Source organism: Myripristis murdjan, chromosome 14 (assembly GCF_902150065.1).
Source record: "Myripristis murdjan chromosome 14, fMyrMur1.1, whole genome shotgun sequence".
NCBI lineage: Eukaryota > Metazoa > Chordata > Actinopteri > Holocentriformes > Holocentridae > Myripristis > Myripristis murdjan.
In genome coordinates, this window is record NC_043993.1 from 26001562 (window position 1) to 26065055 (window position 63494).

At 39.8% G+C, this 63494-nt stretch overlaps 3 protein-coding genes across 5 annotated transcripts; 1 reads left to right on the top strand and 2 right to left on the bottom strand.

Annotated features, from left to right (window-relative positions):
- Nucleotides 1-10552: 10552 nt before the first annotated feature.
- rps6ka4 (ribosomal protein S6 kinase, polypeptide 4) lies at nt 10553-25714 on the bottom strand. The gene is given in 20 exon segments (XM_030069114.1): nt 10553-13316; nt 13416-13579; nt 15361-15520; nt 15610-15801; nt 15943-16113; nt 16810-16903; nt 17090-17223; nt 17763-17888; nt 18305-18351; nt 18354-18468; nt 18626-18776; nt 19062-19086; nt 19089-19155; nt 20544-20624; nt 20793-20900; nt 21844-21959; nt 22128-22278; nt 23074-23141; nt 24008-24079; nt 24724-25714. Coding segments are annotated over 20 exon segments (2343 nt in total). The 5' UTR covers nt 24812-25714; the 3' UTR covers nt 10553-13103.
- Nucleotides 25715-26824: 1110 nt separating this feature from the next.
- On the bottom strand, nt 26825-42987 carry stip1 (stress-induced phosphoprotein 1). The gene is made up of 14 exons (XM_030069113.1): nt 42979-42987; nt 40188-40397; nt 39958-40099; nt 39407-39548; nt 38776-38941; nt 37435-37561; nt 36133-36235; nt 32360-32480; nt 31655-31751; nt 29941-30065; nt 29784-29820; nt 29590-29693; nt 29326-29498; nt 26825-29196 (listed from the first exon to the last, which is right to left on the bottom strand). The coding sequence occupies exons 1-14, from the start codon at nt 42985-42987 to the stop codon at nt 29124-29126; spliced, it is 1629 nt and encodes a 542-aa protein (XP_029924973.1). The 3' UTR covers nt 26825-29123.
- A 2782-nt stretch (nt 42988-45769) lies between these two features.
- kat5b (K(lysine) acetyltransferase 5b) lies at nt 45770-54955 on the top strand. Of its 3 annotated transcripts, XM_030069109.1 has the most exons (15): nt 45774-46064; nt 46145-46211; nt 49251-49319; nt 49454-49590; nt 50573-50641; nt 51008-51184; nt 51283-51357; nt 52354-52416; nt 52653-52901; nt 53018-53107; nt 53249-53389; nt 53537-53630; nt 53763-53922; nt 54028-54109; nt 54620-54955. In XM_030069109.1, exons 1-15 carry the CDS (start codon nt 46035-46037, stop codon nt 54752-54754), a joined length of 1638 nt encoding a protein of 545 aa, XP_029924969.1. In that variant the 5' UTR covers nt 45774-46034; the 3' UTR covers nt 54755-54955. The 3 variants fall into 3 exon arrangements, with proteins under 3 accessions (XP_029924971.1, XP_029924969.1, XP_029924970.1); XM_030069111.1 differs by lacking the exon at nt 50573-50641 and having other exon boundaries at nt 45770-46064; XM_030069110.1 differs by lacking the exon at nt 52354-52416 and having other exon boundaries at nt 45775-46064.
- Nucleotides 54956-63494: the final 8539 nt, after the last annotated feature.

Below are 63494 nucleotides of genomic sequence, written 5' to 3' on the forward strand. Positions count from 1 at the left end.
TTCTGTCAGACCTTTCTCATCTCTTGGTATCCGGCCGAGTGTGGTGTCTGCCTGCACCCTCACAAATTTACCGGTGACAAAAAAAAAAAAAAAAGTTTTAGTGTCAGCTACTCCTCTCTGAATTGTTTCTGTTCGACTTCTTGTTGAACCTGAACTCTTTTAGCTCGCTCCTTGGACATACTTTGCTGAATTTCAGCCACACGCTAGTTTCATAAACTTGGTTTAAGGCCGATCTGAGGCTCAGTAATTCTATTTATTTATTTATTTATTTTATTTATTTATATAGCCCAGAATCATATCTCTCATTAGACTGCTGAAGACTTTAAAAAACAAGAATGACTTATCAAAAATCAAAAGTTAGCCACACTTCCCATACAGTTGAACAGCGTTTTTAAAATAAATATATTTTTTTCAATGAAGAACAAGCTTTTTATAGTACTTTAAATCTTAAAGTGTTCTCCGCTGGATTTTTAACTTTGTATAGTAAGCTACTGTAGCTGCCGAACACACTGAATATTAAAATATATTGTCGTCCAGGCGCATGTATGTGTTCACATAATCTATCACACAGAGATGCAAGCAAGCCTTGGATCGATACATGAAAATAATTGTGAGGCACGGCATGAGGAGGACCTAAATAAATAATGAAACTACTGCACCACACGCACTTCTCCCTTGAACATGCATAATCTCCTACCTCCAAACCCCCACACACCCACCCATGTCACAAAAACAAACACACACACACACACACACACACAGAAACACACCCAGACCACGTCACACCAACTCCTCCTGCATCACAACCAGTGTATGAAGCATCCCAATGGTAATTATTATGCTTCGCCGTTCGTACACAAGGGCATGAATGCGTTCGATATATCCTTCAGCTGTTTGTGCTCATTTCAGCACATATGTGGCCCCTGAAAGCATCATCGCTGTGAGGTCTGAGTGATAGCTGCAGGCGCTCTGATAGTAATTGTATGCACAGACCTCAGCAGAGAGGAATATGGAGGCCGTCAATAAGAGCAGCACATACTCCACAATAGACGTGATTGTGTTGCCTTTGAAATGGTGGTCCTGGGTGTGCATGTCGGTCTTGCGTGTGCCTGTAAATGTGCTCATGCATTAGAGGGGCTTGACCTAGATCGCAGATAGATGTAACAATGCATGACAGGTTGTCCTTTTGAATGCCCTGTGTCCTCAAAGGCAGGCTGACCATTTCACAGCCCCGATGTCTGATACCCCGACGACAACAGTTTCTACTTGAAAAGTGAAACCGAGTGCACTGAGTGCTTATATGTGCAAATTATTACCCGCTATCATCACATGTGCAAGAGTGCTGTTTTTGGAGTCGGCCCACATAAAGATTACATCCACAAAAAGCCCAGCTAAGAACTTACTCCAGCTATAAGAAGGCCTAAAAAGACTCTGGGGATGTGCTCACGCGCTGTAAACCAGGATGTCTACTCAAGCACAGTTTCCATGGTATCTATGGGCTTACTCAGAAGATTATATTTATTTATTATACATGGGCATAATATGAAAGATGCATATGAACAGCTTATCCTGGAGACTTTAAAGGCATTCTTCATCGAGCAGTTGTTTTGTTCTTGACCAGTTAATGAGTTTAAGTTTGTCCTCTCAGTGGTGTCATATGGAGGACACTTACTGTATGCCATGTATATTTACAATTTTTTTAATGATTGCACTTCTTTTTGAAGCTTATAAAAATGTCCAATAAAATGTTAATCGCAGTTGAACATCTACATTTTAGTTAATTAAAAAAAACACATGATCATGATCATTAAATGATCAAAAAATTGGCTGCTTTAAGGATCCGCTTGTTGTCATTTTGAAGAAAACAACAACATAAAAAAATACCTGTACAACATTTGCAGACAAAAACAAATCAGATGATATTCAGTAATATTTCTCTCTGTATCCTGGATCTAACTTCTCGAGAAGTAATTTTGGCTGTTTGCAATTATTAATATTGAGAGAGGGGAGGAAGAATGCTGGCAGTAATAGCAGGTCCGCGGGGCAGATAATATTGGAGGCTGGACTGCTCAATTTCTATGGCGGTATGCATGCTGAAAAAGCTGAAAAATGTCCAGGAGTCAAAATCCCTCAACGAGATAATGAAAATGAAAAATTACTGTGGCGATAATGTAAGTTTCACAGGGGAGTTTTGTCGGGATTATATAGTTCTCAACTAAGGCAAGGTAAGGTTAGATAAGATAAGATAAGATAAGATAAGATAAGATAAACTTTATTGAGGAAATTCACTTGTTATAGCAGCTCAAAAGTACAAATGCAAATATAACCAAGAAATGGTAACACACACATGGTGTACGGCAACTAAAAATACTGCACTGTAAAATTGAATAATTACGGAAATTAGGCATAATGACGCAGGATAATTGCACAGAGAAGGGGAAAAAATGACACTGAGTCTTTTTGCAAGATGATGAAACATAAAAACAGATGATAAATACATGAGACAGTGGTAAATGAATAAATGAGCTGCATACATTTTTATATTTACTTGCAATGTCCTATTCGCTATACAATATCTATCAAACACCCTGAAGCCAAGGCCAAGATGGAGCCAATATGTATGAAGGCTCTCTCTTTCAGGTGGATATCACTTTATATTCGAAATAGTTTGATCATATGAACCTACTCGTTGAATCTGTCCATGATGGCTGATGCTGATACTATGGCAGATGAATTTTACATCTTGGCTAGTATTAATTTCTTCGCCTAGTCTGGCTTATTAACGTTTCCCCCTATCCCTTCTAGTGTTTAACCTTGTCCAAGATGGGCTGGGGATCCATTAAGGTTTCCAGAAAGGGGCCGGGCATTATGGGCTCATTTAGGACGACTTCCATTTTTAATAAACTGCTCAGAGCCCTGCAGATCAAATAGTGAGGAGGTGCACTTAACAATGCCAGCGAGACAGATACGACTCATCATTTATACAACACAAAAGGTTAAGAAATCATGCCAATGCACCCTTGACGAGTCTTCGTCGCTCATTTTGCTCTGTTGTTTCCTCTTCTTCACGAATTCACCTTGTGCTCTCTATTTTACACCGCTGGACATGTGTAAAAGCTTTCTTTTTTGTCATATTCCCAATTCCTCCCTGAAGCGCAAGTCTTTCTTTGTATACGGTGTAAAAAAAAAATGTATTTATCTTTATTGTCCAGAGTGGGATTACTTGCTTGTGCACTGCACCACAGAACAGGCTTGTTAAGGTGGATTTGTTGGCAGAGAAATTGCCCTGTGGATATCAACGTTGGTGCATTTATTTTCACAATACACTCACATTACAACAATATTAGTGTCTGTATAATCCTACAGGGGCACCCAGAGGTGGACGTGTGAGGAAAGCTAATGATAATTGGCGTTGAGGCTGTGCGGGTGTAGGTTAGCGTCGCAGTGGGACAGAGGGAGCAGTGAGGACAAAGGTTGAACCTCTCTCTCTCTCTCTCAAGTGAACCAGAAATGAAGGGATGAGAAAAAAAAGAGGATGGGGTTAAAAGGAAGTGAGATGGGTGATGCGGATCGAGCCAGAGGGGAGGGTGAGGTTAATGGAATTGGTGGAGTAAAGAGTGGGGAAGGGGGCTTAAATGGTATGTGAATTGAAAATGCCTTTTTAGCTGCTGAATCAATAAGCTGTTTCTCTGTTCTCAAAGCCTGTCAGTTGAGATGGGAGTTAGCGAAGGGCTTTGTAGTGCTGAGGTGAAGCGGTGTGGGCAGAGGAAAAACACTGGCTAAAGACCTTTCTATCTACTTTATGTGGATTATATAGACATTTTGTGCACATCTGTGGTCAGTGTTATTGTCGCACCTTTGTGATTGTGCTGATAAGACAAGTAGGTCCTTGGTGTGCTGCAAAGTCTGAGGCTGTCAGTCATTTGTGCGGACATATTCATGAGATTCGCTCTCTGGAGTTCACTCGCTTTTCTGCTAAAATCAAAAAGCTGTCAACTCCATAGCAATCATCCCATTCAGTTTAGCAAAGAAATACGCTGCTGGAGGAATATATGTCTTTATCCACCCAGTACCCCCCGAGCAGGCCCGCATAATTAGGTGAAAGCAGTTTGTCTAACTGTGTGTGTGTGTGTGTGTAGCTCTGCGCCCACCATATGAGTCAGATCTATTCACAGATGTTGACTGTTGCAAAATTAAAATAGCTTGTGCAAATGTCAATGAGTGAGATGAGGACAGAGGTAAAAGGGAAAAGGGGACATGCACAAAGGATCACTCCTACTACATCTCCTCCTCCTCCATAAGGCAGCTGGCTAATACAGTATTCAGCAAGCCATGGAGCAATCTCATAAAGCATAAGGATGCTGACACTGTTACCCACCAACTTGCCACACACACACACACACACACACACACAGGCAGAGAGTCACACAGAACCACTGGGAGAGAGAGGGACTGAATTTCTTGACAGTTCACTCGCTAGAGGAAAAAATACACTTGCATGTGACCAGTAAATACAGCATGTTTTGTGCAGAGTTCAGTAGATTTTCTCGCTTAATTTCTTGCTCAAAAAACAGGAAAGAACCTTAATTTCACCTGCTGAATCAGCACGACCTCAGAAAATAATCTTGATAAGACGACAGGCTTTGCTTTGGGGCAGCCTATTGGACTCGGTGTCCAAGTTGTGTGAAGCTTATTTTGCATTTTACTTCTCTAATCTGACAAAACTGTACAGTAGGCTCTTAGTGGAGCTTGTTAACAAAATGGCCTCCTGTCCCTGGCTTGATCACAGTGTTCATATTTGCCATGAAATAAGCAGGAACATGTTCTTCTTCTTCTTCTTCTTCTTCTTCTTCTTCTTCTTCTTCTTTTTCTTTATTCAATGGCTATGGTTAGTTTTGCCAATTTTTCAATACAAAGCAAACAATATAATGCCAATAACATAACGCAAAAGGAGCAGTCATGAAAACTAGCCTTTTGGATAACTTGGATACTAAGTATCCAAGTTAGCCTTTTGGCTAACTTGATTATAGATGAAACCATCTATAAACATTATTTTGATGGCTATTATAAAGCTGAAGCTTCTGCTAATAATAATAAATGAATGTAGCCACAAGCAGCGATTCCAGGGTTCAAGCCAACACGGACTGTTAGAAGTTGAAAGCTTCAGCAAATTAATTTATTAAATTAATTTATGAACCATTTACCAAGTATTAACATCAGTTACAACTTCCAAATATTCTTTAAAGATGCACCATACTGTATTTAATAACTATTTACCAAGTATTATTAACATCATTTGCACATTTATAATAGCTATACAAATAATGTTTATAGATGGTTTATAAACCAGTTATTACCATTAAAAAAATCTTGTCCATCTATCTTTGTAATATTTGTAGTTGTTTTACAACCAGTTCTTAAAGGTTTACAAATAATTTGGGGTTCATACTCAAATATTTAATCTTGTATATAAAATGTTATAATAATGAACGGATAATTAGTAATTTACTATGTAATAAGTAAACATTATTAATTCTAATTTCATAATGTATTAATCGTAAAACAACCATTAACTAAAGGTTAATTAACTATAAATTTACCAGCTATTAAGAATGGTGATTATAAAGTGTTACCCAAAACTTTAACTTTTAAGTGTTGTAGCTCTTGAAAAGTTTAGAGGAGGAATGCAAGGCCACATCTGTATGTGCGCCTTGCTCTTAAAGCTCTCTGGTAAGTGAATTACACCAGTATTATAGTATTACTGGTAAATCCTTCAGCCCTGAGTGTGTGTGTACGCTGCTGACTGAATGCAGCAGACTCCGTCTTGGGTCACTTCCAAGTCTGCAGATTGTAATTGATGGAATGGTTTTGAGTTAGTGTTTCATCCATATCCATCTATGTCATGCTCAATATATTACATTTTCCTATGCAAATCTTCCACTCAGGGATTGTTTTGATTAATGGCTCGGTGACACATTATAGCCATGTTATCCATTGGTTCTCAATTGCTCATTGTGCCTTGTGTGCTGTCAGTGCCAAGCACCCTACTGACCCCCGGTGGCCCTGAATTTATGGTGCAGGGTCTGAGGCTGTAGAAAGGTTCAAAGATCACCCAAGATATCCGCACATATGGAGCAGTATTAATCCTTGATGTGTAACATTTTTGGCCATATGTATATAAATGTATCATGTACCATGTGTTTTAATGGCCAATTAAATCTTTCATTAGGCATTCTCATCAGTTAAATTCCAAGCATACATTTTTCATTACAGGGCTTGCAGTGGCTCAGCATAACAGGAGTTATTCTCCCGTATTCAACACAGAAGTGCAGGTGTTCGTTCTGCACATACAATGCCAAATAAGAGTTTGTTCCCGTGATGCATTACGCCTGCAGCTGGACACAGTAAACCTGTCACCGTTAATTTAACTCCCAAAGTGTTAAATAGGACTCGTATCAACACTGGCACTTACTTTCACACCTGTATTCCTCACTCTGAAGTTGTAAGGTTTTACAGTTAATTGGAAAATTAACAAATTAGATACTAAATTAATTGTATCATATTATTGGTAGACTCTGTGGTCCGCAGCCGTAAATGGGTCACTTCTCAAAGGAGGGAATACAAAGAGACACGTGTGAAAAATGAGCAGTGCGTTATTGCTGATGCACAATATACTGCTGGTCAGACCATAGCTCGAAACAGATTTTGCATGCTTTTCAAAGCTGCTGTGAAACAGTGGACACTCTTTAAAAAAGACCTTTTTATACTTAAATCACATAGCAAACATGCAAAAAATTAATTCTTAACAAAAAGCTCAGTTTTACAGAAGAAAAGCAATAAGAATAGTCGAGTGAGCTGCTCGTTATTGCACACAGTCTCTCACTATGCCAGCCTTCATAGCTGCCATAGCTGTTGTTCTTATTCTCTGTGGCAGAGAGAGTTGTACACGCGAACATTGACTACAGTGAACCGCAGACACCAGACAAAAGTCACAACCCAGAAATGCCCCAAAAAAACAAGAGGTTTGATTAGCCTCGGGGCTCAGCAGGGATTCATCTGCTGCCAACGATCAATGAACAAGCTGCAGGGAATGTCGATCAGTTTTATTGGCTTCTCCTCTCCTTTGTGTTATCACATGCACCCAGAAATATGATACCACCCTTTTTGTAGCTATTTGGTTGCAATAATCATCATAATCACTACACTGCAAGTGGATAATAGCACCTTAGTTTTAACTGTGCAGTTCATAATATTTGGGTTGTTACGGCAGATTGCAAGGAAGGAGATAAATAACCTTTATGTAGGAAACTGAGGTAATAATGGAAATGAGCTTACTAATGAGTTGGATGGAGTGTGTGTGTGTGTGTGTGTTTGTGTTGGGTGGAGGGATGGCTGGCACGTGTGGGTGGTGTTCAGAAAGAAAAAGCAATATGCACAAAGATTAAAATGGAGAATTTCTGTGTCAAGTTCATGTGATATGATATTAGACCCCATAGAAGCCTTTTCACTGTAGTGAGACCAGTTTTTGAAACATGATATCACTGTATAAAATGACCGAAGTGACCTCTAGGATGATCACAGCTTCATGAAACTTTACATCCACAAACTATAGGCCGAGGGCATTCAGAGGATGTATGGTTTTCCAGGTATTTTGACAATAAGGGTGAGTTTCTGAGCAATTTCCAGAACAGAATGCTTTCCATTCAATTGCTGAAAAATACAATCCTTATAGAAATCTCTAAATGTCAAAAGTTTTGACACCAAATCAAAGCATACATTTTTATATGGTGTTCCTTAAGGTCTTGGTGTCCTAATGTGGTATTTTTGGAGGGATTTTTTAACTATTGTTATCAATTTGCGAGTGGTCAAAAATGGTTAAATATTGCACCAAAAATGGTATTAACTCAGAAATTGAGCATGTCTGTCATCGCCTCCTATCATAATGTTCTACACCTTATACACTCAAAATGTATTTAAAAGGCTCCTCACCAAACACAATGTTTATTACAGATTTATGACTAGAATAACATGACACACAGTGTTGAGCTGCATCTCAAATCAATCTTCAGGGTCCCAGCTTTCAGATGATGTACCTCTTCTGTGTGGCACCTGCTGCTGACCTTTTATTTCCCCCGGAAGATCCCCTGCCCCCTCACTAAAATGGGTCTCAGAAAGGGCTGGAATGGGATGGGGTTAAATATTCCACACTTGAAATCCTCCGTATTTCACGGAGAACTGGCACAGTGAGCGGTCTGGAGTCTGGGAAGGTGCAGCTTGTGCCTTCTGATGTAAGTATGAAATTGTGAGCTCATGGAATGAAGTCACTATAGTAAAACGTTTAAGGATGAGGAAAGGGATTCTGGTTCAGATATGTATATGCCTATTCGTAAAGAATCTGATGATGGCTATGACCCTGTATACATACGTATGTCATTACAGTGTACATCAAGTTAGCAGTGTCAGGGTAGTCATTATTGAAGACCCTGACAACCCTGATAAGGCCGTCCTGTTTTCCGTTGTTCAATAATATCAGACAACACACAGAACTCAGTGAAGTCTTTGCCCACAATAAAGCCATTGTCAACATAAATACATCTTTAACTTACTTATACATTTAAAAAAATCTAATTTTAGATCTTAAGCTACCCATGAAATCAGCAGAGAATGTCCTCATGTCCTCTGGTACCTGATGAATGGACTTGTACTAATTAAGTGTTTTAGAGCTGGTTTCTGCTGCTTCAGTTATGGTGTGGGGGGGCTTGTTTTCCTTGCATGGCTTCATCACAGTGTCGAATCATGTGCCACACAGGGCTGTGAGCCTGCAGGTTTTGGTTCCAAATGGTAAATTCTACACTGGGTGATTTCACTGATTAACACGCCTTCAACCGGAGAGAAGGAACCAATCAGTGAAATCATCAGGTGTCATCAGGAGTTTGGCTGGAACCAAAAACCTGGAGGCTCCTGGCAGGCCATGGCACGTTTGAGACCCCTCACAGCTTACGCAGCCACAAATCGTCTGTCATGAATGTTAAACTATCTCTTGAGCCACAGTGGGATCATTTGTATGGTGCACAATCATGATTAACAATCAAAACCTTATGGCAAGTTTAAAAATAGCATATTCATTACTGCTTGGAGCAGGGCAGATTTTATCAACAAGATAAAGGATGGCCATATCTGGAGAAGTTTTTTTTTTTTTTTTTTTTTTTTTTCATAACATCCAAATGATGATCAGACAGGATGAAATGAGCTAACAGATGCTCCAATTTCTTTTGAAAACCCAATTTTGTAGAAACTTTGAAAAATATGCAGACAGAAAAGGCAATCGTTTTTTCCCAGACTGAAAGAGGGGAACTAACTACTTTAAAGATCCAGTCTGAATGACTTTCCACTGATTTTGACTGTATGTGTCGATAGCTTGTTAATTGAAGGACATAGTAGAGAAGAACGAAACTCATCTGCAGCTGAATTTCTCATCTTGACTACTGGCTGCCTTCTTGGTAGGTGAATTAAACCATGAGCCATCAGCAACTGTGACTAATGCTCTTACAGAGGGATAAGCCAACACCCACAGACAATCTTTTAAGGGTCGGTATATACACCATATCAACAAATGTTAAGATGATTTTCTTCCCTAGAAATATTGACAACTTTTACATTTTGCTTTGAAATTGAACCTTTGGTTTTGCTTCAACTACCTGAATTTAAAGCAGTTATTGATACATTTCAATTCATTACATTATAGACTGTGTATTTGCATTTTCTCCCCATAGCTATTTTATTTTATCATTCTACATGACATCTAGCTATCAGCCTGTGTGACAACCTTATATCCTAATATAACCTTATATCACAGTGTTGAGATCTGCTCAGCCTAATGAGCACTTGGCCACATAATCTATCAAGATAACATTAATGATAACAACAAATGTAGCACACCGTCCAAGATAGAACACAGCCAACTACTTAAAAGTAATGTTTATTCTGCACCAGATATCAGGAAACATTCTTGGTGCCAAAGATAAATTCCAAGTTATTACATAGTGCATCTCAATAAGATGGTATGCTCAATAAAGAAAACAAAAATGAAGACAAAAAAAAAAACAAAAACAAATACATTACAAAAAATGAAAAAATTCTCAATTATTACAATAAACTGGTAACACCCAAATCAGAATATCAACACCAATAAAAGCACAGTTCTTGAAGTAAAATGAACAAAAACAAAGTTATCTTTAAAAAGACGGGGGAGGAGGGGTGTGCAGGGGGGGTCATCAACAACAACAAAAATATACAGTAACTTGCAATAATGCTTCATCTGTTACAGAAACATCGGTACATCCAATCTCGCGGGGCCACTCATGCCTCTCTCACACACCCACACATATAGTGCTGATATACAAATGAACAAGAGCCAATTTACCATGAATCCCATTACCACAGCATTATAAAATACATTAAAACCAATTAAATGTAATAAATACCAGATAAGCACCTTTAAAGCTGAAATGCATTTAATTGAACAACTGACTGTGCCTCATCCAAGTAAAAAAAAAAAAAAAAAAAAAAAAAAGAGCTGATAAAAACTTGATTAGTAGATCGGCTGCAACTAACATACAATGATTAAAACAATCATCACAACACTATTTTGTTTTTTTTTTTGTTTTGTTTTGTTTTGTTTTTTAAATCAAGGATGGATATATATACACAATGAATCCGAAGGGTGGTCTCTGACACTTCAAGACCCCATCATAACTCAAAGGACTGTATTAAAATCATGTTTAAGAGTCTCATGATCTTAGGAACTGTCTTCCAACCAATTATGTAAACAAAGTCAGCGTTGGGGTGATCTCGGCAGCACAGTGGCACGCAAGTTCTGGATTGGGCTGTTAATACCAAAGCCTACAGTAGATGTGATACATAATTTATTGGTCACTGTAACAAACTGAGTAGCTTACTCTGTTGGGAAGAGCTCCTTGCAGCCACATTTCACTATTCCATATCAGACTGTATTTGTGATAACCACATGGTGCCCGTCAGGTCGGCCAACAGGAAACTGACACCCCCTGTCAAAATTCACATGCCTAAGGCAAATGTGCGCTCAAAATAACCAAATATATATTTTTTCTCCAGTCTTCCTGGAACCACTCTGTCAAGGGTAGCTCAGGCTGCACTCAGTAGCATAAACACATTTCGAATGACATCTCCTAGCCAGCCTGAGGTACCCAAAATATAGAAAAAAGTTTTTAGATCATCTTCACAACAGATTTACATGATAGCGATTTCAAAACAGGCACATTTATGCTCCCAAGTTATAGGAAATACAATAAGAAAATCAGACCCTGTGCACTCCTATCTCACACATGCTTCACGGTCTTTTGTCTATTTTTAGGTGATAACGATGAGGCATCAGGCTGGCTTTGCCTCCACCTGAATTCAAATTCTGACTGTTCAATCTGCACATCACACACTCATGTTTAGTTTTAACTCAGTGCCACGTATCATGAAATGACCTCTGCATTATGTTCGCCTGGGTTCTCAAGGTTGGTAGTGTATCACAGGTGCAACTGGTTTGCCAAAGACTGTGCCCTTTGGACTGAAGTCATTACGCAGTTTCATTTTTTTTCTAATCGAAAATCTTTCCCCTAGAGCACCATTTATTCTACCCAATATATAAAGGTTGTATAAATCCCAAGAAATTCCCTCTCTGTTCAGTCCCTCCAGGAATTTGCAATTTTTTGATCTTTTGATTTACATTATTTACATTCTCTGCAAATAGTGCAAACAACTGGATTTGGACCAATCCACACAATTCATAACCTCCTTTTACAAAAGCCAACTGTCCAGACCCCTGGTGCACCTGTACATGTCCCACTAATGCTGTTTTGCCACTACATGGTACCGAATCGACTCAACTCTACCACACTCGCTTTACTTTTCGGGATTTTCTGCAGATAGTACCCCCTCGAGGCCCCCTTGGTCACTTGTGGCTGTGCTGACTAGTTTTTCCTCCCTTCTCTACCAGCTCTCCACACACGTTTTATTTCACAACAATCAACAAAACCTACTTGAAATGGCTGCTTCACATGAATATTAGTGTAAATAAGAGTTTTCCTTAAAAAAAAAAAAATTTTTTTTTTTTTACATGGAGAGATTATCAACTATGATACAGTCTTGCTTTGGCATTTCCTGGTTGTACACAGTGTCAACCTTAACAGGCTGCAGCCTGGACAACAGCAACACACCTTTGCTTCGCATATTGTGCATGTGTCCCACTAACCCTCCCTCGCAGGTCGTCTGTGTGTGAGCGAGTGATTGATGGCAGCAGTACTGAGCACACAGCAGGAAAAGTATGGGTGCCTCAATTTCCACAAAATTGCGATCTAAAGACAACAGTGTCTAGCACAGCACTTGTCAAGCATTTCATTCAAATTTTGCTTTGACTCATTTGTCAGTAATCACACCATTACTGCTGCAGAGTCAAATATGACTGGATACAATCAAAGGATAAGTCTACAAAATCCTGGAAGGACTTACCACTTGTTATGTGCAAATTTGTGTGTATTCACAACGGCTCAATTAGTACAGTCACTGTTTTGCTGTGTATATGTATGGCTTCTGCTCACTCATGGCTCCTTTTTCCCTTTATCCCTATATGTCCAGGCACTGTTGCCTACCCACTACAGTAAGAATAGGTAAATGTCTCTTTTTTTTTTTTTTTAAGTTTTAGTGTGTGATGTCACCAAATTATGATGACTGAATACTGAATAAATCCTGAATATTGTAAAACAACAGATTATCCATTGAGATATGAATCTAGACGTCTTTATAATCTGTCTTCTGTTCATTTATGAAAAATACATGTTTGGTCTTGGGCAGAATACAGTGTGATGAATGATATCAACTGTGTTACTATGCTGACACAAAATGGAATTCAGCTTTGTATTGGAAACTTAAATACTTGACCAGTCTTTTGGTTTGTTCATTACTAAATCTGTGAAACCCTGGTGGCTTTATCACCTCTGGAGGACATCACATTGCCAGTATCAGCGCACACCGCTTTCCTCCTCATTTCCCTCCTTGTCTCTTGTCTCCTGCTCAGGCTAGCTCTGCTTTGGGGTCACAGTTTGGTTTGGCTGTGCTTTGGAAGGAGTTGCAGAGGCAGAGGAAGAAGTGGATGAAGAGGAGGACGAAGAGGATGAACTCCATCGGGTTTCCACACCCGTACTTGTCATCTTGAGTTTCCGTCGCTTTGCGAGGGGGGCATTGTCGACGCTCTTCAAAAAGAAGCCCTCTCTCTTCCCACGGTTGAAAGCCTGGTGAGGAAAACAAAGAGGAGGAAGCGATGTTAGGGGAACTATATTAAGTAAATGTGTCTACTGAAACTTGAGAAATGTGGCTCACAGTGCCTTTACCTTATAAGTGGCGTTGACATATGTGCGGACAGTAGGCCCACTGGACTCCAGCACATCTGGAGTGCACAGTGGAGTGGTAGACATGGACGCTCCGCCCTGCAGCCAGCTGTTCTCTTTCAGATCAGACAGCTTGAGACGCCGCTCTGGATCCACTGTCAGCAGGCCTGAAACCACACAGGGACAGGTTAAGCTGTGGACCCAATGCAAAGGCAAGGTGCACACAAACGCAAACAAGCAGGAGTAGAAGGCAAATCAGTGTTTCAAGATCAAACAAAAATGTTCACATGTTCTGTTTTGAGAATTAAACTTTTGAATTATTTTTGAATGTGTGAAATCGGTTTGCATTAACATGTCTGTGTGTGAATGTTTTAAAGATATGATCAAACAAAATTCAAATATCTGACTGTGTACAAAAATAAATAAAGCGAAGGATTACTAAGCAATTTTAGATCATAAAACAAATTGACATAAAAGGAGAAATATTTTCTTTTTTTTTTTTTTTTTAAATAATGCTAACATGAGACCAAGATTCAAAGTGTTTTGTAGGTTTAGAGAGACATTTTAATCACCTATTGCAGAAGAGTCATTATTCGTTGTTACAGGGCGGTGTGAAGCAGAAAAGTTTCTATCATTACAAGTAATTACCCCTGATTTCGAGAGCTCTTGAGCATCAAAATTGACAACCAGTAATTTCACAATCAAATGAGCACAAATGGCCCAACAGAGCCGGTAAGGGAAGTATTTAGACTCAAACTCGGTGATACAGGTAGAAGCTAAAGAGGAAACCTTGTCCAAAATTGCTCAGTGCTCCTTTAAAGTTTTCCTCATGCAAGAAAAGTCTTTTACATGGTCATATTTTGTGAATAAGTAGGAAAAATGTGCATGGATGACTTCAATCTGAGGGCATATTAATAATTATTGAATGTCTGAGTGCAGCCTTGTTTGTGACTGCACATCTGCTCACATGAGAAGGTGAAACAAGCACCCACACAAAGTCAATTACATTTGTGAGAAGGCTGAGTAGAAGTTTTGACCCTTTTTTTGGCATTGCATTTCATCAACCAACAGAGAAGGAGAGATTAGCATCTTATTTGACTATCAATTAGGAAGCAGCTGGGTGATATTTTCAAGGACTGTCAATTGCTGTGTCAAAAAAGGCCAGGACTCAATACTCAGCCTGCTCACAAACGATGCTGACAAACTGACTTTATGTGTGTGTATGTGTGTGATTGTTGCACCTTCTCACATGAGCAATGGCACAGATAAAACAGACTGCATTCAAACATTCAGAAATTCTTTGTTACAATCTCTTACGTGCACTTTAAACAAAATTTTTCCCCACTTACTGACAAAATAATATGTGAAAGTACTATGGAAAAGTTGAATGTGGTAATCAGATTTTTTTTAACACATTCAAGCATGAATTGATTTTTCTTTGATTAAATCCTGCGTACTCTTTCACACAGTTGTTAATTAATTCAGGTACATTCAATAATGATAATTCAAAAGTGTAACTCTAAAAACATTTGTTAGCATCTTCCTATGAGCTTTATTTGTCATCATAAAAAACGTCAAAGAGGCTGTGAGGAAAAACCATTCCTCAGTAATTCCTGGACAATGAGCCCTGAAAGTAATCAAAATCCGCCAAACACAAAACATTAACTGTGGCGACAATCAGCCCTAAGCGTTTGAGGCTGCCATTCCGCTTAAATGTGGAGATACTAATTATAGTGCAGTAGTGCTTTATTTCAAGCATGGACTTTAAACTTTACACACGTTTTACATTCCCTAACAAGGAAAAGAGACGCTCTTAGAGGAAGGGCCTGTGATTGAGCAAAAAAACATGATGTACTGTGACCCTGTGGAAAAATTTCCCACTAGTATAACAGGCCATTTTGTTTCCCTTCTAGCGAGGAGATGGGTAAAAGCAGATCACATCCCATACCTTTCACAAGCTCTTTGGCCTCCTCCGACACTCCCTTCCATGCCTCCCCAGCCAGTGAGAAGTCTCCCTCTTTTATCTTTTGCATGATATCAGCGGCAAACGATGAGGTCATCCCACGCTGCTCACTCTGAAACGGCACCTGGCCCGACAGCATGGTGTACTGAAGAAAACACACACGGACTCTCATTAGTAGCTCGATTACCTATTTCTTATCAATGTGACAGAGTTAATAGTTTGAGCTAAAATTACCAGGATGACCCCAAGACTCCAGAGGTCGCAGGCCTTGTCATAACCTGCGCTCTCAAAGAGTTCAGGTGCAGCGTACTGCAGCGTGAAGCAAGGAGTCTGCAGAGGGGCGCTGCCTGCAGGGCACAGACGGGCAAACCCAAAATCTATCACTTTTAGCACTGCGTCTTCTCCCTCATCTGCAAACAGCACGTTCTGCAGGACAAATAAAGATGACACGATTATCCTCTTATTTTGTTTCATTTAACACTTTTTAAAAATTGTACGTGGGAAATGCATCTTAAGAATGAAAAGTGCATCTTTTGGGGAAAAGTCAGGTCTAGGTCACGGCCCCACCTCTGGTTTGAGGTCTCGGTGCACCACTCCAGCCTCGTGCATGAAGCTGACAGCTGAGACCAGACTCTGCAACAGCTGGCTGGCCTCCGCCTCACCAAAGAGCTTCTTCTTCTTGATCCTCTCCAGCAGCTCTCCGCCGTGCAGAAGCTCCATAACCAAGTATGTGTGGTACTGGGGAGAGAGAGAGATATACTAAGAGATGAGGGTTTTATTTTTTTTTTTAGTGATATCAACATCTTGTTGTTGCATATTACTTCAAGGGGAACGTTGGCCATTTTAACAAATTAAATTTTATTCAGAGGGATATACAGCATGACTGATGAGACACTACTGCCGGGAGAATGAATGGAGTAGAGAACTGCAATGAAATGTTCGATCTAAATAAAAGCGTCAGTCTCTTTCATAATTCTGTGTGTTAAAAACCTGCCGAGGATTCAGAGGGTACTTATCCATCTCCTTTGACAGCGCTCACATAAACGAAGAACACTTGAAAACAAAATAACTCAGGGATTGTTTTCTTGTGCTGCAAGAGTTTAACATAACAGATTGAGCTTGTGACACGGTTATTTGGATAGAAAATTGTATTGCGTTTCTAATACTCCATTCATTCTCCCACTGGAAGGTGACTGCTTAATACCGTGACAATGCAGCCCCCTAGTGGTTTTGAGGTGTCTCATTAGTCATGTTGTTTATCATTTAGAATAATAATGCATTTAATAGATGTAGTTTTATTTAATATCCAGCAGTCAGATCCCAATCCAGATCCCAGATTTGTAAGCAAATGTATTCAACAGTTTGGTCCAATATCTGTTGTATTACTGACTGTACATGTCAGAAAAGGTGGCTTTTTCCATTCCCCTGCTGTACCTGGTCAGTGTAGACGTCATGCAGCTTGACAATGTTGGGGTGAGCCTCACATTGTCTTAAAGCAGCAATCTCCCTCTGGGTGTTTGCTTCCATTCTAAAAGTCAAAACAGACATTAGAAGTTAACAAGGACATTCTCTGATCTAAAGTGACAAAACTGTATTCTGATAGCGTAATGCATGATCTAGTACAGCATGATGATTAATCACCCTAATTTCACACACAGCACCTAATTTGACAAACAGCAGTCTAGCAAGGAGGAGTACTGGGATGACAACTCACCTGCGGCTAACGATCTTGACGGCATATTCGTGGCCACTTTGCTTGTGTCGGCACTTCCTGCACACAGAGAAGCTCCCTTCACCCAGGGGTGGCCCCTGGAGGCACAGCTCATAGTTCTGAAAAAACTGTGATTCCTGACAGAAAAAGGACAAAATTAGTCGAGCTCAAATTGATGGAGAAAGTAGAGTTAATAAAGTTATTTTCTTGAGCAACAGGATGTCTTGAAACACCTTGCACTCCAAGGAATGGATTTTACTTTACTTTACATAATTACTAATAAAATATAATGCACAGCCTGGACAATTAAAAGTTCTGGAGTCAACAAGGGTTGTCATACTGGAGAGCTAATTTAAATCTGGAAAATAATTCATCTTGTACTTATAATAATTATGACATGAAAACGCTTTGCTGTGAAACACAGTTACCAACGTGGAAAGTAAAAGTGTGTTTTTCTGTTCCCTTTCTTCTCTGGCCTTCGTGCATGACCAACACACCACTGAGCCCTTTTTAGATGGTTATGTCACATGTGTCCACATTGCACAAGGGTCTCCAAAAAAATAAGCAAGTTGTGCTTTTCAGACAAACAGGAAAAAAAAAAAACACATTTACAACCAAATCTTTAAATGCAACTAACACCTGAAAGGAAATGCAAGATTTCCTTTTAGATCCGTACCTCTAACATAGCACTGCGCTGGACAGAGGCCGAGCCCGGTCGATCAGCGCTGATCTGGGATTCCATGAATTCTCCCATCACTGCGTTCTTGTTGAACAGGATGGAGGGAGCGATAAATGAGTAGCCCTAAAATTGCAGAGAAGAGATATTGACTGTTACAAGGTAGCTTGTGATGATGAAGAAGTTATTGCAGCATGCATTTGAAAGGTTTAATTTCAAAAGGATCCATCCATCAAATCAATCAATTAAAAAAAAAACAAACAATAAATCATACCAAAAATAAAATGTAGTGAATCAGGCAAATCAATATTTTATCCTCAAAAACAGAACTGTACTTTAAGCAAAGGAATTAAGATCGCGCAAGACCTAATATATGATAATAATACCCAACAGTTTTCTTTATTTTTGCAGTTTATTTGCTTTATATCATGTTAGCAATTACTTTGTCAGATTAAAGTATAAATATTTTAGAATCATGGATGCCTCATTTTGGAAATCAAACTCTTCATTTCATGTTTGAGGATGCAGCAGGGAGGACGGACCTGGAACAGGCGGCCTGTGCTTGGAGGTGTGCTGGCAGGGGAATAGACGGATCCATCCCGTGAACTCCTCAGCAAAGTTTCCCCACATCGAGTTCACTTTTAAGCTCTGGCCTGAATGGACTCGCCACCTTCTTTTCCGCAAGGTCAGCAGCCAGTTCCAGTCCCTGTGTTTGGGAAATAAAAAGCAAATGAAAGAATGAAAGAACTCTTGTGTCTCAAGTTTTCTGTGTGAGAGTGTGTATGTGTGTGTGTGTGTGTGTGTTTTGGGGTAGCCAAGGACTTTTTTGATGATAGGAGAATTGCCAGTGAGGTAAATAGGACCTTAAAGAAGGGATGTGCTTTGATGTCTTCAGCCCCTCGCGGCCCAGAGCCGAGTCTCCTGTGTGGATCTTTCACCAGTAACTTCCTCAGCAGGTCCTGAGCTGTGGATCCGATCATGGAGGGGAACGGGGGCTCACAGCGCAAAATACGTCTGACGGGAAGGAGATGGGTGAGAGTAAGAGAGACAGGAAGTACTGGGGTGATTGCTCATTATGTTAATATAGCACCCGCAATAATGTATTATTGAATTCTGATTAGGCTGTGAACTACACTTAACACAATTACATTAGTTCATTCAATTGTATTTTCTGCTGGCTGTATGAATAAGTGAATGGCTGGCATCATTTTCATGAAGTGGTGGAGTAATGAAGCTTAATCAAAGATTAGAAGATTAGAAAGTGAGGCGCAGAGTGAGCACTCAACACTCACTTGACACCTCGCTTGGGAGTTCCTCTCTCCTCCAAGGTAAACGGAGATGCTCCTGTCAGCAACTCAAACATCAGGATCCCGAGACTCCACCAATCTACCGACTGAGAGGGACAACCATAAAAAATAAATAAATAAATACAAAAGAGGTCTCTCATTACGACCTGGATTGTTTGTCCAGGTACTGTTTGCTCTCTATCACCCAAAGGGTCACACTCAGTGCTACCTAGAGTTACCAGACTTGTTGACAGCATTTTCAGTTTAAATATACAGGGCTGATTGCTTAAGTCACATTGAGTAAATCTCACCACCATCTTGAAACTTCTGAGTGTAAAAAAGAAAGACATTTTCTCCAATTATCCTTGTCGCGGCCCGTCTTCTTCTCAGTAGATGCAGTATGATATTATTTCCATGTGCAGTCTTGATTCCCGGTAGAACGGGATGTTTTCCTCCATTACAGAACACCGGTACATTCAGTAGCGGTTTAGGCATGGGCGAAGCGGGCATTTTTTCATGTCATGTGGGGGGGGCTCAAGAGCAAAAAAAAAAAAAAAAGAAAAAAAATCATCAGCGCCGCTCACCTGTCAGATCCGGCAGACCTGACCAGGTGGGCGCGGTTACCGTCCGGTGCCGCGGTCGACCCGCCTGATGCCGATCGGTCGGTCGGCATCAGCCGGTGGCTTTTTTATTCAAACAAGTTTTGTCATATAAAAAGTAGGTAGGAGTAGTAACACGAAAGGGCGCAAGGCCAGTAATTTCGCCTCGGGCGGCAACATGAGCAGAACCGCCACTGGGTACATTAACCACAGAAACAGAGAAACAAACTAGCCACACACGCTGAGATGCTCCATGGTTTTGTAGCACCACATACAATGGGTCTGAATGGGTATTTGTTTGTGGAGCTCAAATCGTCAAAAATTGACATGTGAAAAAAACACAGCTAAAGCTCTTTCCAACAAGAAACACACACACACACAAATAACCACGATAATTGACAGCCCTTGGAAAGAAAGAGTTTTGTAGCCAAAGAACATGGGCAAACTGTATCCAACCGCCCCCAAGAAGTAAAAACTCACTCAGACAGACACAGTTTGTTAATGTGTTTACACACCACCTCCTCAAGACAGTATTTTTCAAAAGGAAAATAGTTCCCAAAGAAAATCCTCATTCCTTGAGGCCGTGGATTATGCCGGGGTTCCATGTCACTGATTTTGGGAAGATTTTCACATGGAAATTTGACGATGTGAGCTTGATTAATGACTATGCATCCAGCCCCATTGTACTGAAGTGAAAGAAGACAAGGCAGACTGTGGCATGCTGGAAACTTCACCAAATCACACACAAACTATCTGGATGGATAGACTGCACTTGGGTTAAGCGAGAAAATATGTTTTTATTGTATTTTGTGTTAAATGTCCCTTTAACATTCACACACTGATTTGAACCCTGAAATCCAGCACTGGCTACCTTATCGTTTTGAAATTTTGTTTACCTTGCCATGACCTGACTTCCCCCTGATGATTTCAGGAGCCATGTACTCAATGGTGCCGCAGAAAGAGTAGGTCCTTTCCTTCTGGATTGGGGAGAAAGGGAAGATGATTATGTTTTTAATGACAAATCTATGAATTCTATTTGTAGTTTTGATCTCAATAATTCAACACACTCCATCACACACACACTTTAAGAATGGCTGCAGACACACACATTCTTATGTTTACAATTTGTTAATGTGTTTACACACCTCCTCTTCCAGAAACTCTTTACTAAGTCCAAAATCTGTCAGAACAACATGTCCTTCACTGTCTAGAAGGATGTTTTCCAATTTGATGTCTCTGTAAACAATCCCAAGCTGTGCACAACACAATGAATACTCATCAGTTACATGGCAAATGCAATCAAATTTCAAAAGAAACAACATGCAGTAAACATAGAATGAGGCTAACATTTACACAAACTATGAAGACAAAATTTCAGTGTAAAGCAGAAACAGTAAGACCCCATTAGCTATTGGTTATTCTCAGTCATCATGGCATCCTGTCAATATTTCTAAGACCAAAACAATTTCTCAATGCAAACATCTACCCAAACTCTAATATCAAATAAAGCATTAAATGCAGTGATAAGATGACCTTGGTGAATGAGAACACTTTAACCCCAAAGATGCTGTCGTTTTGCAAGTGCAATTTAAAAGATATGCAATGATGTTTCAGCCATTACAACTCATATTTGTCAAAATTATAATTTTCAGCCAGTAGGTGAAGTGTCTATTGCTGGGGATTCATCTAAAAGCGGTAGAAATCTATTATCTCCAAAAACGTTTCCAATGTCAATTTTTTGGGCTGATTTTTACTGCTGAATTGTTTACATCCATTCTCCAGTTTAATGTCATATGCAAACAACTTGCCCATTGGAAATATTTTTTCATGGGCTGGCAAAGCCGTATCAACACCTTCATGAGAACTACAGCTATCCAGCTTTATAAAACTAGAGAGATTCTAGTTTGTTTGCCAACTGTGTATACGTTATTGACTAATCAACAAAAATCTGTGTCTGTGGTGAAATGTCCTCATTGCAACCTTGAAAATGCAGAAGTTTTACCTCCCATGCTGTCGTTTATGCACATGTTGAGGAAATGAACAATAACTATTAACACCACATTTTCCTCTTTGCCTCATTAGCATCAAATTTACAGCTAGGTGCCTAAAGTGTCGTTGGCCATCTTTAATGAGCCAGAGTGCATTTCAGGCAGTAAAGTAAGTACCCGGAGGCAGATTTAGAGGAGAAACACCCACCTTGTGCAGGTGCTCCAAAGCCAGGATTATCTCCCCAATGTAAATGCGCACCGCCTCCTCACTAAAGTGATCCCGCTGGTACAAGTGAGTGAACATCTCCCCACCGCTCACATAGTCTATACTCACACACACACACAGATACACAGGGCACTTAAATAGACAAATACAGTGCACACACCTGTTATACACAACAGGCCAACACAGACACATACAGAGAATTTTTTTGAGTACTTCAGACTGAGACCATAATGCTCCACTATTGGGTCCAGTGACCCAGGACTCACCTAAGATGAGGTGTAGCTTGCTCTGCGTCTGAAAGGCATAGTGCAGGGTGACCAAGAAGGGAGACTGGCGGATGTGCTCCAGCACCTGCCTCTCTGTGCGAGTGTGTTCTGTTGTCTTTGCCTTTTGAACAATGGCTGCTTTCTTCAACACCTGAGGCATCCATTAGGATAATTAATCAATATGTATAAATCGCAGCAAGACTAACTAGACATCAGCAGTGGAGCTGGGTTTAAAGACCAGATTAAGTGAGTAAATGCTTGTTTAACAATACATCTAACTACATAATAGCTCAAGAAGATGACATGGGTAACAAAAAAATGTACCTTTGAGAAACATGTGCTCAAAATAGGCCAAAATATTTTTTGTGTAAGCTTCCTGTAAACACTCAGTGATTGTGAAGCTTAGTCAGTCCTTACTCAGACATGACATTTTGATTGACATATCTCAGCAAGCTTAGAGGGTTACATGTCTACAAAGCTCTGTGAGGCTGTCAATTCAAACAATAAAATAAAATAAAAAGTACAATGTTCTCAATTTACAGCAACTGTAGGAATCAAATTTGTTCAACTGATTTTCAACACTGCCTCTTTGTTTTTTATTGCCCCATCAACAAACACTGTGTAATCAATTGGTGCTGTTGGTTAGGATTCAATGCAATGTGCCCTCATGCTGTTCAACTGGCGTAACTCCAGCCTTTCTGATAAGATACGCTTGTCATGGAATGAACTAAGACAGACATTTCATGAGAGAGATGCCACATGAAATGCCACTCTCAGTTTTGGCCATAGTGAAAGATGGGAACAATGCAGTTTAGTGTGCATTTACATAAAGTGATTGGGAGGTTTCTTGGCTTCCATTACAACATGGCTAAACACTTTGACTTTCAGGTCAAAAACAGCTTTTGCAGTTTACACTAATGACAACATAACAGATGAATAGCCTCACCTTCATAGCGTATAGCTGGCCTTCATCATGACCGCTGTTCTTCCTGACCAAAAACACTTTTCCATATGCTGGGCAAAGACAAAAAGAAACATTTTCTGCAGTCACATCTATTACTTAAATCTCTCTAACAAAGTCATACAAATGATAGACAAAAAAATAAATAAATAAAACAACATCCAACAAAATACATTGCATCATTTGGGTGTGTGGCCGCTGCGAGCCACCAGAGCAGGTTAAACAAGTGCATACATTGCACAAGTGTCTGGAAGTCTTCCGAACACATGTATTTCTTCCGCCCAAAAGTTTGTCATATATTGTTTTGCTTGTGACAAACATATTATGAAATGCTAGTGAATGGCTATAATCACACAGCAACTGAAAGTCCCAATTCTGACTTTTTTCACTCAGATCTTTCACTGATCTTTTTGCCGTGACTGCTCATATTAATCTCATTCATCTCTGTATGTGACCCATATCTAACATCAGTGTGAACAGATCTCTGCTGTGAGCCCACATGGACACATCTACAACAAGCGTACATGCTGAACAAAAAATCCAATTTGTAAGACAGTGGGTATTTGGGTTGGGATGAGACCTGGTGACAAAGATAGGCATAGCACAAGATCTAACCATCCGGCATTCAGATACCACTCAAGTGCTCCTGACAATTTGCACCCCACCCACCCACACACACACAAACACACACCCAATCAGGACATGATTGTGAAGAAATGCCTCACTGCAGGTTGTGCTCACTCAGAACAGATTTGTCTTTACCGTCAACAAACACCAATTGTAAACACTCTGCTCTCAAAGGGGCTAAATCAACCTAACCATTACAGGAAAATGCATCCCACTGCATTCAGGATACTTTTTATCACCATGTCTATTCAAGTGTTTCTTTAAGTCTGACAGTATATGTGTGGACACTTACCTCCTGTACCCAACACTTTGAGAAGCTCAAAGTTCTCCATGCCGACCCTCTCAGTATGGCCTGTGAGGTTAGCTGGAGGCAGCAAACAGTGATACCACAATGTGTTATAATTCAAAACACAGCAAACAATCCCCCAACTACATTTTCAATACCAAAGGACAGAAACAATTCTCAAAATTTCAACACCAGAGCTTCTGTGTGAGCCAGGAGCCTTTCACCAAATAGCCTTAAAGAGTCTTTAACCTTTGACATCTCTCACACCTCTGGTGTAAAACCAGTCTTACAGACTTGTGCTTCACTGTAAAACATTTATTTCATCTGAATTGGCCACAGGTGGCCTACAGTCAAGTTGCAGAATATCAAAGGGGAAAAGGAATATGGCTGCTCAATTTGTCATCACTTCAAAGGTGTTGAAAACTTACTGACTTTCATTTTTAATTTATCTGAATCATGTGAATTCATTCTGAAATCAGGTCACAGCTCCACAAAATTCTGGTAAAAGGTCAAGGGGGTTGGGTACTCTCCCATTCACAAACTCCTGAGGAGATCTGAGTTAAGGTTATGTTGACACACAGATGCACTTTACACACTGCTGATGAAAGATCTTGTCAGCCTTGATCGAAGCTGGTCATGTCAGCCATACTCAAGGCCATCAGGTGTCTAGACCATGTTTACATGTGTAACGTGTTTAATTACAAAATATATAGCTAACTTACCATTGGTGATCTGATGCTTGACGGTACAGGCTTTTTCTTTCGTTTTTGCATCGGAGTCATCACTACTATCAGATGCGTCCCCAGGCATACCGAGAGTAGGCTAGTTGAATGTACACACTCTCTATAATGAACTGGCTAGCCAGCTGTTTGGGTATTTAAAACGGTGTTGCACTCAACGCTCAGCCAGCAAAGTTTTATTGAGACTGCATGATGAATAGTGAACGAGATTATAAAAATGACCTGGCTCTTGTGTTTTCTAAACAATACCACTGTCCTAATTCCCTTGTCTTGGGCATCATGATGTTTCGCATTAACGTTAGCTGTTTTAAGTCCAAAACTACTGGTGGACAATAATGACAAAATCGTCCAGAAAAGGCAGAGACGCCTAGAAATATCCCAAAATAAAGCTGCTTGCTGGCGCTGCCTAACTTTATTTCGGTCTTACAAAAAGATAATTAATTCTGAGTGATTATGTGGCTAACGTTAGCATTAGCTGTTTAACACTAGCCATTATTTTTCATCGCTATAATAGCATTACTCATGATTGCTATTTGACATAACATTAAAGATCTGGTCAAAACAACGCCTTGCGAAACGTTATTAATTATTTGCCCCAATAACACAGTTAACTTAGCTAACATTGTTTTTTACGATAAAAAGGGACATGTTACCTTGCTTAGCTAGCTGGAAATGGTTAACGTTAGTTGTAAGTTAGCAAAATAGTAGCTAGCTGTTGCTAGCTAGCGAATTCCTTCTGTAGTTGCTTATCAAACTTTGTAACGCTAGCTAATGTTTGGTTAGCACACTCAATTAGCTGGCCTCATGATGAGATGTAATTAGAAAATCCTGTCGTTAGCCCAGAGTACATTGCAAAGACCAGCTAGTGTAGTTCCTTATCCTGTCTCTGCGGGAACCAAGCTCATGACTCACTCATGCTGAAAATAATGCACCCCACTTTATGATTTCTCAGCAGCTAACTACTGCTTCCAACGCCAGGGTCCGTTCACTACGATGTGGGCGACGGGCCGTCACGTGAAACGAGACCTCTTCGGGCGGGCGGAGCAAAGCTGACCCGGCCCCTGATACACACACAGCACACAACACAACACTACGTCTTCGGCCTGTTTCCCTAAAGGTTAAAGACACTAAAAGCAAAATAATTCATAAGGTTTTCTTCGTTGCATAATTCCTTAAAAATGCTCAAATGTGAAGTGGACCCTTGCACATTTTGTAACCTGACAGAGGAATCATTAGAACATATGTTTTTTGGTTAGATATTAAAAACTGGTTATCACTGAAACTCAAGGCGGAGATGTAAACAAAAATACACGGCAGCACAGACTTCACATAAGAGGCATGGATCAAAATAACAAGGGATATATCCCCTCAAATTTGTCTTTCTTTTTCAGTGGAGTGTTTTTTTATTATTTTTTTTATTATTATTATTTATTTATTTTTATTTATTTATTTTGAATGATATGAAAAATATTTTGGAAGCATTTATAAAACAGGCAAAGAAAAGTTTGCTATTCCTCCAGGTACAACAATGAATATGAAATTTACCTATAAGAAGGATCATATTAATCATGCCAGAAACTGATGAATTTAGGATATCTATAGGACAATTAAAAATGAGAAATATCAAAATGTGGGATGTCGTCTCTTAATAGCGACTGGTTACTCATTTCTGTATATACTTCGTGTATAAAGCCTCCATACCCCATTTATTCATTTTTCTTTATTTTTCTTTAGTTTATGAACGTTGATATTGTGATGCACTGTTTTATGTCCTTCACGAGAATTAGTGTTTTCATGTATTTATGTTCAATGAAAAAAAAAATGAATGAATGAATGAATGTAATGAATGAATGCAAATATGTATAGGCCCATCTCTAAATTTACAAAATGCAGATAACTGACATCATCATCATGCAGAACTGAAGTCATAGTAGGTCCTTTCAATATACATTATAGGCTACTTTATTATGAATGCCTATGTGGTGTTTACAAATGGAAGTCTGCTGTAAAATGTAGCTCATCTACTGTCAGACTTATATTCCAACAATTTTAAGTTTTAACAAAGAAACAGCCACCAGTTAGCTCAATACATTCAGATATATTTTGCAGAACAGGAGCAATTTCCACTCGTACATTACAGTTTTCTTTTACATCACTTATAGTGCCACATTATTCATGTGCTGGCTGTTATTACAATGGTACTTAAATGATAGAAATGCCGGCCTCCCTCGCCCCTATTTCTGCTGTACTTAGGTTGTGGCACAAGTGAATTATTCCAGATGGAGCAAGGCTGTTGTGGAAATGCTTAAACATATGCAGGCTCTGTGGAAACCCATCCATATTTAACATCTCTGACCACAAGAAATCACAGGATGAAGATGTGATTATGAACAGAGATTGTGAGGAATTTGGAGCCATGTGTGGCATACTACTCAATAGTTATACTAGCACTTAGTAAATTTCACTGCCTCTAAAACCAATAAATTATATGACATCAGAACTTAAAGCACCAACAAGTCTGTACTGGTTATTTAAAATGTTTTGAACTTGCTTTTCCTCCTCAGTGGTACAAACAGGTTGCCGTGCTGAGGTTTCGGGACATCAAGACAGACCAACAATCATGAAAAATGCAACATTAAGTGTTGAACTCATGAATCCGTGAACCAGTAAAGTTAAATCCACCCTATAACCAGAAGTCAGATTATTCCTATTACATGGACAAATTCAAGTCATGACACTTTGGTCAGTGGTTGTCATTTCAGTCTTGACAACCCAAAATGAGACCAGCATGAATCTACTGTATACAATATTTTTAATACACCTGCTCATTGTAATGTAATGGCAATGTTCCCTGTAATGTATTTACAATGGTCCAACCCCACTGGATCCTTAGTCATTACAATGCTGTGAGATGGCTCTTTGGCTGGTTATGAATCTCTACAATATTTTATGCGTGTAAGAGCCATCAAATAGGTTCTCCAAGACTGTCAGACGAAACCCATTATGATCTTGTGCAGAGAGCAGAGCGATTTCAATATAATTATCAGTGTGTGACTTCTGACAGTCCTCGCTCTGCTTCAGCTAGTGAAAGGGCTTTACTTCCAGATAATTTCATCAGTTTGTAAGTAAATGCTTTGGGCCTGGGCTTGAAATATTAACATGGCTGCTTGGGCACCTTAATAAACAGTGTTAAAAACAAAATGATGACTCCAACCTCCTAAAATCTTCTATCAGTAACAATATACCTGTCCAATGACAGATTTGCATAGTGTTCTTACCACTTACTATTTACCCAAATCCAACAGGTACATTAAATGTTCCTCTTAGTCCCAATGTGCACATATTTATGATATTGAGTTGCACCGTGCTTCACGACTGAGCAGAGACAGTTGTAGGACAGAGCTCCTCGGACACACCTTTTGAAAATGTTATGGGCAATTTCTATTTTAGGCTTTGAGAGCAAAAGAAACTGTGTAAAATAAGTACTGTTAGGTGTAATAGCATACACAAGTGCCTTATTTATTACTTGTTCATATCACCAATTTGGTCAGTTTCCCACAGTCTGCAATCAGTGGAGCAGCTCCAGAAAATGACCCCTAATGACAGAATAAAGAATCACTCCTTTTCATGGAACTATTTCAACCAGAATTGTGTTGAGACACACACGCACACGCACACAAACGTAAACTGCCTTACCAAAGAAATCGAGGCTTGAAAATAATCCATTTCAAATGATTTGGACTGGAGTAAAAATGGACAATGTGTTTACAAGAATTACTAAGTGTTTTGCTGAGGGAGGACAAGAGGGAGCAGTGAGGAATAAAAAGCTGTATGTTTTGTGTCTTCCAAGCAGCATGTTTATCCAAGCCTTTCAGAGAACAGGGGAGGGGAAAAAAGAGGTTATAACTAATAATGGCATTTTCACATTGTGACATTCTTTCAGAACATTAGATTATTATTTTGGCTCATGTAATAATTTTTTCCTTCTTCTGTTTGATTGCCTGATCTGTGTCCAAAGCACTGGCAGGAATAACATGAACCGTTTTAGGGTGGATTTGCCCTGTAAACACAGATGTGTGGTGTACTGCATTTTGATGTGTACTTTTAATAACATGTTGACATTAATCCAGTTTTTTCAGAGGAAGTGTTCTGGAGTCCTCAGGTTTGCAGATGACATAAAGATGCTTTTGTCAATACAATGAAAAAGATGTGAGACTGATTAAAAAACGAACAAAAAAAAAAAAATACAGGTCAAAGTCAGAAAGACTGAGGACAATAAAACTTTCAAATTGAAGGCAAAGGAGGAAGAAATATTTGGAGGGAATTGCATTTGTTCCACTGTGGTCTTGAAGTTTCCTCACGCATCTGGCTCTTTTCCCTCATCACCGTATGGCTATCAGTCCCACATCTATGAGTTTCTGAATCTTCTGAGCAATAACTGGATTCTTTAGGTGACTGGGGGTGGGGGGGGGGGGGGGGGGGGAGCAGAAAAACACATTAAACTCCTCATGCATTTCAGTGGATGACTGCATACTTGTGTAATGTTAAACTGGCACTGATTAACACGACAGTTGGCAAACTTACTCGCTGAGCGCCTGAGGGTCCTTCTGCATTTGCTCGAGGATCATACGCATGGCTGGGTCACTCATAATCTGCTGAACCTCGGGGTCGGCCATGGCCCGTCTCTTCACCTCCTCGGGGCTGTCGTTCCTAACTGCCTGGCTCATCACACAGCGCTGAATGCCTTCTGTGGCTTCCTGCATGGGGTACGAATCAGACAATAATCATTATTATTCAAATTTGCCTTCATCACATCAATATGAAATAATGTCTGGGCCTTGACGATACCTTTGAGGATGAATCAAGCTCCAGAGCCTTCTGATAGGCATCCATAGCTTTAGAATAATCTTTCATGGCTTCCAAAGCTGCTCCCTTGCGTGTGTAGCCTTTTACTGTAGACACAGGTGTTGACTCAGGTTTAGTATCAGAATGATTCACACTAAACTGAAAGTTATATACAAATGTTGAAGTCTCCTACTTACTGAAGGCGGGATCCAGATTGATACAATCTTCACAATCCTATAACAGATCAAATAAGACTGTCATTTTCAATTTACGACAAAATTCAGGAGGCATTTTTGTCAGGCTACAACCTCGTGAGTGTTCTCTTGAGGTTGGCTTGGTTGTGATGCACTGTACCTTCAGGGCAAGCTGAAACTCCAACAGCTTTGTGTAGCAGGCAGCTCTGTTACTGAAGAGCTTGGCATCGTTGGGGTTCCTCTTGATGGCCTCAGTGTAATGTTTCATGGCTAAGGGATAGTCTCCTATTTCATGGAAAAGATGAATAAGTGCATAATAAGAGAATCAAATCACGTGCTCAGAAATTTCGCTCTGGAGAATCCTGACCAGAACAAGGAAGTTTGACCACATCACACCTGTCCTTGCTTCCCTTCACTGGCTCCCAATTCATGCCATGACAGATTTTAAAATCCTCTTACTAACCTATAAGATTCGAAATGGGCTTGCGCCAGCCTGCCTATCTGACTTAATTACAGACTACAACCCCATCCGCTCCCTGCGCTCTCACAGTGCTGGTCTGTTGGTTGTTAAAAAGAAGTCAGCTGGCCACCGGACCTTTTTCTACCTCTCTCCCTTCCTCTGGAATGGTCTACCTAAAGAAATTAGGGAGGCAAACTCTATTGTTACTTTTAAAACCAAAGTTCAGACTTATTTGTTTTCTCTAAGCTACAGATAATATAATTCTGATTTGAGCTTTGAGGGAGGCTCAGTCTCTCCTGTTTTGGCTTAGATGTTCACCCACAGTCTCTCTCTTCCTTTCTTTCCTTTCTGTCTTCTGTTATGACTGATCTTTTCTGTGTTATAAACCAATTGTGTGTTTGTGATTGTGTCTGCTGTATGGATGTGGCTACCATCTTCGGGCTGGCATGCTGGCTGTCCCCATGCCCTGCTGTACCTTGTCCTGCTCCCTTTGCTGTACCTGCTTACTCCTGTGCCTTCCACAGCTGCTAGCTTAGTCCCATTCATACATTTATGCACGTTTCTTTGTCTTGGTCCCATTAATGTTCTCCCCCTTTTTCATGCATGTGCTGCATGCCTTGTGCGAGTGTGGCTATCTTCCTCCCAGGTTCCCCTCCTTGTCTTCCCTGTGTTGTCCTCCTCATCATCACCATTCCCCTCACCCTGGCTGCCGCAGCTGCTCTTTGCCCTGTGTCTGTCTGCTGCCTCGGCCGTAGCCTCCTGCTGCTTCTGTTGCCATATTGTCTACTACTGTGTTTTCTTGCATTTGCTTTATGACTGTAATACAGTTGTCCCTCGCTAAAATGCGGTTCACCTTTCGCAGCCTCGCAGTTTCGCGGATTATTTTTAGTGCAATTTTGCATGCTTTTTTTTTTTTTTACTGGACTTATTTTTCTACGAAGGTTTGAACTTTGAGTGTTTAAATAAGAGAGAAAAGTGAGAAAATGTTAATGCCTGCCTGAGAAAAGTGTATAAAGTGTGTAGTGAGGGGTTTTACAGCCTTAAAACATCTATAATAATTGTATAAAAAAGCTGACTACTTTGCAGATTTCGCCTATTGCGGGTTATTTTTAGAACGTAACTCCCGCGATTAACGAGGGACCACTGTATTTGTAATTTGCTCACTGGGTTGACACCTATTGTACACCTGTCTCGCCAGGAATGGGGTCTCCTCTCTCTGTGGTTCTTCAAGATTTCTTACATTTTTCCCCCCAGTCCAGCTGGATGTTTTTTTGGGAGGTTTTTCTTGCCCACTATGAGGATTAAGTCAGGGGGTGTCATCCTGATTGTTGTAAACATGTGAGCATGTAAAGCCCTTTGAGACTGTTAACGGTGATACTGGGCTCCAAATAAACTTGAAGTTGCAACTACGCACCTTTTTGGAAGGCCTCATTGCCTTTGTTCTTCTCTTCCAGGGCGACCTCGGGGTTGATGTAGGCTAATTTCTCCTGCTCCTTCAAGATTTTCTCTGCCTGCAATTTCAATGAGGGCATCAAGGTGTAAAAAAAAGTTGGTGTAGTTGCAAAGTGGCAAAAAAAAAAAAAAACACCAGAATTTTTTTTTCCCAGTCAACAATTGTGTTATAATAGGCATTAAAAAGAGAAAAAAGTTAAACAGTTTTAAACAACAAAGTGCATAATAATCATGCTGGATCATTTAATATCTTAGATTAATATTCTACATCTTACTATGAGGCTCTGATTGAAAAAATATATAGGGATTCTTGATCAAAATACTCTGAAAATATTAAATTGTGTAACACCTTCCCGTGTTGATTCACAGACTGCCTAAGTTACTGGCTGATGCTGATCTCAGCATGACATCACTTCCTGTAACAACAGCCTGGTTTCCACTCTAACATAGTTTACAAAGATTTGCGTTACTTACACCTCAGTAACTTCATTTCCCACAGTTTATCTGCGGTTAAATCTGAATAATATCATTAGAGCTCATTTGTTAGCTGGGTTAGACTCAATGAATAGAGTTCATGATCCTCGATTCTTAACATTTTGAGTTGGCTGCATTGTTTCAATTTGTGGAAACCTGGATAATACTTAAAAAAAAAAAGTCTATGCCGCACCTGCTGGCATTTCTTCAAGACATCAGGGGTGCGATGCTCTGTCAAACTCTTGTTGAAATACTGAACTGCTTCTTTGTATTTCTCCTGCTTGAAGTATGAGTTGCCAATTCTAGCCAGGGCCCTATGGAAAGAGGAGAGGGAAGAGGATGAAGATGACCATGTGGTTGATCTAGAAAGCAGAGATCTGCTGAAATAAATCCTGTTCCTCATCTTAAAAAAAAAAAAAAATCAAGATAACTGAAAATGAGGAACCTTGTCCTCCTTGTCATTTAAAAAGACACCTCAGAATAGGGAAGCTTGTAATTTAAGGAAGGTTTATTCAAGAGAGTACTTGACTTACGAAACAACGAAAAAACACACACCTTTCAGTTCTTCACTAATATTCAGCATAATGTTGCATTTTGCCCTTTCTGGAAAACTATTACCCAACATTCAGTTTGGTCCACTGCTGTGAATGGCTAAAACCAACCAGTCTTAGACGATCGATTCATGTTTCCTACTATATAATGGGATTCAAGGGACACTGACAGGTTTAGTATAATTTTCTTAAATCACATTATGTTTAGTGAGAGCATTCTCACAAATTAAAAGGAAACAGCAAAACTTCAGTTTCAAAATGTGTTGACATCCCAAGGATTTACTATTATAATACTAAAGTATTATGAATTCTAGCTTTTTCTTTTTGAAATTCGAATGTCAAGCACTTTAAAGCACTTTATTCAAAATTCAAGTACTTTTTAAAACTTGAAGATATCACTAAGAATTTCCAGCACCTGTACAAACCCTGCAATGAGCAGTGAGTCTGGGGCCTGGAACATTTCAGCATCTTTAGGCCCAGTTATTGCAAAGAGCTGTCAACACTGCAGTAAAATAATAGAGTAACACTGCCACCCAGTGGTTACCTGCATACCATGAGAGGCGTACACCCATCACTGACGGCACAATAGTTTCTAGAGACAGATTGTGCCACGCCACCATAACAAAGTGTGGCTCAGGAGTTAGAACAGTTGCCTGGTACTTGGAGGGTTCCTGGTCCGATACCCAGCTCCTCCAGGGAGCGTGATGAAGTGCCCTTGAGCAAGACACTGAACCCCTAACTGCTCCGCAGAGACTACCGCATGTTAGTGCCTGCTATCAGTGTGTGAATGTGAGGGAAACATTGTAAAGCTCTTTGAATGGTCAGTAGAATAGAAATGCAGTCCATTTACCATCAAGGAAATTTCCTGAAGAAAGCTGTTTATCATTCTGAGAGCACTAAAGTCATTTTGAGTTCATACTTCAGTGAGAGGCATAAACTCAAAACTGAGAAAGTCTGATACTACAGTGAATCTTCCCAGTAGTGGCTCGCCTGCCAAAATATCTCCAAGAGTGCAGGGTAAATCACCCAGAAGACAGAGACTGTGCAAAACTGGGATTCATGGGATAGCAGTAAGATGGAACCCACAGCTCTCTAAGAAGAACAATGATCCCTAATACTCCTGTGAGAACGCTGTCAGACACGGTACAAAAGTTGAAGTTTCTGGACGAAATGCATGGTGTTAAGTTTGATAAAACGCAACTGCATTCCACTGTAAAAGCCTGATACTAACAATAAAACATGGCAGTGGGTAGTGTGATGTTTTGGTTCCTCAATGCCTAGACAACATGAAACACTGAAGCCATGACAAGAGGCCTGTGCGGGTCTGTTGCTTGAAGACCGCACCCGCCCACACTGACATAATTTCACACTGCACCCGCCTGCAGGCCGCACAAATTTCTGCAGCATCTGCTTTTGCCTATAATCCCCCTATCCCCAACTAATATATAGTATGTAGCCTCAACTCGAAATATCTGTTAAGATTATGCATAACATAGCCCGTCACAGACATCAAAATGAGAGCTATCAAATGGCGTACCAAGGTGAACTGGAGACATCTGTAGGCTTCTAGCTGAGAAAATATCCCAGTAAACCTTCTACTGCTTGTTTTGGACAGTTTTGCATTCCCTGCTGTGGGTCCATTTCCAGACATGCTACCACCATCCTGTAAGTCACAGTTACCTCCATCCAAGCTGCCTTCATAGGTCCATAACAAGCATGTTGGATGCTGGAGCTGATGGTGGGGCAAGCAAAGCTACTGCATGCAGTTGAGGACAATTTCCAGCCTGTGACCTGCCAGGGACCAACTTGTGTCCAGCCCCCCCCCAAAAATGCATACATTACAATTTGCCTGTCCCTGCCCGCCAGCAGTCATCAATAAAATACCCGCACTATACCTATCTTCTACAGGTCGTGTGGTTAGACACCTCAACCATGAATTCTGCACTGTTTCAGTGATCTAGCAGAAAATGCTATGTCATCTGTGAGCTGAAGCACATACAATAAGACACTGATTCAAAAAAACACAAACAAGTTTTGATTCAACTCCTGCTCGAAAACCCACATGTTGCTGAATTAAAGCAGTTGTGTGTGGGCTCAAATTCCCCACAGCGATGTGAAAAACTGATCATGAACTACAAGAAACATTTAGTTGCAGCTAAAGGTGATAGAACCAGTTTTTGAGTGTAAAGGCTGCAGTATATTTAATGCAACTGCAAACCTGGTGTATTCGTAAGCTGTAAACAAAAATGGCAATACGAGGACAAGTTTTTATACTCAGTGTGGCTCAAAGTGTGTTTGATCAATCAGTAGCTTGCATGCCGCATTGATGATTGCTGTCAGTCTGTTGAGAAACAATGTTTAAATAAAAAACTGGAAGGGCCACACACTGTTTGGTGAAAAATGAAAAAAAAAAAAAAAAAAGATCTATTTCAAACAAAGCAAAGGTTTCACCCAAATGGACTTCATCAGTATCAGTTTTTCTATACTCATTGAAAAACAATATTTGTCCCGGTAATATCTCAGGACTCCTGAAATACAGTACAGGAAGGTGTACCGTTGAAGAAGCCAAACGAGGCAAACAAATTAATGCAAGCCAACCCTGGAAACGACATGACTGAGGGAAAACATCCTTCACACACATCATATGACATTACTGACCAACTGTGGGCGATGGTGCATATGACGTGCTATGAGAAGTCCAACAATGGCAACTTACCTGCCTGTTGGCTCTGTGGCACCCAGGCCCAGTATGGGGATGGGGTTAGGTTGCAAACTCCCCACTCTGTTAATACGAATGTGTCTATTACACATTCTCATTGGGTATACAGCCAGCTTTGTAGGGTAAATCACTTTTCCACAAAGAGCCAATGGGTGTTAAATATACCATTTTGTGTATGCGTTGATCACTCGTGTTCCCTTTAAATAATAAAAGGGAAAAAACAGAGTAACAGTGGAAATCAGAAAAGGCTTAACTATTTTTTTCATGGCACTGCAGCTTGCTGAATAAACTCTGAACAAAGTATCTTCATGACCTTAAAAAGGTATTAAATTCTCTATATATCATTAGAATAAATGGTTGTATTAAATGTGTGGGTAGATTCTGAGAGGAAAAAAATACATGACATTGTTCAAAGTGCTTATTCTCTATTGGTCAAACCAACTTATGGTGATTAGCATCCAAGATCGCTGGTGCCACAAACTGAATGGTAGAGGAAAAGAGCAATCTCTCACCATTCTGATTGAGTCCTGTAGTTTGGCTGTTACAAATATTAAATTTAGCCTGGAAACAAATTTATTGTCAAAATTGAAGGCTGCTGAAGCCAGATAAATCTCTCACACAGCAGGTAAGGGTATAATGTACGATCACTGACACTGCGCTTTGACCCATCAGATGTGGCCGTTTTCAGGAACTCACTTTGCAATTTGTCTGTAGTCCTCTCGGTTCTCTCTGCCCACGTCGATGGCCTTCTCACACAGCTCTCTGCACTTCTCAAAGTCTCCCATCTCAAAGTACACAGCTGAGGAGAAAACACGGATAACAGTGTGAATCTCAAAAAAGGCTAACTATGCATTAACAATTTAATAATGGCCATGACGATGGTTATTACTGAGTGGTGTAAGTTACTGTAGGCGTAATTTCTTTTCCTTTTTTTTATATATATATGTGATGTGCGGTGTCTGACAAGTTGTAGCTTGAAGTTTGGGGATTTTTTTGGCCTGTTGGTGGCCGATCTGGTTAATATTCAAAATGATGGACACCACTGTCAAAACCAGTCAATCCAAATTATTGTCCAAAAACAGGAAAAAAAAAAGGGAAGCACAGGATCAAAAATCACATGTGACAGTCAGACAGAGCCCAGTCCACAGTTCCTTCCCAGGCTTTTATCATTCAGGCCGAAAATGTTATGTCATTTCAGCGTTCAATTTTCATATTTGGTTTTCATATTTTCGGTTTTCAATTTTCATATTTTTCATATTTAAGACTTGATACGAAGTGGTCAGTTTTAAGCATATGTGTGGTGTTGTGACAGTTTGGAAAAGTGCGCTGGTTATATTTCCCTGAGGGGGAGAAAAAACCCTCTTCACTGTCACAGTAACAAACACAAAATTTCTCATAATGACAGGAATAGTCATCTTAAGTAAATTCTGGTTTAAGGTTTAAATAAAAATCAGGCTCCCTGTCTTAAAACTAGTTCAGGCTGTCTTTAGCTCTCAACAAGGTATTACAATCAATAAAGGAGGTGCACTCTTTCAATCAGTGAGGTTAATTAAACTAGAAAATGAGGACATCGTAGGATACAAAGCTCACAGATGCACACACTGATGAAGGCTTGTGAAGTGGGTTGTGGCCTTTTTAAAGAGTTCTATGGCGAGCGTGTGTCGATTTTTTTTAAAGTACCCTTCACTATTTCATTGTTTTTCTGACATGGGAGGTTTGCTGGGACATTGTTTAAATTTTTTATACTGATCAGGCCTGCCAAAGCTGAATTGATCTCTATAAGCAGATAATTATTAGAAGGATTTTTTATTGTTCTTTATTTATTTAACCATATAACTGACATTTGTATATTGATTACATGAATAGAAAGTAATGAAATGGACTATTTACTGAATTTTCATTTACCTATTTGGAGGCTTAGTTGGCTCAGCTCTTTGGGAAAAACAGCGTCTACCATAGTGTGAAATGTACAGTTTTTCAACACATGTAATTGTGTACCTGCTTGGTTAGAAATGTAAGTCATGTTGGTTGAGTCATGACCGATTGCTTCTTCATAATGTTTCAGTGCATTAGCAAAGTCCTTCTTCTTATATGCAGCATTCCCAAGCTCTTTTTCTTTCAAGGCCTGCAAAAAAGAAAAAACAAGTTAAACAAGATATGGGGTGAAGGCCAGTGACCACTAGATGTGTTTTCGATCTGGTTCTTTGAAATGTGAATGTCAGAACCAAAACACAGCCATTTTTCCCAGTGTTTGTGTGCAAAGGGAGCTACACAGACTTCTGTTGCCTCTGATCTATTTGTGCTTCACATGTATTTTTACCCGACTTGCCTGCATCTGTGATATGTGGAAACACACTATCTGGACTTGTGTGCACACAATAAAGAAAAAAAACCTCTGTATTATGTGATTTGCAACAAAACAACAGTTTCCCGATTGAAACTGACGAATGATGGATGGTGGGCTGTATTTTCACCCTACTTTTTTCCTCTGGGTTTGGTTGCTCTGTAACCTTGTTTGTTATGTCTTACAAGCTCTGCACCTATTAATGAATACACAAAATAACTTTATTGCCTGGAGTGTAGTTTCCTGATTGAAGCTACTGACTGAAACGAAAAATGTATGGATGGAGGCCCACTAAAAAGTTAAAAATTAACATATTTTGTTTGGAGACTGTCTAAGCCACGATTGAATTAAATAACAAAATCCCCTTTAGAAAACACCGCAAAGAACCACTGCTGGTGGAAATCACATCTACAATCCCAAATTGCAGTGACTGTCATGCAATCATGTACAGAGGAAGGAGACAGTAGACATTCAGAAAAAGAAAGATGGATGAAAACTCATTAGGCATAAAAGACAAGTACATTGACAGAAACTAATGTCTGCAATTTTAATTTTAGCTAATTAACCCAGTCTACATCACAGTCCTGTAATGGTTTTACATATTCTACGACTGCCACATAAACTGTTTCAGAGGAATGTGATTCTGCTTTGTGTTGTGATTCAATACATGAACATTAACTGCTACAGAGGAAGTATGGTGGTTTAGCATTTTCCAGTTATCCTACAGCCACCAACATAGTGATTTGCATATCACAGTGGTTTGCATATAACACAATTGCAGGCTATTAGCATAAAACATTATTGTTTATGCCTTAAGTAATGAGTTCTTGAAAAATACTGGTCTTTTGTCTGCACTACCCCTGGCATTTTTTCTGCCACAACTTCTGCATGAGAAACCACAGTGAGCTGTTTTAGATATACAGGAGTGAATACGTTCAAGAATAAGATCAGATGGAGCACTGTGCTGATCTTTCATTTAAAAGCAGATAGATTACCTTTCTCTTGTTTTCAGGTAGGTCTTCCTCTTTAGGAGGAGGTGGCTGAGTCTCTTTTGGTTTGGGGGGTGGAGGGGGAGTGGGCTCCTCCTCCTCCTCCATCCCAGCCAGGTCTAGTCCCAGCAGCACTGAGAGTGTGGTCATCACTCTGGGATCCTGCAGCTTCCTACAGGACAGAGAGACAATCAAATGCATTTCTGATATTATAATATAAAGGGTTCATACACCATCTCCAACAGCATTTTTCTTTACATTACATTTTTAAAAAGCTTAAGATTTTGCTGATGATAGCCAGGCAATATGACGGTTTACTACACAATTTCATTCTCTAGCTGAAGATTAGTCTTCACAACAAATATCACAATATGTGAAATGACAAATGTAGGCTCAGCAGTTGTGTTGTGTGACTAGACTCTAGACTTTTTGTGCAGTTCTCAAACTATTCAGTATCATTTTCATTCTTCATTTCCACTTTTCTACACCTGTGCATGAGCCCTGGGTACTGATCCACATATCTTACTTAAATATTCTTCTAGGCTTTGTTGCTTCGTCTTGCCTTACAAGTGATACTTTGGTCTCACAACAAATAATAACCGCTTTAAGGATACCAGATCTTTGAAATTACACGTACGTGCCAAGCTCTGATGGTTTGTTCCTGAGCTGCTCCAACAATTCTCTATAGCTTGGATCTGACATCAGCTCACGTGTCCGAGGATCACTCTCCAGCTTCTCAAACAAGTTGGGCATTGCAAAGGGGTTCATCATCTTTTTCTCTGACGAGGGGAGAACTTGCAATTAGTAGCGTAATGTTTATGGTCACAAAGAAGCACTTAACATGCTTAAAACACGCTCATTATCAAACCATCCGCCTCTGAAACCACATGTGCTTTCCACTGACAAACAACTGAGTGCGCCAGAGATTTTTCCCTGCCCACCCCCCTAACTTTCCCAATGTATAAATAAACATCAATGCTAAAAAAATGAGTGGGTTGCCCATTCTCTTCTAGAATGAAAAGAACATTCAATGTGACTTTGCTTTAGTGATTCAGTCAGCTGCAATCTCTCATCTCCATCTAACCACAAAGGGATGAAAAGCCGCATCATTTTCATGTCACAACAGTATTTTGTGTACCATAATCACTGAGACACCATGTATCATATCACAAATTCTACAGTTTCTACCTGCTAGCCGGGCCTCGATGTTCTGCAGACCCTCCTTGAGCTGCTGATTACTTGGCTCTTGTCGGAGTCCCTCTAGGTAAGTTGCTTTAGCATCCTCCAACCGGCCAAGAAACTCTAACGCTGCTGCTTTGCGGGAGTAACCCTGGTTAATCAAAATTATGAGATATCATGTAAATTCTGATTATGATATTTCTTCTCATCAGAGGACAACAGAACAAACGTCAACTGACCTTGCCCCAGTCAGGCTTGATCTTGATGGTCTGACAGGCATCCTGGAGGGCGCTCTCATAGTTGCCTTTTTTAGCGTGTGCAGCCGAGCGGTTACTGAAGAGGACATGGTTTGAGGGGTCGAGGGCCAAGGCTTCAGTGTAGCAACGGACAGCCTCGTCAATATTCCCTGCACTCAGCGCCTTGTTGCCCTGGTCTTTCAATTGTGAGACCTATGAACCATGAAGATACAATCAAAGTCACAATACTGTAACTGTCTTTTGTTTCTCTTGTGCTCACACAGGCACAGATTCCCTGTCAGCCTTTCAATTTAAGATCTGCAACTGGAATAAAATGGAGTGTAAGATCCAATCTAGATGTGCCTAAAGAAAGGGCGTCTTTCACCACTGCAGCCACGTCAGCTGTCAAACAGACGCAGGCGACCAATCAGCTGTTCCTGACACAACAGGTGCAGTAGTGCTAGAGTTAGCTGACCACCTGATATTACTTCAGTCTGTGTGTCTAATGCAAACCCACTGTCCTAAAGGTGCAGTCTAATTTGGTAGCAGGGAATATTTTAACCAGGGAGACATAAGTAAGAGCCCTTTCACTTGCAACTCAAAAACTCCATCTTTAAGTCAGTGTGGTGTATATGCCTGCTAGCTGTGATACAAGCCTTTTGTGAATCAGCGTGCTCTTCTGTGTACAGAGCCACGTTTTTCTCCTCCAGATACAGACCATACAGTGTGACATGAGGACAGCATATCAGATTTAAGACAATTTGTCATGGTTTTCCCAAACTTTAAAGCTAAGGAGTAGTTTAACTACATCAATAGAGAAAGGCGGCACTCCAAAAATGAATGAGGCATCACATCTCCATTCTTCAGGGTCTTTTATTATTACGATAAATTTAAACACTATGGTTGCCAACACATGCTGACGCATTTCTGCTATCAGCCTTCATCGGAGCATGAGAGCTTTCTGAAAGCTTTCATGCTGACCTGAGATAACATTCATTTTTGGAGTTGATTTAGACTGCTTTGTACTTTTGGCTGAGCATCCACTCCTAAAAATACTGAGAAGCGTGCATGCCTCCTGTTAGTTTAACTACATGTTTAAGAATGAATTCAAATACTATTTTAAAGGACTGTGCTTGTATTGCCTTTGTAGCGCTTCTCTTGAATAGAATGGTACAACTTTTGCCAATAAAATTTCATGCAAACACTTATTTTAGTGTTTTTTCCCCAGAGAGGGGAGATTCTTACTGATGCAGAAAATGTAGAGAGGATACTTGTTATATTGTCACATGACTCAAAAACGATGGCAAGAAACAATACACAACCGTGTCTCTTTGGAGGGAGAGCAAGGTGGCAAATTAACAGCTACCACCAAATGTTGCTTATCTTAAGCCAAGACTTGTAAATTTTCCCACACCAAAAGTCATTTTGGCAAAAACAGAAAAAGTTTCCTAAAACAGTCAACAAGATTTATTAGTCATGGACTCTGCACTGTACAAGAATACTGTTTAAAAACTGAAAAAATATTTATTTTAAAGGGGAAATGCATATTTCCATTAGTTAGGCTAGTATGTATTGAATTCTTTTTTCCCCACTAAACTGCACAGCCCTAAAGTAAGTTGAATATTCTGGTGAATTGCTCAAGTTTAGAATGGGGCTGTACAATTAAGGGGGACATAATTTATCTCCCTGACCCAAAGTGAACCCCAAAAGCAACATGCATGCACCAAACAGCCCTCTCCAAAAACTGCTGTAGGTTAGAGCTCACTAGAAAGCTGTGATTTAATTTCCAAAAACCTGAACCATGCAAGCTGGAAACAGCTGCACTGAAGACTGATGTCAGTGGTAATAAGAGTCAGAAAGTGTGTGTGTATGTGTGTGTGTATGTGTGTGTGTGTGTGTGTGTGTGTGTGTGTGTGTGTGTGTGTGTGTGTGTGTGTCGGTGTATGTCCTGTACGATGCCAGAACATTCGAGAGGACGCGGCAGTTACGACAGCACGCGGCTCTCCGGTCGCCCTGACAGCCGCGCGGTGTGGATCCAGAATGATCCCACCTGCTCTGTGCGGCGTGAGACTGATCCAGAAATTACACTTAGATGGACTGTCTATGCTAGAGCAACACTGGCTACCGGCACACCTTACTGATACTGGACTGTGACTGACTCAGGCTTCACCTCTCAAGCCTTTAGGTGCAGCGTCCATATGATGTGTAACACAGTTAGCCAACTACTTGCCAGTTTGCTCTTGGCTAACTAATAAGGCCCCCATATCAGAGGCTGCTACTCTGCAATAATATTTTCTGTTGGTTAAGCCAATGCTGACCAACTGAAGCAAATTGCACAGGCTAATGTTATCGTGCCACTGGCCAGCATTTAGTTAAGACAGTAAATTAGCTAACGCTGCGTTACCCTGAAACCCTGAAACACTGAAACTAATGTTAGCTAATATTAGCATGCGACTGAAAATTTTCCATTAGTTCTGTAGACTAAACTAGCACATCATCTGCGCATACTTAACAGGTAATAACTCTTTTGTTGTTGACATTAACCGGGGTCATGCAGCGTTAGCAAAGAGCTAAGTTACACATTTCTAACTTGGGGTTGACGCTGAACTAGCGCTAGCAAACGCTTAGCTAGCTAAGCTAAGTCCTATTGTTAAACAATACACGAAATCACAGCGGTATGCTGCGAAAAAGACAACACACGCTAAGAATTCAGGGAAAGACACCAAAATGAAATATTTAATGCAGTTAACTATATGTTTGATAATAACAGTGAAGACCGCTGTAGCATACTCACTTTCTCCATCGTGCAACCATGAGGTTCCTTCCAGAAACTACTGTGCAGTGCGGGCGAGCGCCGCCCCCTGAACAAGATGAGGGTTGCCAGGTTTGGAGGAAGAATATCAGTAATTAACACCCACGTTTAAGTGTGGGCATTGATAATTATTCAAATAAGGACATCCTGGAGTCATTATAGTTTTGTATTGTTTATTTCTTTACCACTCAGTTAAGTTTAAGTTAGTTTCCAGAGTGTGTTTTTCGTTTCAGTTTAGTTTTTATTGTTTAGCCCACAGTCATGTAGCCAGTCTATATAAACACCGGCACCAACGCCTCCTCATGCCTGTCGTGTTGCCAAATTTGACCAAATCGACCAAAAAGACTAATTTTTAATTTCAATAAACTAATATGTTTTTGTTCAGCCCTAGTTTAAGTTTTTAGTTTAGATTTAGTTAACTCTAATAGCCTTGGGAGTTGCTTCACTTTTGTAAATGAAGGAGCCAGATGCTTTCCTACTCTTAATACAGCCTACTATTATTCAAGGTAAATGCAAGCTCCTGTTATGCATACTGTGTAGTATGCATAACGTTAAAGTGAGAGTTTCTAAATTTCTAAGCCATGCTGCAGCTCAGTTCATTAAAGCTGATGTACTCTTCGCTTGATGTTGCTGACTAAACAACATGGGGAGAAGGGGTCCTACAGACAACTTACAAACACTGCACACTACAAAACACAACACACTAAAAAAAAAAAAAAAAAAAGAAAAAAGAAAAAAAAAGAAAAAAGAAAAGAAACCTGAACACCAAACCTGAAGCCAAAACCAAAAGAAAGAGTATCAGGATGCATCTTATACCATCTCAGAGTCTCTTTTCTGTCATTAATTTAGTCTTTTATACTTTATTTTCTCACTTGTTGGCTCATGGCAGGTGGATCAGTTCCACTACAGAGTGAGTTATTCCCTGTTTTGACCAGGGAGTTATGATCACTGATGACAATCAAATCAATGACTTGCTGAGATGAATGTGAACAGAAGTAAGGCCTTGAAGCCAACATAATATGAAAGAAAAAAAATCAACTGCAAATGCTGCTAAAAGACTGATTTGGGGTCTTTACTGACCACAATAACCGTTACTGTAGCACGTTATTTGAGATTTGATTGAGGCCAGCGGTTGCAGTTTGACATCTGTTAGAGCTGCACACTTGTTTTGACTTACATGAAACACATTCCTGCACCACAACTCTTTATAAAACCAAGAGGAGACAACATGGGACATGAAAAATAGTTACTTGGTTATTCATGAGATTGAATTCAAGGTTTTGGGTGACCATGCTTTACACATACATATGTAACACAACTTATCATAAGTTTTCATTGATGCACAGTGCTGTCCAGTTTTCCTCCTAGGCTTTTGCGTGCATGGATTTAAATCAGTACAAATGAATGAAAGCAACCTCAGGCTATAAGAGAGCAAGTGACTCGAGTAGTGAGTCATTGCACCATTTGTAAATTGATATTCATTTGGTTAACTGCTGATCAAAAAGTGCCACCAGGCGCTGTCACATTAAATATGTCACATACTGCTGCATTTACAAATACACAAGACCAGATGCAATCCTTTGTGCCATTATCCAAGGTCAGCATTACACAAAGGCTCAACTCAGATCCTGTATAAACTCCCAAATGGTACCATAGGAGACATTTGGCTACACGGTCATAAATCCATATTATGTTACAGTCTCTCAGGTGTGAATGCAGGTATTACTGGGGCTGTAATGCGGGTCCCTCCCATCACAGATGTTTCCTTGAACACCATCAGAGGGCTCAGATGATTTCCAGCATCCCAGAAGCACCGCTGCTCTCAACAAAACTGGCTCATGCTTCATGCACAACCCCTCACTTAGGCTCACCCTCCTTACAAACATTACTCAATAATTTATGAACTTGCTTTTGATTTCAGCAACAGTAGCCTGATAGAGCTGCTGATCCACACAGGAAATTGTACAAGCCGAACAATATACCAAGAGGATTGAAAACAATGCATCATAACTCTTCTTCAGCCGGAGCAACAATACTTCTGGTGAATTATGCTTCAGCTATTATGCTACAGATAACCAAACACTGTCAACATAAAATAGGGTGGAAATAAATGATTACATCCACCCCTGTTGCTTGAGTAGCTTTTTACTCAGCTCTTTACTATTTTTTTTTTTTAAGTCAAGCCATTTTTGTTTTTGTTGGAGTAGACTACTCAGTTTCACATGAATTACAAATTTTGTTGGCACAAGTCACAGTGAACTGCCAGTCAGCAAAAAGAGTCGTAAGCCTTTGAGCATTTATTTAGTAATTATTACAAATTATTATTATGCTCAGCCTAAACAAAATAATTAAGTGATTATTATTATTATAGTAGTTTTTTTTTTTTTTTTTATTAATTAATTAATTTTTCTTTAGAAGAGTCTTGAACTCAGCCCTCTTGTCCTTTTATATCTGCAAGGAAAAGATCATATTACAATGCTTTTTTTGTCAGTATTTTTGAGAAACCAACACATGGCCATTTATCATGAACTTTTGTACTTTGTAGCGTATATTGTGTATTGAACGTTTCTATTATTATTATTATTATTATTATTATTATTATTATTATTATTTCGGTTCGGTTTTACACCCCTATATAACATGGCTAACACAGTATAACACAAACAGGCTGAGTGCAGGCTGGGAGTATTTGTATTTCCCATACTACTCTTGTGTTATTTTTTACTCTTTGAAAATGTTTAAACCGACAGAGGAAGGGGACAAAGAACCACAGAGTTTAATCGGGTGCCATCTTATTTGCTCTTAGCAGTTTGCAGTCTTGATGCAGTTGTCTTTCAACTCAAACAAAGTCGTCCTTTATTATTTTTGACTGAACGGTAATCACAGACTCTCACAACCACTTCCGTGTCGAAGTCCCTCTCTTCCTTTGCGGCTGACAGACGTCGTACGTTTGCACGGAGTTTTTCTTATCTTGTCGCTTATTGTCTCTTTGGTGTGGACCGGCATTTTCCCACAACACCCTGCTTCTGCTCTCACAGATGACGAAAATGGCGGATAACGCAACATTGGTAGGTCCTCGAACGATGCTATTTTAGTTTCGAGATATTAAACATTTCCAGCAGGCAAATTAACGTGTTGTTTTCGACAGGTTGACGTCGTTGAGGGCTGTCGCCTCCCCGTTCTTCGCAAAAACCAAGAAAACGAAGACGAATGGCGTAAGTATTTTTCTGGTAGTTTCGCCACAGCTACCTCAGCTAGCTAACTTGCTAACCCCAGCCGTTGTTAGCCGACGCTGTGGCCTTTAGCGGCAGCATTGTAAACACCGCTGACAGCGAGGGTACACCTAATACTACTCACACACTTTTATAAACCTCAACCAGACAGTTTTTGATTTACACCGCTTTTAACACTTATTGCCCGACACATCAGCATTCACTAATCAGTTAACACCGTATTTCAATTGTAAATGGGTTTTTAATAATAACGTTTATGTCAGGTTAGACAAGCTGTGGATTGACGTCAAATAAGATCTATTACAGCTGACTGGACGTGTTTGGGCTCAGTTTTAGGGGTCGTTCTCCACTGTTATGGACAGACCTTTTCCACAGCAACCATTTGGCTTGTAACAGTAGAGTAAACACAGGTGATACCGATGACATTAATTAAGATTCAGTTCCAAGTAGGCGTGGCATAGCCACAGCGCTGCTGTTGTTCATGCAGGATCCTTAATTAATGTCAACATTAACACCTAGAGCTGGGATGATATTTTTATCTCCCGATTCAGTGGTCTTGTATGTAGCGTGATTCTTAACTATTGCGATTTGATTTTACCATTTAGTGTGATTTTTTTTTTTGTTTCTTGAATTAGCCTCTAGCGGGTGGATGCAAAGTTCCATGAGGCTCTCATTACTTTAAAAGTCACAGTGGATTTATACATTAATGTCAAGTTTCAAAAAATGGTCTCTCAACAATGAAATGGATAAGTAGAATCAGAAATACTTTAGTGGCCCAAGAGGGGAAATTGGGTACTATGGGGGTTGACATCATCACACATGAATAAAATTGGGCTCATTAAATCCACAGGAGTCTTAGCTTTCCAATCAAACCCAGTTTCTGCAATTACAAAACTGCTTATGCCCCATTATACACGAATACACCATTTTAGTATTGGCGTTAAAAAAAAAAAAAAAACACACACACACATTTACAGTGCATGCAAAAACCTATGTGGTTTCTGCCCCAAATTGCATGGGATTGGCAAAAAATGGGCTTGTCTGCAAAGGGGAGACAATGTGGGTACCTGATTCCACTCAGGTATCTTGAGGTCAGAGGTCAAGGCACACCTCTGAAACTAGCTCAACTTTGGAATGATATTTAGTCCCCTTGCTGACAACCTGGCATGACTTGCTATCAATGGATTCCTCAGGCCATCTAATTTCATATGGTACCATGCCATATGATAGCTTTATTTAAAAAAAAAAAAAAAAAAAAGCAGACTTTCGATACCCAAGCGAACTGATTTGTTTTTCCCCCTCCCCATCCCTAGTAACACCTGTGTTTACACTGCTGTAGAGAATGGGATCATGATGTAAGCTATGCAACGCATTGCGGATTTAAGGACTTGAACACTTGGGTTGTATTGTTTCATGTCCAGATGGCTGCTGTGAAGAATGTCTATTGAAGCAGGCTAAATGAAGAGACAGCAAGTACCACAGCCCAGGGACAGTGACAATTACAGCAGATAGGGACAGGATTCAGGCTTCGGCTATTGACATCGTCTGAAAGAGTGTCTGCTGTTGGGTGCATTCAGTGGTGTCCAAACTGATGTCTTTGGATTTTTCTTGCAATGATTCAGTGACATGTGGCAGTCTTCATAATATGGATGTGGTGTAGTGCAAATGAGCAAATGCTCCATGCTGTCTTCACTAACAGTGGAAATCCACCAGCAAAATGTGGGAAGAAATATGAAGCTGCTCAAGCAGACTGATCACAACATTGCAGCTCATGTGCTTCTTTTTCAGGCAGGTGCAGTTGAACTATGGCGCCAAGTGACAGGGCATACTTAATATATACAGTAGCTGCCGTCAAATAATCTTTTTTTGTTTAGTAAGGTTCCTAATTGAGTGAAATGACCCAGCTGTATCTAAGTGGCAGCCATGATAAGAGCTGGTTGAATTCTCTAAATATTACAGGAATCTAACAGTTATTTTCATACAGTCATACTGATTTGAATTCTCGATAAATACGAGTGGAGTGAGCGTGAGCAGCCGTTCTTAATGTGACAACCGTTTTGTTTCAGTTTTGTGACTGGTAGCCCATATTCCTTTTATTTCAGTTCCAACCCACTGAGGTAATATATTTCACTGTGTTGTCCATGTTTATATAGCCTACATGAAACAACACGGTAAGAACACACAGGGCATAGAATCTAAGATGCGATTTTTTTTAAATTATTTTTTTAAATAGTCCATTTTTAGAACATTGTAGTTTCACCACGACAGACGCACATCAGTAACATCTGCCATCACATAATTATTTTTTTGTCCTCATGTTGTTTTCCATCAAGGAAAAGTGGCTGGGAAAGGACATAGGATGTACTTTTTTTTGACTGTTCCACAGCAGCCATTGTTTCCCCTGTATTTTTCTACCTTTGGCTTATATCTGTTTGGGCCTAAGCTATGATTCATGTTGAGGTTTGTGTGCTAAAAATGTTGTAATCATTACTTACACAACACTGGATTATACTTTTTTAAATTTTAGATAATAGATGCAATTCCAGTGTTTATTTTAATTTTGCATTTTCTTTTGCAGTGGTGGTTAACTTCCTTGCTGTGGTGGTGCACCACAACTGATATCTTATCTGGCTTCGAGATAGTTTTTTTTAACTTAACTTAAACATGGGCAACAAAATCCGCTATTACATGCTGCCAACAAATATTAGGAGGTCAACAAGATTACCTGTTGTCATTTGTGTTTACCAGAGTGCCCCCCCACTTCCATTTTTGTGGTCCTTTTAAATGTTTTATAACGCTTTTATTGCGATCAAGCTGGCAAGGGTCTGTCAAGTTAGAAGCTGCCAGGCTGTAAAACAGAGTTGTATTACTTCATTTCAGATGTGGCCTTCTGTGTGTCATATTGAGTTATGGCTTTTCGCTAACTAGGACAAACAAGCCGTACTTTCACTCATTGTAAGAAACATGTCGAGTTAAATTCATATGACAGTTTTAAGTTGGTGTCTTTGTTTGTCTTTCTAGCATTGGCTGAAATCCTAAGTGTGAAGGAAATCCCTGGCAGAAAGCTTTACTATGTTCACTACATTGACTGTGAGTATAATCGGTGTCACTGATTTTTATTTATTTATTTAATTCAACTGCAAGTTTTCTACCATGTTAATTTAAATGAGACCTAAATCTTGTAAATGTGTTTTTTGTGTTTATGTAAAATTGTTTGTTATCAGTCAACAAGCGTCTGGATGAGTGGGTCACACCAGATAGGCTGGACATGAAGAAGCTCCAGTTCCCCAAGAAAGAAGCTAAAACGCCAACCAAAAATGGGCTTCCAGGGTCCCGTCCCAGTTCTCCAGAGAGAGAAGTGGTAAGCGCACACTCTACTGCTGGATATTCATCTCAGACACTCACATGTTGCAACAGTAAGCTCAGGTTTGTCAACATCATTTTAGCATTGTTATGGTACTGAACACAAGGAACATGGCTCCTTCATGAGAAGAGCCCATATTTTATATATCAGCATGATGAACAGCTTTAATCAAGCCATTTCAAAGGATGGCTTCAAGGAAGGGCAGAGGTTGGTATGTCTTTTGGAGAAGTGAGATCAGTAGTTTTTCAGCCCTTTTACAGTTTCTTATTTCCTCCTGATGCAACATATTGTGAAAGTTTGTTTTGATATTAATGCTGTTAATTTTATTACCTTTTTTGTGAACATTGCTAAATGAACATCTTGCAGGTAATGACCAGTAATTAATGGTCGTACCACAAGCAGTTTTGCATCCTTGTCAGTAATAGATCATTTTTACAATATATATATTTTTTTAAATTATTTTATTTTATTTATTTTTAATGGACTCAGCAGCAGAGACAGGTTGGCTGTTGGTAGTGGTGACCAATTTGCTGGGCATTTGCCCAGCAAATACCCAGCCTTACGAATGACCTGCAACACATTATGTGTTACTCAAGTTAAAATCAGCCAGCAGACTGTATGATGTGGTTGCTTGCTCTATGAACACATGTTTACAGTTGGTGTTCAGATTTTGATATTTGGCTTAGCATTGGCACGCCTATTTTAGAGAGATACCTCCAGTTTTGAGATATAAAGCCTCAGTGTCTTTCCACCTTGACCTTTTTTATTCATATTCCATCAAAATATTTTTCGCTGTCAATGATTACCACAGAAATTGATCATGTGTATTCTTGTTTTTCTAATTGGATGTTAATTATTATTTTAGCCACTTCAGTGAAATTGTGTGTACAGTGAATACCAGGAAAGCGTAGTGACTTCAAGGGTTAACACATGGATGTCAGTTAACCCCCTTCCTTCTCTTCCTTTCTGTTCAATTCAGAGGAAGAGTCTAGATCTCAACCTACAAACTGCCACAGCTCCTTCCAGAGGCAAAACCCTCCCCACACCGGTACAACTTGAATTTACCCATACTAGAGAGCCGTGACTAAAGCTCTTTACAGCTGGTCTAGTTTCACCTGGTGACAGCCAGGAATTGGATTGGTAAAAACTGCTTAATCTGAAATGCTGTGGCTACTAAACAGACACAGTCTTACCTAATGTCAGTACACAAAATGCAGCCCATTATTACATGGATGGCGCTCCTTACTGAAATAAAAAATAGAGCATCCTTTTATTTATTTATTAAATACTATGGCGTGAATGGAATGTAAAAATCTTGAATGTAAACAAATTGTTACTGAGTAATATTCTTAAAAGTTGTGGTTTGTTTCTGTTTGTCTTTCGCTGAACATCTAACAACATTTCTCTGATGCAGAAGCGGAAAGCAGAGTCTGTCTCCCTGGCACCTCAGGCATCCCCGGTCACTTCGGTGCCTTCGCTGCCAGGTTCAGCTGAAGCCTCTCAGGCGTCTGTCTACCCGGCTGTGAGGGACAGCAGCAGCTTCAACCCCAAGTCCCGCGACGACCACGACCAGCTCTCCTCTCTGACCACGGTAAAGAAACTCTCAGGCAACTCTGAGCCACTCTCATGTTTGATTTGAAGTCTGTAATCATGTGCTAGTGTGTAACCGCTGTCTTCTCTACACAATAGAATGGCACTGCCCGGCGACTCATGGCCTCACAGCCAGGGAGGAAGAGGAAGGCCAACTGTGGGGGCACTGATGAGGTACACAGCAGAAAGATATTTTATCTTGACAACAGCTTATTATTGTCCACCAACTAAAGATCATTATATTTTGGTTTCTCCATTTTTAAGTTTTGTAGATATAATGTAACTATACTCACCAAATGTATTTCACTGCTATCTTTTTATTTTAAAATCTGTGTCAGCATTTATTTGGTGATTATTAATTTTACTTTACACATTTAATGATTGCATCCTGAGAAGCTCAAAATTTTTGTCTGACAAAAACAGTAGTAACTGTTCAGTGGATGCAGGCGGTTATCTCAAGGAGTTACTTCAAGTGTCTGCATCAGCAGTATATGGCCATGCAAGCTAAAACTGTCCGAAATACTTGTTTTGGGATGAAAATAATGAAGAAAAGGATTCTTCATTATTCTAACTACATATTGTTTTGATATGAAAGGCAGCACTTCACTTTGATCCTGTATTTTTATTTTTCACCTCACTCATCCTAATATGAGCACTCAGCCAGCCAGAAAATAACACAACTCCTTAATGGTTTAAAACGTGGAGTTAGACCTATGTGTTGCCGTAGAGATAGTTGGAAGCAGTGCCTCTTGTTTGAATAGATATAACCAAACAACAATAATAAACCAGCTCAAACTAAATCAAAGCCCTGGAGATAATTGTTTTTCATGTTCTGTGATGAGTTTGATACTAACAAAAGTGAATTTAATGTACAATAACGTACCAGCCAGTAATCGGATTCACTATTGACTCTGCTTTTTAATATTTTCATTTTTAAACATTCCCATAGAATGTATTATGAATGTATACAAGTTTTCAGACTTTTTTCTCTGACTTTCGCTAATTACAAAAATAGCTTAGGAAAAAAATACAATACAGAATAAAAACATTAACTCAGCTGTCCTACTTGAGGCTGAGTTGTTGTATAGATAGAATTCCCTGTGCTTCAATTTCAGTGTGCCCTTTTTTTGAAAAGGCTGGTTTGCTTGTCTTTTTGTCTTTTTCTGCTAGACGATAAAGGTTTTGCAGTATAACAACCATCGAAGTGCCAGTGTCTTTCTTCCACCACAAGAAGTTTGTTATATTTCCTCTTATTGCCCATTTCGTATTTGTTACTGTTATGAATCAGCTATGACGCTTTGCGTCTCAAAATTTGTAAAAATAATAAAACACTCTCTCCTCCATTTGAATAATCATCTTTTTAGTTCTAATTTACATGATTCTAAATACTTGGAAATTACTGCAATAAGAGGCATTTAAAACCAGAACAGTTAATGTTGGTGCTTAATGTCACCTCTGTTCACCACCAGGATTCCCAGGACAGTTCTGATGGCATCCCCTCTGCTCCACGCATGACTGGCAGTCTGGTGTCCGACCGTAGCCATGATGACATAGTCACCCGAATGAAAAACATAGACTGTATAGAACTGGGCCGTCACAGACTGAAGCCGTGGTACTTCTCGCCGTACCCGCAGGAACTCACCACGTTACCTGTCCTCTACCTCTGTGAATTCTGCCTCAAGTACCTAAAAAGCCTCAAATGTCTGCAGAGGCATCTGGTGAGATTTCTGTGTAAAACATCGTCCAGATTGTTCCCAACTCGAGCGTTTTCTCTCCTGCTGCCTAGAATGTTGCCAATTCATCTCATCCTCTCATCTTTTATCATCTCTGACAGACAAAATGTAATCTTCGGCATCCCCCAGGCAATGAGATCTATCGCAAAGGCACCATCTCATTCTTTGAGATTGACGGCAGGAAAAACAAAGTTAGTGATTAATAATTATTAATTTGTCTTCCACTAATATTTTTGATATTGTATGTGTGTTATTTATGTATCCATTCATTATCATTATTATTATTATTATTTTTAGATCTATATTGAATGATTCCTTTTTGTTTTTTCCAGACGTATTCCCAGAACCTCTGTTTACTGGCCAAGTGCTTCCTGGACCACAAAACATTGTATTACGACACAGACCCCTTCCTCTTCTATGTAATGACAGAGTACGACTCCAAGGGCTTCCACATAGTGGGCTACTTCTCCAAGGTACACAAATTCCTTTGAGTATTTTGAAGTAATTTTAGAGTGTGTATACATTTTTTTTACATGCTAACATGTTGATTGCAGACAGCTAGTCACTATGCTTACTAAAACTTCTCAACACTGAATCGAACTTGTGTGCTGTGTGTGCAGGAAAAAGAGTCGACAGAAGATTATAACGTGGCCTGCATCCTCACCTTGCCTCCCTACCAGCGCAGAGGCTACGGCAAGCTCCTTATTGAGTTCAGTAAGTGAACAGATTTCAGAACGGTGGTGATGTAGTGTTAAATAAATGACTGTGCACTTGGGGGCAAATTCTGTATTTCCTCAACAGCGTTAGTTGTCTCTTCACCATATCCTTGTGTGTTGTATTTGTCAGGTTATGAGCTCTCTAAGGTTGAAGGGAAGACAGGCACTCCTGAGAAGCCACTTTCTGACCTTGGTCTTCTGTCCTATCGCTCCTACTGGTCCCAGACCATCTTAGAAATTCTCATGGACCTGAAGCCTGACAACGGGGAGAGGCCCCAGATTACCATCAAGTATAAACAACGTTTTTGTGTCAGCTTTTCCCCTGTAGCTCAAGAATTATATTAACAGCTATGCAGGCAATTTTTTTGATTTGATGTTTTCTTGTGCACCTCCAGTGAGATCAGTGAGATCACCAGTGTGAAGAAAGAGGATGTCATTTCAACACTGCAATACCTCAACCTCATCAACTATTACAAGGTGAGAGACCAAGACAGCATGCTTTGAATTTCTCATTGACATGTTAGTTCTTGCATTAAATGTCAACCTGTTTTTAAAGTGATGTTACATGGGCAAATGGAGCAGGGAGCTGATATCATAGGCAAAGAAATCTGACAATGAGCAATTAAGATTTGGTTGTTGGTGGTGTGAAAATGGATAAAATTACAGAAATTTTCCCCAACAACTCAAGTCATAATTAATAAAAGGAGTAACATTTGACACGTTGCTGGCAGCTAACACTGGGTGATACCGTTGACAAGTGATGTGGAAGTGTTCATTTGTATTGTGTAGCAAAATGGCTCTCACATACAGTTAGAACTATGGTTTTGAGAGCCATCTTGACTTATATTGAGATCAGGAACAGATGCAGGTAAATGTGTTACTGAGCCTCCATGTCACTTTTAATTTTCAGCCCTAGGCAAAAAATACTTGACAACATGAACTGACTTTCTGATTAAAAAATTTGACTCGGTCTTCCCTTGCGTCCAGGGTCAGTATATCCTGACTCTTTCAGAGGACATTGTGGATGGACATGAAAGAGCAATGCAGAAGAGACACTTGCGCATAGATCCAAAATGCCTTCACTTCACCCCCAAGGACTGGAGCAAAAGGGGCAAGTGGTAGAGTCCCCCACCTCCCCCCTCCCACTGATAGCAGACTTTACTGAAGTCATCAGATAAAGCTTTTTGTTGAGTTGTGGAACCTCTATACAGAAACCTTTTTGAACCCAAAACCCTTTTTGTTGAAGGTATAAACAGTGAGCGGAAGTTGACATTCAGGATGCGTATGCTTTTATTGTAAATAAAAGACCTGCTGGTTAACAGAGTGACAGTTTTTTCTTTTACAGATATAAGGTGATGAAAGTAAATGGCCACATGCCAAGATCTTCATCACCTCAGAGCTTATCAGTATATAAAAGAACATGTTTTTATAACCTTAATAAAACAGAAAACCATGGGTCAGGTATAGGGCTGAACGATTATAGGAAAAGATCTAATTGCGATTTTTCTGGCAGATATTGCGATTTCGATTTTATTCGCGATATTTCTTCAAATCAAGCTTCAGTACAATATACACCATGTACAGTAACAAATTTAAAACATGACATCAAGTTACATCATACCATCAAAACATTAAATGCTATTTACTCTAATGCAAGGATGAATAATAAAAAGGTAAGAATTGCGTCCAACATGTATTTATTGCCAAAAAACATGCATGTACATTCTTAAAAGTCCTTGACTAACAGCAGTTATTACAACTGAAGAACTAAAAGAGCCATATTTGACTGTATTATTTTGAAAAAGTAGTGCAAAAAATCCTTAATTGTGTATAGTTGAAAAAAGTAATAAAATACAGAACAATTAAAAAAAAAAAAAAAAAAAAAGATGTTAAATAAGTAATAACACTCCACATTTTTCAGCTGTTACAACTTTTTCCTCACACTCTGCGTACAGCTGTGGGATGGCAGCCTGGCTGAAGTAGGTACGGGAGGTAATCCTATCTTCTGTCCAGCGTGCGGAGGAGGTTTTGAAATCCGTCTCTGATGATTGGTTAGCGTGACCTGTCCACGCGTAGCATGCTGCTTCTGATTGGTGAGCTTGACAGGGCATGATGGTGGGATGGTATGGAGACGGCATGTATGTGTAAAATAGTTGACACAACAGACCCTGGGTCAGTCAGGAGCGCTGCAAAAAATGCAGCTAGATCGCACTGTCTGAAATCGCAATTTCGATCAGCAAGCGATAAATCGTTCAGCCCTAGTCAGGTATCTACTAAAATAGTGGAAATTACAGCCTAAAGACACACAAACACACACAAAAAAAAAAACACTGGGCACCTCATGAAGATGAGATGGAAGGTTTGGAGATAATGAGTTGGATTCTGTATTACGTTGCATCTGTTTAAAAAGTTTTTTAATTCCCAAGAAGTTTTTTTGCTTCCAAAAAATGCAGATAGGGAGAAGTCACGCAGAATGTAAATAAAAATCCGTTTGTGTGCTAGGTTATTGAAAAAAAAAAAAAGTGCCTGGCACACAACAAGGAAGTAGAGCTTCAAGGTTCTCATCAAGGATATTTTTTATGGATCTAAAAAAATATGGCTCAAGCAGAACTTCAGGAAGAAAATACATCCTTGCATGAGAAACCTTTTTTCAAGAATTCGTGGGTATAATTTTCAGAAACTTTTTTTTTTTTTTAATTCTACAACAGATGTCAGCTAAACCTGGGTCAAGGGAGACTGTGTTAGCTTCAGAAAGGGGAATTAGTTAAGCATGCCAAGAAAATGTTCAAAGGAGGCAAATAAGTCACTGTGAGACCTGCGGCACTCATTACACACTGGGACTTCCAATATCTATGAAACACTCCCGACATACTCATCAGTTTGTGCTTTAAACAGTAAAAAGGTGAAGGTGACTCCGATTCATCTCCGAGCTTCTCTTTCGCTGGGTGCATCAGCGTGTTTGGTTTTGAAAGCATATCTGTTCAGCAACAGAAGAGAGCCAATGTCGCCATCATGTCTGCTTAATCATTTATAATATTAGTCTTGCTTTTATATTCCACACTATCATTTAGTTGGTAATATTCTGTGCTCTTTACATGTGATCATACTAGTGAATACGACTAGTGTGATCGGTCATGAACATCTGTCCACAGTGCACAATGAGACAAATCAATTTCACACTATTTGTTACTTGTAATAATTGTACATACTGAAAATGTTTTGTAAAAAAAAAAATGCTTAGAAAAGAAAAAAGCCATGTTGAACTGTTAGAAGAATGTAAATTATGTGTACAGTTGTCTTTTAATTTTTTTTTTTTTACTTGAATGTAAACTAACAGGTGGCACAATATTGATTTAATGAAACTTTACTGACTTTACAGTTGTTGTCAGGAAAATGCGTCGAAAGAAGTGATGTATATTTACTTTGAGTTTGTTTCATGTTTACATGTCTCCTAAGATGTTGAAGCCCAAATTTACCCAGTTGAAATTCTCTGGATTTGGTATATCTAAGTGAAATACAGTCCATTTAAAGTATGATTTGGATGTTTGATATAAAAACCTTGTTTAATTGATTAAAAAAGTTTAAAAACTCAAGTCTTTCTCTTTTTAATATTCAAAACAGCACTTTTCCCCTGTCAAATTGGTTTTTAATGAACTAAACATAGCTGGAGAGCAAGGTTTAACATGTTTAGTCACAAATAAGAATTATATGAATGGATGTCAGCAAAGATAACATGAAACCTAAGGCAATATTTGGATTGACTATGGATTATGAAATGTGGCAGCACTTGTGACTTCAAGTCATTTAGCTTGTGTCTTTAGTGGGGTGTGAACATTTTCCAGCTTTTCATATCCGCTGGCTCATATGTTCAGGCTGAAGAAGCATCTGAATATGATGAGGAAAAACAGTAGGAGGAATTCTTAAAATATAGGTGATGTATAGAGATTTCGGCATTAAAATAAACTTCCCACATACTCCTTTGAAATGCTGTTAATTTCCTGTGCTGTTGGGTGACAGATCAAAGTATTTCACTGTTTGATCAGTGACTGCTCCATCCTTAACTGCCACTTTTTCATTATCACAATCAAAGAGGGGTTTCACCAAATTGTCATGTAATTCTGATGAAGTACCTGGTGAAAATTCTGTTTTCTGCCAGCTTGAAGTTTCAAGATAAAGAAGAGGCAATCCTGAGACAATCAGTTATATTGTCTGAGACTGTTTTAAAACATCTCGTTTTAACCTCATATATTCCCACTGATTTGAAGAACTCACAAATCCATTAACAGTTTTAATGTGTGCTGAATAACAACCTTAGTGGTAAATTCACTGGAACTGAGCTGTTTTATACAGTTAGATGAGCCATCAAGCCTTCAGTGAACACACCCCCAACAAATTGGCCATTAGGCCAGTCACAGTAACAGTTAGACTTTCCATTATTTGTGAGACATCATTGCCTGGAAGATGTATGGAGATAATCTTACAGGATTTAAAATTTCATTGCAGTAAGACAATTTTTTTTTTTTTTTTTTTTTTTTTGTAATGAAAATGGAAGCATGCAATGTGCAATTTACATATTACTTCAATTTAGTAGGTTAAGCTCTGTCACTAAGTCTGAAATAGACACATTGAAACATGATGATGAATCCTCCCTGTGCATAAAAGATTAGTATTGCTAACTGTAACAAGGCAGAATATGCCTTGCTGGTGCCTCATGGGCTGAAAAGTAACTCTGTTAATGTTGTTATAGCAGTGTGTAAATTCCAAATGAAAAGTGGTCACAGGGTCCTGTGTTTACCAATGTGGTCATCCAGGCAGATTACACAATAACTATTATTTCATCATAGTTGAGCGAGTTAAGGCATTGCCATATGAGTAATATAACGGTTTCCCTTTGCTTTGTAGTCTGAACTTGCACCACTCCAACTGGAGCAGGCAAAGGATTCACACTGAGATTAAATGAGGTGTATAGCAGTGCATTGAGCATAGCTTGGGCATACGTTACACCCTACTCCATGCAAATTTCAGTAGTTATGTGTCCCTGCTTGCTTTTCCATGAGGGTACCATTGACACTGTGGATTTTTGGAGCAGAAATAGCCACCCATGTAGGTAAAAACAAACAGCAAAGGACAGGATGTGAAGTGTGAAGGAGCCTTGCATGCTTAGTCACCCCATCTGATTACCCTTTCCAAAGTTTAAAGGAGAGTCACTCTCAAATCATTCTGATTGAATGAGCTTGTATGAACAGAACTGCCCCCAGCTTTGCTGCGATTCTTCCTCCCTCAAGTGGCGTTTGGAAATTCTTTCAAAGGCCTTCGGACAGTATCACCAGATCTAGAAATTTTTATATGGGGTGGCAAAGAATTTTGGCAGAGTGGCTTAGGCGGGTGGTGGGTAGATCAGACATCTGTAAATTAGTTACACACATACAGCTCCTCACATGAAATCCCTAGACTCCTCAGTGAAATTCTCTACAGAAAGCTCAAAGTGCAATGAGTCCAAACAGGACCGAATCACTAGGGGTTTCCCAGAGAATGTGTTGAACTTTAATTTTTGACATTATGTGATACGCTAATCTAACCCTGTAGTACCCACTATGTGCACTGCAAGGCTACTTTTTGACATCACATCTTTTACATATCAATATGTTTTTTTGGGGTTTTTTTGTTTTGTTTTGTTTGTTTTTTTTTATTAATGTACATTTCTGTGTTTCATCTAATATAAGGACATCTGTAAGGGAAATCAGAATGGAACAAACAGTAGAGTGGAATAGTGGACATGCTATAATAATATCTGTGGCCACCACCAGGGGGTAACATAGTGTGCCTAGAAAACTGGCCTAGACATCGAGACAAGAAGATACACTAAAGCTTTGATGAACCATTTAGGGGAAAAAAAAACAAAACATTTAATCTAGTAAACGTCTTGAATCAAATGTAGTGATTTTAGAGCATTCGGCCCCACTGACCATCATACATTGTACTCTGTGTAGCAAGTGTTCAGCACTGCCCCCAATGTCCAAAAGACTGTACTGCACTCTTTGTTTTCTGTCTCACATCAGTCAATGGCCTTGGCTGAGCTTTGTCACTCTGTAGGCTGTACATGAACTGATACAATGTATATACAATGTATCAGTTCACATGCGGTCTGTGTTCCACTCTAATGATACAATGTATCAGTTCACGTGTGTTCCGTGTTCCACTCTAATGATACAATGTATCAGTTCATGTGCGTTCCGTGTTCCACTCTAATGATACAATGTAGCAGTTCATGTGTGTTCCGTGTTCCACTCTAATGATACAATGTATCAGTTCATGTGTGTTCTGTGTTCCACTCTAATGATACAATGTATCAGTTCATGCAAAGCCTGTATAGAGAGAAAGCCCAACCAAAGCGACTGACTGCTGTGAGGCAGAGGAAAAAGTGCAAGACCATATAGATACCATATAGTGTCATCACTGTTGAATTTGTCCACAGGTTTCCACACATCATTCTGCCTTTTCACCTGAACTTGGACATCAGCGTTTTGGTATTTCTGACCAGCAACAATATTTTTTTTTATTGAAAATGAGATTGCCCAAACCTGGGCTGGCAGCTGTTATGTTTTTGTTTTTGTTTTTTTAAATATTTATTTATTTATTTTTGGGTGCCAATTGCCAGCCCATGTCACCTGCTAGATCCACTTATGCCACACAAGGCGATGATCCTCTCAAGGTGGATCTAAATACTGGTGCAAGGACTGCAAGCTGCCTTGTTTCCTTTGCAGCTCTTCATTGTGAGTTTGGATGCTTGTCCTCACTGTTAGCTCTGAGATTTGGGCATATTGTTATTCTGGCGTACCTTCTACCACCAAAACTTCACAGACATTTTCTTTACACAGCTGGTTCCTCAGTGGAAAAACAGAAATTTCACACTAATTATTGCACTCTGTCCACATTCCTCATTTGGGTTGTCTTCCTAGCAACCTGTGCACAACCCTTATCTTGGTGTCTAGCTGGTGGCTGATATTATTGGGAACCTCAAGAGACTGAAATGCTCTATCTCTTGGGTTTCTGCTCCTGCCATGTCTTTTATTTCACTCTCTCGCCCACTGGATCTTCTGGCCCTACCAAATTCATCAGGGGCAGTCACCAGCCTGCAGAATAAATGCATGTTAGTGAATGTTACCGTACCACGGAAGCTTCCTGACCAACGATGAAGTGACGGCTGACTTTGTGACCTTTCTTTTAGTACAAGCTATTGTTCCTGTCACTATAGTTGCAGTGAGGCAGCACAACACCTCTCATTATTACTGTGCATTGTTTTCTCCAAGGCCTCTGCTCCTTCTGGTCTGAGAAGATACACACTGCCGTCTCCTTGAGGCTGTTGTTAAACGACAAAGGTCGGAGGAGGAGCAAACTTTTCGTTTTCCTGATGACAAAAAGTCCACAACAAGAAAGACAGCTCTTTTACTCTGTAGGCATAAACAGCATGAATGTTGGCAGTGGTGTGCACAAAACGTCTCTGCAATGTCTGATAGTGGCACTCCACCACCCCTCCTGGTAAATCTACTGTCCAAGTAGATCCAAGGCTGTTAGCTGCCTGGCAAATCTGCCCTCTACTCTCCAGATGCTCAGCGAACGGCAATAGCTACACCATACTGTTCCCAGAGGCCATAGGTCTGTTTGGATGGGACTGGGATCTGTTAGCTCCAGTGTTTCTGGATAATACAAATTTGGCAGGGAAACTTAATGTTGTATCCATAGCCACCATTTTTCCCTTAGCAGGTGACATTTAGTCGGGGAGAGCTGGCTGTGACGTCAAGTCGATCTTGTATCCAGACGTTCCCTGATTTTCATTGCATTAGATGACCTTCTTCCCGCCAAAATGCATTAGTAAACCTGACTAGGCTGAAACAGCAGATTTTTTGTGTGTTTTTATCAAAATGATGGGTAATGATTGCCGTGACATGTGCAGTGTTAAATTGCATCATAACACGCACTGGCCTCTTTTTGAAAACTAGGTATTGCTGCCTATCAAATAGGGAAAACGAATGATCTATAAAGTAATCTTGAGGAAAATTAAGGTCTTGAATAGAAAAAAAAAATCTAACTGTATTACACCTTGGGTTTGACGTTGAGAGTGACCCTGATTTTGGCTTGGCGGATCATAATTGGAATTTCTGGGGGCTGTATTTCTACAAGAGCCTGTGTGTTATCAACGCAAAATTTGGATAAATGCAGCACAGGCAGCATCTGCTCCACAATGCAACGCATGTGCAACTTGACGAGCAACAGCAACAGACGGATTCATGTAAAATGGATGAGATTCCATGGAAGGGATGCATTTAACATTTACAAGTGTGCTCATGATATAAAAGTTGAGCTGAGATGCACTGTGCCAGATATGGCCTGTTAAAATTTTCATATTTGACCTTTAATGATAGTGCTACCCTCAGGCTAATTGGGGTCAGGCTGCAGCCCGGTCGAGGAGGGCCCATCTTCTGTCATTGTTTAAAACAGCGTATCTCTGGCACGTATCATCTCATATCCATTTGAGCTGAGCATGAAAAAAGAAAAGAAAAACAAAAGGGCTTCACAACAGAGTTGAAGCACTAAAACAGACTTGGTAGAGCATCTCCACATGGTGTCACTATAGCACTGATAGTTTTTCAATTCCAATAAGACTTTGAATGGGACTAATCATTTGTAAAGTTTAAAGAACCCATGTAAAAAGCAAACAGAAACAACTGAATACATATTTTTCCCCTTGGTATCAGATATAAGAGATATAGCGTGCAATACTTCAGAATTATCTTAGTAATAGTGACAATGTCCTGTGCACATATCTGACAAAGGTGATTGTTAACTTGTTTAGATTGTTTAGTTTCCTTGACACTGATCAAGGCTAGTATCAAACTAAAATATATTAACATGTGAAATTTATGCAATTTTTTTTTTAGTTATAGTGAATGAAATAAAAGCCGTATCCACTCAGCACTGTGATATTTAACAAGATTGGCTGATTATTTTCGGTGAATTGTAACAGTCAGGAAAACCTCAACGGTAGTGGAAGAAACAGATTCCCACTAACAACAACAACAAAAAAAAAAAAAAAAAAAAAAAAAACAGATCTCAACTGTTGCCAACCACATGCTGAGGTGTGCATGTTAGAGAATATAAATGTTGGACTGCTATCGTCTTGGTCCCTCTGTATTTTTTTACCCTTATCTGTTCAAGGCACTTGCTACCAACAACACAGACTTCTTATCCCCACCCCCAACCCCCAGCTCTGCTCTGAGCTTGACCAGAGCCGCTGACCTGGTAACATGGCCATATGGTAAGGCTAGCACTAGACTTCATACAGTAATTAGGGGAGGGTGGGGTGGAGGTGGGGGGCAGGGCTGGCGCTGTGGTGCAGCATAAGTTAAAGCAACATTATTCTTCTCTTCTAAACACCTCAGGTTTTCATATATGTCATCTTGGCCTCTGTAGTCAGGTAAATGTTTAAGAGGAAAAGGGCGAGGGCGCGCTGTTGTGGCCCGTCTCCTCCTGCATGGCGGTGCACTCTCATTGTTTTGGAGCACGTCGATTGTTTGGTGTGGTCTCCACCTACTTGCCTACGTTTGGGGAGTACACAAAGGTCTCTGCAGCCAAACAAACTGTCTCTCACACACACACAAACACACATGCACATACACTCTGCCATTTTCACCTTTGCCCCCAAGTCAGCTGTCCCCAACTGTAGAGTTAATTGCGCTAAAATGTCAGTTTTGGCAATTAAAGCAAATGAGACTCCAAATGCACGTGTGTGTATGTGTCACTGCCAGCGCTCCAGTGCTTCTAGACATCAGTCTAGGAACAGGATTAGTCTGAATTGCACCAA

Excerpts from the sequence above, each read along its gene's own strand:
- stip1 (XM_030069113.1), bottom strand. Across the intron at positions 40,100-40,187 it reads TCAAGCCTGACTGGGGCAAG|GGTTACTCCCGCAAAGCAGC; the intron begins GTCAGTTGACGT and ends TTGATTAACCAG. Across the intron at positions 29,197-29,325 it reads GACCCTCAGGCGCTCAGCGA|TCACCTAAAGAATCCAGTTA; the intron begins GTAAGTTTGCCA and ends CCCCACCCCCAG.
- kat5b (XM_030069109.1), top strand. The coding sequence starts at position 46,035 with ATGACGAAAATGGCGGATAACGCAACATTG. Across the intron at positions 53,108-53,248 it reads TTGACGGCAGGAAAAACAAA|ACGTATTCCCAGAACCTCTG; the intron begins GTTAGTGATTAA and ends TGTTTTTTCCAG. Across the intron at positions 53,390-53,536 it reads TAGTGGGCTACTTCTCCAAG|GAAAAAGAGTCGACAGAAGA; the intron begins GTACACAAATTC and ends CTGTGTGTGCAG.